The 72089-nt window shown below is 39.7% G+C and overlaps 1 pseudogene; it reads right to left on the bottom strand.

The window, feature by feature from the left end:
- Positions 1-19599: 19599 nt before the first annotated feature.
- On the bottom strand, positions 19600-67551 carry LOC145537709 (BCL-6 corepressor-like; annotated as a pseudogene).
- Between the last annotated feature and the right edge of the window lie 4538 nt (positions 67552-72089).

Genomic DNA, 72089 nt, shown 5'->3' with positions numbered 1-72089 from the left:
TCTTGGTCAGCTTTGCTTGAATGTGCTTATTCATCCTCATGGTTATCTTGGCCACTGGAGAAAAAAAAAGAGGGGACACAGAATTGCATTGGTTTCGGGAAGAGGGTGAAGATGGTTTCAGTTGACAGCTCCAGGAGAAGGAGTATGGGCCCAGAAGGGATATGTGGCAGGCAAAGACTGGGGAGGGGGGACTTATGGGGTGGGGTCAATGGGAAAGAGGAGCTCTGCGGGTACAGCTCACCTTGACACTTCTTTTGTACCTCAGTTGAGAGGAGGTTGTCATCTTTTCTTCCTGGGTACATGTAGTCTGCTGTTCCATAATGCACTAGAGCCTTATGGCTTCTCAGTTATCTTAGTCATTTTGAAGACTTCTGGTTGTCCTCTCCAGAGTCCCTGAGCACCCCTATACATACCTCTCTCCAGAGGGCCACACCTTTATGTTTTATGCGGTCAGCAAGTCACTTCCCCAGCCAATGTGTTCCTGGGTGTGCTTTGACATCACTAAGACACATCCTGACACCTCTACGGGAGGATGGGAAGCATCTCCAATGTTTTGGTGGAGAAATGAGACATTTTAATGCCTTTAAATAGGCCTCCAAACTCACCTGCCAACCTCATCCCTCTAAGTTAAATCAGATGGGTCACATGACAGGGAGCATGTGTCTCCTCCAAAGCTTGCCTCAGCCACATCATTCAGGGTTTCATTCTGCTCTCTCTCACATTTCAACATGTCGTTTTTAATATCTTGCTTAAAATCACTCCATGATAATTAGTCTGTTGAAATGAGAATCACTTCACTTTCCTCATACAAATGGCCTTAATGCACCTTGAAGACCATTTAAGTCTGGGCCACCTTCCAGAAACCTCTTCCATTCCACATCCTTTTCTCAGTGTTCACATACCTCTCATCAGATTTCTAGTTTCCAGTCTGAAACTCCTGTCTTCAGGCTGTGAGAATGAAGTGATTCCATTTACTCTTGTTCCACTTGAAACTGTCTTGTTTCAAGTGTAGGACTACTGATCACCACTATACTTCTACTACACATGCTTGTGTTTTAACAGGGTGATGGGGATGAGGTATATAAATGCATGCTTCGGGTTGTGCTGGGTGATACAATGCAAGGAACGACTGCCTGTGACTGATTAGTATTCCCAAAAACGCATGGAGCTTGCCCAGAGGTGTGTGAGACTCATGTGCAAAAGTCTTCTCAACATGTGCCCTCACACATCAAATTTCTCATCTTGCTTTCCTGCTGGCACCTCCACTGGAACTTACCTCACAGTCAAGACTATGGTGGAATTCATTTCCATGAATAGCTACCCCAGGCTTCCAGCTTCTTGGAGGAAACACTGAGTAATCATGTCCTGTCCATCTAGTTCCCAAGGTCTCTCATTGAGGTTGTTGGCTCTGGAGGATAGAGGAATGAGTTGTGTGTTTCACTACACAAAGTCCTTGTGTTCCTAATTGACTAACAGGATCAATCAGCCTGAGGGATGCCCCTGGTGACACCGTTTGTTGGCTTAGTGGCACTTCCAGTGGTTCCCGTTAAGTGCTTACTTCCTGATGTCCACAGGTTGCTTATTCACCCAGGATGCATCACACTGCTTAAAATTCTAAGAGGTAGAACCAAGTACACCATAAAAAAACATACAAGAATACTGTTAAAATATTATAACAAAAAACCTAAAACCTGATGCCATGATCTTAGTTTTCTGAATGTTGAGCTTTAAGCCAATGTTTTCACTCTCCTCTTTCACTTTCATCAAGAGGCTCTTTAGTTCTTCTTCACTTTCTTCCAGAAGAGTGGTGTCATCTGCATGCCTGAGGTTATTGATATTTCTCTTGGCAATCTTGATTCCAGCTTGTGCTTCTTACAGCCCAGCGTTTCTCATGATGCAATCTGCATAGAAGTTAAATAAGCAGGGTGACAATATACTTGATATACAATATACCTTGATATACTCCTTTTCCTATTCGGAACCAGTCTGTTGTTCCATGTCCAGTTCGAACTGTTGCTTCCTGACCTGCATACAGGTTTCTCAAGAGGCAGGTCAGGAGGTCTGGTATTCCCATCTTTTAGAATTTTCCACAGTTTATTGTGATCCACACAGTCAAAGGCTTTGGCATAGTCAATAAAGCAGAAATAGATGGTTTTTTTTGGAACTCTCTTGCTTTTTCGATGATCCAGCGGATATTCGCAATTTGATCTCTGGTTTCTCTGCCTTTTCTAAACCCAGCTTGAACATCTGGAAGCTCATGGTTCATTATTGCTGAAGCCTGGCTTGGAGAATTTTGAGCATTACTTTACTACCGTGTGAGGTGAGTGCAATTTTGTGGTAGTTTGAATATTCTTTGGCATTGCCTTTCTTTGGGAGTGGGATGAAAATTGACCTTTTCCAGTCTTCTGACCACTGCTGAGTTTTCCAAATTTGCTGGTATATTGAGTGCAGCACTTTCACAGCATCATCTTTCAGGATTGGAAATAGCTCAACTGAAATTGCATCATCTCCACTAGCTTTGTTCGTAGTGATGCTTTCTAAGGTCCACTTGACTTCACATTCCAGGATGTCTGGCTCTAGGTGAGTGATCACACCATTGTGGTTATCTGGATTGTGAAGATCTTTTTTGTACAGTTCTTCTGTGTATTCTTTCCACCTCTTCTTAATATCTTCTGCTTCTCTTAGGTCCATACCATTTCTGTCCTTTATTGAGCCCATCTTTGCATGAAATGTTCCCTTGGTATCTCTAATTTTCTTGAAGAGGTCTCTAGTCTTTCCCATTCTGTTTTTTTCCTCTATTTCATTGCACTGACCCAAGAGGAAGGCTTTCTTCTCTCTCCTTGCTATTCTTTGGAACTCTGCATTCAGATGGGAATATCTTTCCTTTTCTCCTTTGCTTTACACCTCTCTTATTTTCCCAGATATTTGTAAGGCCTCCTCAGACAGCCATTTTGCTTTTTTGCATTTCTTTTCCATGGGGATGGTCTTGATCCCTGTCTCCTGTACAGTGTCACGAACCTCCATCCATAGTTCATCAGGCACTCTGTCAATCAGATCTAGTCCCGTAAATCTATGTCACTTCCACTGTATAACCATAAAGGATTTGATTTAGGTCATACCTGAATGATCTAGTGGTTTCCCCCAGTATCTTCAATTTAAGTCTGAATTTGGCTATATGGAGTTCATGATCTGAGCCACCGTCAGCTCCCAGTCTTGTTTTTGCAGACTGTATAGAGCTTCTCCATCTTTGGCTGCAAAGAATATAACCAATCTCATTTTGGTGTTGACCATCTGGTGATGTCCATGTGTAGAGTCTTCTCTTGTGTTGTTGGAAGAGAGTGTTTGCTATGTCCAGTGCGTTCTCTTGGCAAAACTCTATTATAGCCTTTTCCCTGCTTCATTCTGTACTCCTAGGCCAAACTTGCCTGTTCCTCCAGGTGATTCTTGACTTCCTACTTTTGCATGCCTGTCCCCTATAATGAAAAGGACATCTTTTTGGGGTGTTAGTTCTAAAAGGTGTTATATGTCTTCATAGAACTGTTCAACTTCGGCATCTTCAGCGTTACTGGCTGGGGCATAGGCTTGGATTACCGTGATATTGAATGGTCTGTCTTGGAAATGAACAGAGATCATTCTATCATTATTGAGATTTCATCCAAGTACTGCACTTCAGACTCTTTCCTGACCATGATGGCTACTCCATTTCTTCTAAGGGATTCCTTCCCACAGTGGTAGATATAATGGTCACCTGAGTTAAATTCACCCATTCCAGTCCATTTTGTTTCACTGATTCCTAGAATGTCGATGTTCACCCTTGCCATCTCCTGTTTGATCGCTTCCAATTTGCCTTGATTCATGAACCTAACATTCCAGTTTCCTGTGCTATATTGCTCTTTACACCATCGGACCTTGCTTCTATCACCAGTCACATCAAAAATTGGGTATTGTTTTTTCTTTGGAGCCATCCCTTCATTCTTTCTGGAGTTATTTCTCAATTGATCTCCAGTAGCATATTGGGCACCTACCAATCTGGGGATTTCCTCTTTCAGTATCCTATTATTTTGCCTTTTTGCACTGTTCATGGGGTTCTCAAGGCAAGGATACTAAAGTGGTTTGACATTCCGTTCTCCAGTGGACCACATTCTGTCAGACCTCTCCACCATGACCCATCCGTCTTGGGTGGCCCCACATGGCATGGCTTAGTTTTATTGAGTTAGACAAGGCTTTGGTCAATGTGATCAGATTGGCTAGTTTTCTGTGACTATGGTTTCAGTGTATCTGCCCTCTGATGCCCTCTCCCAGCACCTATCATCATACTTGGGTTTCTCTTACCTTGGATGTGGGGTATCTCTTCACCGCTTCTCCAGCAAAGCACAGCCGCTGCTCCTTACCTTGGACGAGTTACCTCCTCACATAGGTTTTCTGTTTTCTCTTATTTCCTCATTTAAGTAGGTTGATTTTGCTGTTGCTCTGTCTTAATCCACCATGTTTATTTCATTCATCATACACTTTCTGCACTCCTCCCCCCCCCCCCCCGCCAGGGTATGCCAGTACCAGGTGGCTCTGTGGTAATGAAAACACCTGCCAGTTCAGAAGACGCAAATGACATGGGATTGATCCCAGGATTTGAAGATACTAAGGAGGAGGAAATGGCAACCCACTCCAGTATTCTTGCCTGGAAAATTGCATGGACAAACGAGTCTTGAGGGCTACAGTCGATGGGGTCACAAAGACTCAGATACAACTGAGCGCACATACATGTTTATGAATATTAATGGTAAATACCAACAAATTTGACAACATAGAAGAAAATGATGTAATGTTGCAAACATGAAATCCACCAAGACTGGAATCATGAAGAAATACAACAGCTGAGTAGATTTAAATCTAGTAAGGAGATTGAGTCCATAATGAAAATTCCACAGCCACCCTTACAGACACACATGACAGCCCTGGAATAGGTGCCTTCATTTAAATTTTACACATTTAGTAGAATTAGTGAGTTCTATTCAACAAAATTTAATGATAAACCTTCTAAAAATTGAAGAAAAGAGAATTCTTATAAAATCATCATGAGGCCAAAGTTACTCTGACACAATAGCTGATGAAACAAATAAAAGAAGAAGAAGAAAATGCACATCAATACCCCTAAGAAATGTACATACAGATACTGTCAAAAATATTGGCAAACCAAATTCAACAGCACCTTCAAAGAATCTATATTGAGATCATGTGAGATGCACCCTGGTATGAAAGGATGTCTCCTCATACAAATCAAAGTAAATGCTATACACTGCATTGACAGAATGAAGGATAGACATCATAGCATCACCTCAACAGATGCAGAAAAACCCACCTGCTAAAATTCCACATCCTTTCATAGTAATAATCCTCAACCAATTATTTATAGCAGGAATGAACCTAGACATGAAAAAGGCCATATATGAGAACTGAACATCCAAAACCATACTCAGTAATGCAAATATAAAATTCTCTAAGATCAGAACAAGAAAATGGTGTCCTCCTCACTAATTCTATTCAATATCATGTTCTAAGTTACATTCAGATCAATTAGGCAAGAAAAAGAGATAAATTGGAAAGGAAGAAGTAACATAGCCTATGTTTGTAGACAATGTGAGAATCTGCATAGAAAACCCTTAAGACTTGGTCAAAGCGTATCAACTAACTTATCAATTCATTTCAGTATGGAAAATCAACCAGGAAGTATCAATGCAGGAGGCATGGATTTTATCTCTGGTCCTGGAAGATTCAACACTCTGTAGAGCAAAAAGCCTGTGCAACACAGTGATTTTACTTGTGTTCGAGAGCCCAGTAACCACAGTTAGTGAGCTCATGCAAGTTAGGGCCCTTGGACTATGCACCAGGTGTTTCTCTTCAGCTGCTGAGGCATGCATAACAAAAATTATTCCTGCGTCCATGCTCACTCATTTTTGTTCAGTGTTTTCCCTCAGATTTTTTGAGATATACTGTAAGCTTAAGATGTACAATGTGATAATTGTTATATAAGTGTATATTGTAAAATGTTTCCTGCAATAGGTAACTGGCACATCCTTCACATCACATAATTAGAACTTTGCTGTTTTCGTAGTGAGGACACTGATGGTCTATTCTTATAGCAACTTTCATGTATACAATAGAGTACAGTTAAGTATAATCCCCATGCTCTATATTGGGTCCTTGTAACTCTCTCATCTTCAACTGAAAGTTTTGACCCTTTGATGAGCATCTCGCCATTTTCCACCAGCACAGCCCCACGTGCCCATTTTCTTTTCTATGCTTAAATGTTCACTCTCCTCTCGTTGTAGTTAACGCATCTTTTGCATTTTAAAGTATGTATATATTGTATTGCTCATCAAGGTTTAGATTTATTAATTTAAATCTATTTGATTAATAGACTTTTTGACTAAATTAATTATGATCTCTCACTATCATTATTTACTTTGATGTTAGCATTTTTCCTACCTTGGACAGTAGGGACCATTTTAAATTGGTTTCCCTGTCCTTTCTATATCTCCTTTCTTTGAAAAGTCTGATGCTTTTGGTACAAGATATTCCAGGCTCATTTTATAATTTCCCAGTGCTAGTCATGGAATTAACAATTTCTCCAAGAATACCCAATTATTTTTAGTGGAAGATGGCATTTAGAATCCAATACATGTGTCCTTCAGTCACTCAGTCATATCTGACTCTTTGTGAACCCGTGGACTGCAGCATGCCAGGCCTCCCTGTCCATAACTAACTCCCAGAGTTTACTCAAACTCATGTCCACTGAGTCAGTGATGCCACCTGACCATCTCGTTTTCTGTCATCCCCTTCACTTCCCGCCTTCAATCTTTCCAAGCATCAGGGTCTTTTCCATCAGTGTGTTCTTCACATCAGGTGGCCAAAGTACTGGAGTTTCAACTACATCATCAGTTCTTCCAATGAATATTCAGGACTGATTTCCTTTAGGATGGACTGGTTGGATCTCCCTGCAGCCCAAAGAACTCTCAAGAGTCTTCTCCAGCACCACAGTTCAAGATCATCAATTCTTCAGCACTCAGCTGTCTTTATAGTCCAATTCTCACATACACATATGACTACTGGAAAACCTATACTTTGACTAGACTGACTTTGCTGGCAAAGTAATGTCTCTGCTTTTTAATATGCTGTCTAGTTTGGTCATAATTTTTCTTCCAAGGAGTAAGCATCTTTTACTTTCATGGCTTCAGTCGCCATCTTCAGTGATTTCAGAGCCCCAAAAATGAAGTCTGTCTCTGTTTCCCTATCTATTTGCCATGAATTGATGGGACCAAGTGTCACGATTTTAGTTTTCTGAATGTTGCATTTTAAGCCAACTTTTTCATTTTCCTCTTTCACTTTCACAAAAGGCTCTTTAGTTCTTCTTTGCTTTCTGCCAGATGGGTGGTGTCATCTGTGTATCAGAGGTTATTGTTATTTCTCCCCTCAAACTTGATTCCAGCTTGTGCTTCATCCAGCCCAGTGTTTCTCATGATATACTCTGCATATGAGTTTAATAGGCAGGGTGACAATATACAGCCTTGACATACTCCTTTCCCAAATTGGAAGCAGTCTGTTGTTCCAGGTGCAGTTCTAACTGTTGCTTTACTGACATGTGAGATGAGAAAAATTTTGTGATAATTTGAGCATTCTTTGGCATTCCCTTTCTTTAGGATTGGAGTTAAAACTGAACTTTTCCAGTCCTGTGGCCACTGCTGAGTTTTCTAATTTGCTGGCATATTGAGTGTAACACTTTCATAGCATCATCTTTTAGGATTTGAAAGAGCTCAACTGGAATTCCATCAATTCCACTAGCTTTGTTCATAGTGGTGTTTCCTAAGGCCTACTTGACTTCACATTCCAGAATTTCTAGCTCTAGGTGAGTCACCACAGTGCCATTGCATCAGGTGATTATCTGGATTGTGAACATCTTCCTTGTATAGTTCTTCTGTGTATTCTTGTCACCTCTTCTTAATATCTTCTGCTTCTCTTATGTCCATACCATTTCTGTCCTTTATTGTGCCTATCTTTGCAAGAAAAGTTTCCTTGGTATCTCTAATTTTCGTCAAGAAATCTCTAGTCTTTCCCATTCTATTTTTCCCCCTCCATTTCTTTGCATTGATCTCTGAGAAAGGCTTTCTTATCTCTCCTTGCTATTGTTTGGAACTCCACATTCAGATGTATATATCTTTCTTTTTCTCCTTTGCCTTTTGCTTCTCTTATTTTCATAGCTATTTGTAAGGCCTCCTCAGACAACCATTTTGCCTCTTTGCATTTCTTTTTCTTGAGGATAGTCTTGATCACTGCCTCCTGTACATTGTTACAAACCTCCGTCTATACTTCTTCAGGCAGTCTGTCTGTCAGATCTAATCCCTTGATTCTATTTGTCACTTCCAGTGCATAGTTGTAAGAGATTTGGCTTAGATCATACCTGAATGATATAGTGGTTTTCCCTACTTTCTTCAATTTAAGTCTGAATTTCACAATAAGGAGTTCATGATCTGAACCACAGTCAGCTCCCAGTCTTGTTTTTGCTGACTGTATAGAGCTTCTCCATCTTTGGCTGCAAGGAACATAGTCAATCTGATTTCATTATTGACCATATGGTGATGTTCATGTGTAAAGTCTCCTCTTGTGTTTTTGGGAAACAGTGTTTACTATGACCAGTGCGTTCTCTTGGCAAAACTCTATTAGCTGTTGCTCTGCTTCATTCTGTACTCCAGGGCCAAATTTATGCATTACTCCATGTATTTCTTGACTTCCTACTTTCGCACTCCAGTCCCCTACAGTGAAAAGACATATTTTCTGGGTGTTAGTTCTATAAGGTCTTGTAGGTCTTCATAGAACCATTTGACTTCAGCTTCTTCAGCATTACTGGTTGGGGTTTATACTTGGATTACTTGGATTTTGCATGGTTTGCCTTGGAAATGAACGGAGATCATTTTGTCATTCTTAAGATTGCACCTAAGTCTGCATTTCTGACTTTTTTTTTTTTTTTTTTTACTATGAGGCCTATTCCATTTCTTCTAAGGGATTCTTGCCCACAGTAGTAGATATAATGGTCATCTGAGTTAAATTCAGCCATTTCAGTCCATTTTAGTTTACTGATTCCTTAAATGTTGATGTTCACTCTTGCCACCTTCTGTTTGACTACATCCAATTTGACTTGATTCATGGACCTAACATTCCAGGTTCATATGCAATATTGCTCTCTACAGCATTGGACTTTACTTCCATCACCAGTCACATTCATAACTGGGTGTTGCTTTTGCTTTGGCTCCATCTCTTCATTTTTCCTGGAGTCAGTTCTTCACTGATCTCCAATAGAATATTGTGCACCTACCGACTTGGGAAGGTCATCTTTCAGTGTCCTATCTTTTTGTCTTTTCATACTATTCATTTGGCGAACTATCTAGGAGTGTAACTGCTACATCATACAGTATGACAATGCTTAGCTATGTAAGAAATTGCTTCCAAACTGTCTGTATCATGCATTCTATGTGAACAAGAATAACAATGAATAAGAATTCCTATTGTTCCTCATCTTTGTTAGCAATTTGTATTTTCAGATTTTCATCTTTAGCCATTCCAACAAGTGTTTAGTGGTATCTCACTGATTTCACCAATTTATTTTAGAAAGTAATCTTATTTCTGAATTTCCATTGCAGCATTTCCATTGTGTTTTATTACCATAAAACCCTCAGGTGTTATATTTTAATTCTGAGGCTTAATCCTGCTTAGTAAATAACATCATTTAGTACTTTGCTAAATTACCTATTATCTTTTTTTCATGAAGGACTCCTAGCTTCACATCACATATATTGCAAATTATTCATTTTTAATTCAACAACACTGATTACATTTTCTTTTCCTGATAATTGCTTTGGCAACTAATGTTTAGTGCCTTGACAGAAAAGTTTAAATTCAACATGAATGTCTCCTTTTTTTTTTTTGCTTTCTCTTAAATACTTTCTCAGTCTTAATCAAACCTGTATTATTACCAGTTCCAGCTGTATATTTACTCTGAAAAATAATAGTTATTTTATCAGAATCTTGGTTTTGATATGTGTCTCCTTTAAATTATATTGAAAAACAAATGTTGATTATTCCAAGTATTCTTATAGGCTGTGCCTCTTCTCTACTGAGACTCAAATGAATGCAGCTATGTAATATTAGAAAGAGCAAACAATAATAAAATATGTTGCTATAGTTACTGAAGAAAATATATTTTTATTTATTTCTTTTTTTACATTTTGCTTATATTTTATTTATTTATTTTAATAAATGTATTTATTTTAGTTGGGGGGTAATTACTTTACAATATTGTAGTGGTTTTTGCCATACATTGACATGAATCAGCCATGGGTTTACATGTGTTCCCCATCCTGAACCCCCCTCCCACCTCCCTCTCCATCCCATCCCTCTGGGTCATCCCATTGCCCCAGCCCTGAGCATTTGTCTCATGCATCGAACATGGAATGGTGTTCTGTTTCACATATGATAATATACATGCTTCAACACTATTCGCTCAGAACGTCCCATCCTCACCTTCTCCCTCAGAGTCCAGAAGACTGTTCTATGCATTTGTGTCTCTTATTCTGTCTCGCATATAGGGTTATCGTTACTATCTTTCAAATTCCATATATATGCATTAGTATACTGTATTGGTGTTTTTCTTTCTGGCTTACTTCACTCTGTATAATGGGCTCCAGTTTCATCCATCTCAATAGAACTGATTCAAATGTATTCTTTTTAATGGCTGAGTAAATTCCATTGTGTATATGTACCACAGATTCCTTATCCATTCGTCTGTTGATGGACATCTAGGTTGCTTCCATGTCCTGGCTATTATAAACAGTGCTGTGATGAACATTGTGGTACACGTGTCTCTTTCAATTCTGGTTTCCTTGGTGTGTATGCCGAGCAGTGGGATTGCTGGGTCACATGGCAGTTCTATTTCCAGTTTTTTAAGGAATCTCCACACTGAAAATATATTTTTAAAAGAGTAGAAACTAAACTAATTGTTAATTGCTAGAAAAAATAATTTTTCTTAGTGTCTTTTGTAATTATGAAAGTCCAAATGATTTTGAATATAATCTTAAAACAAAGAAGGTCAATTAGCAAGCGTCTCAATCAAACATAAATTTATAGAAATCTAATGTTCAGTTTTAACTAGTCTAACACAAAGTCTAGTTACAGTTCAGCTAACAGCATCCTTGTTTCTCTCTGTTAAAGAAAATGTGCTAGTTCTCTTGGAGAGAACATTACTTAAATATTTTCCAATATATTTTTTTTTCAAGATAAAAGAAATCTTAAACTAGACACTTGCTTACCTAGTGTCTAGTACTGTGCCTAATGAATATTTTTGTAATTAATATGTTGTCATTATTAACATATTGATTTAAAGTGACTTACGATAATAGATCTGCTTGCACTGCAAGTACATTAAGCCAGTCAATCCTGAAGGAAATCAGTTCTGAATACTCACTGGAAGGACTGATGCTGAAGCTGAAACTCCAGTACTTTGGCCACCTGATGTGAGAACAGACTCACTGGAAAAGACGTGGATGCTGGGAAATATTGAAGGCAGGAGGAAAGGGAACAAAAGAGGATGAGATGATTGGATGGCATCACCGACTGAGGGACATGAGCGTGAATGAGCTCTGAGAGCTGTGATGGACAAGGAAGCCTGGCATGCTGTAGTCCAAGGGGTTGCCAATATTCAGACATGAAATAGCAACTGAACTGACTGAATGACTATTCCGCACCTCCCCCCTTTCCCAGCTAAGTGCAATGGAAACTCTATTCCAATTGATTACAGCTAATTACACAGGACTTTTTTTTTTTTCCCCCTCAGATTTCAGGTGAAGACAATGATTTGTTTCCAAGATGGGTTGGCTCCAGCACTCTTTATCCTTCTATTGCAGAAGCTCTTTCCATGCAAGAGTTCTAAGATTCCCTTGCTTCACCAGCTCACATACATAGGACAGAAACTACCACAGCATAGTAAGCAGATAATACTCGGCTTCAACAGTCTCCATGCCAGCTTCCCTGGGGGGCAGAGATACCATACTGGGAAAAACAAACCAAGAAGTCTTGTGATTCTTCATTGCCTCCTGCCCTCCAGCCTAGATGCTTGATTTATAGGAATGGCACTGCAAGAATAAATTCCCTGTCCCATCTTCTGAGCAATAAAACAGATCTTCTGCAGAGAGTGTGAATCAGGACCTAAGAACAGAGCTATGTAGCACTGCTAGAAGAGACTATCTTTATTTGGAATAGAGACTTAGGATGTTCAAGCTTATGGGAGCTGTAGAAGAGAAGCTAAATGCAAAGGAGAAAAGTGAAAGTGAAGTCGCTCATTCGTGTCCGACTCTTTGAGACCCCATGGACTGTAGCCCACCAGGTTCCTCCATCCATGGGATTTTCCAGCCAAGAATACTGGAGTGGGTTGCCATTTCCTTCTCCAGGAGATCTTCCTGACCCAGAGATTGAACTCAGATCTTCCACACTATAGGCAGACACTCAACCATCTGAGCCACCAAGGAAGTCCTTGGTGAAAAGGAGAAAAGGAAAGATATACCCATATGAAGGCATAATTCCAAAGTACAGCAGGGAGAGATAACAAAACCTTCCTCAGTGATCAATACATAGAGAAGAGGAAGACAATAGAATGGGAAAAACTAGAGATTCTTTCAAGAAAATTAGACATAACAAGGGAACAATGCATGCAAACATGAGCACAATTAAGGACAGAAATGGTATAGACCTACAAGAAACAGAAGTTATTAAGAAAAAAAATAGCAAGAATACACAGAAGAACTATACAAAAAAGATTTGAATGACCCAGATAGCCATGATGGTATGATCATTTACATAGAGCCAGATATCCTGGAATACAAAGTCAAGGGGGCCTTAGGAATGAAAACTGACTTTTTCCAGTCCTGTGGCCACTGCTGAGTTTTCCAAATTTGCTGGCATATTGAGTGCAGCACTTTCACAGCATCATCTTTGAGGATTTGAAATAGCTCAAGTGGAATTCCGTCACCTCCACTAGCTTTGTTCGTAGTGATGCTTTCTAAGGTCCACTTGACTTCACATTCCAGGATGTCTGGCTCTAGGTGAGTGATCACACCATTGTGATTATCTGGGTAATGAAGATCTTTTTTGTACAGTTCTTCTGTGTATTCTTGCCATCTCTTCTTAGTATCTTCTGCTTCTGTTAGGTCCATACCATTTCTGTCCTTTATCGAACCCATCTTTGCATGAAATGTTCCCTTGGTATCTCTAATTTTCTTGAAGAGATCTCTAGTCTTTCCCAATCTGTTGTTTTCCTCTATTTCTTTGCATTGATCCCAGAGGAAGGCTTTCTTATCTCTCCTTGCTATTCTTTGGAACTCTGCATTCAGATGGGAATATCTTTCCTTTTCTCCTTTGCTTTTCACTTCTCTTCTCTTCCCAGCTATCTGTAAGGCCTCCTCGGACAGCCATTTTGCTTTTTTGCATTTCTTTTCCATGGGGATGGTCTTGATCCCTGTCTCCTGTACAACGTCACGAACCTCTGTCCATAGTTCATCAGGCACTCTGTCTATCAGATCTAGTCGCTTTAATCTATTTGTCACTTCTGCTGTATACTCATAAGGGATTTGATTTAGGTCATACCTGAATGGTCTAGTGGTTTTCCCTACTTTCTTCAATTTAAGTCTGAATTTGGCTATAAGAAGTTCATGATCTGAGCCACAGTCCACTCCCTGTCTTGTTTTTGCTGACTGTATAGAGCTTCTCCATCTTTGGCTTAGGAATAAATCTACCTAAAGAAACAAAAGACCTATATATAGAAAACTATAAAACACTGATGAAAGAAATCAAAGAGGACACAAATAGATGGAGAAATATACCATGTTCATGAATTGAAGAATCAATATAGTGAAAATGAGTATAGAACAAGAGCAATCTATAGATTCAATGCAATCCCTATGAAGCAACCAACGGTACTTTTCATGGAACTGGAACAAATAATTTCACAATTTGTATGGAAATACAAAAATCCTCAAATAGCCAAAGCAATCTTGAAAAAGAAGAATGGAACTGAAGGAGTCAACCTTCCTGACTTCACACTAAACTACAAAGCTGTCATCAAAATAGTATGGTACTGGCACAAAGACAGAAGTATAGATCAATGGGACAAAATAGAAGGCTCAGAGATAAATCTATGCACCTATAGAAATCTTATCTTTGACAAAGGAGGCAAGAATACACAACGGAGAAAAGACAATCTCTTTAAACAACTGGTGCTGGGAAAACTGGTTAACCACCTGGAAAAAATGAAATTGGAATACTTTCTAACACCAAACACAAAACAAGCTCAAAACGGACTAATGATCTAAATGTAAGACCAGAAATTGTAAGACTCCCAGAGGAAAACATAGGCAAAACACACTCCTACATAAATCACAGCAGGATTCTCTATGACTCACTCCCAGAGTAATGGAAATAAAAGCAAAAATAAACAAATGGGAAATGATTAAACTTAAAAGCTTTTCCACAACAAAAGAAACTATAAGCAAGGTGAAAAGACAGCTTTCAGAATGCAGAAAATAATAGCAAATAAAGCAACTGACATAGAATCTCAAAAATATACAAGTAGCTCATGTAGCTCAATACCAGAAATATAAACTACCCAATCAAAAAGTGGGCCAAAGAACTATACAGACATTTCTCCAAAGATGACATTCAAATGGCTGACAAACACATGAAAAGAGCTCAACATCATTCATTATCAGAGAAATGCAAATCAAAACCCCAATGAGATACCATCTCATGCCTGTCAGAATGGCTGCTATCAAAAGCCAACATAAATGCTGGAGAGGGTGTGGAGAAAAGGGCACCCTCTCATACTGTTGGTGGGAATGCAAACTAGTAGCTCCCTAAGAGGAACAGTGCGGAGATTCCTTAAAAAACTGAAAATAGACCTGCCATACAACCCAGAAACCCCACTGCTGGGCATACACACTGAGGAAACCAGAACTGAAAGATACATGTGTACCCTAATGTTCTTTGCAGCACTGTCTGCAATAGCTAGGACATGGAAGCAACCTAGATATCCATCAACAGACAAAAGATAAGAAAGCTGTGGTACATATACACAATGGAATATTACTCATCTATTAAAGAGAATCCATTTGAATCAATTCTAATGAGGTGGATGAAACTGGAGACTATAATACAAAGTGAAGTAAGTCAGAAAGAAAAACACTAGTACAGTATATTAACACATATATGTTATGCGTTAGATGGTAATGACGACCCTATATGCAATGCAGCAAAAGACACATAGATGTAAAGAACATACATTTGGACTCTGTGGGAGAAGTTGAGGGTGGGATGATTTAAGAGAATAGCACTGAAATATGTATATTACCATATGTGTAACAGGTCACCAGTCCAAGTTTGATGCATGAAACAGGGTACTCAAAACTGGTGGACTGGAACAACCCTGAGTGATGGGTTGGGGAGGAAGGTGGAAGTGGGGTTCAGGATGGAGGACACATGTACACCCATGGCTGATTCATTTCAATGTATGGCAAAAACCACCAAAATACAGTAATTAGCCTCTAATTAAAATAAATAATTTAAAAAAAAACATGACAGAATGATCTCTGTTCCTTTCCAAGGCAAAGCATTCAATATCACAGTAATCCAAGTTTATGCCACAACTAGTAACTCCAGTGAAGCTGAATTTAAATGGATCCATGAGGTCCTATATGACCATCTAGAACTAATATCAAAAAAGATGTCCTTTTCATCATAAGGGACTGGAATGCAAAAGTAGGAAGTTAAGAGACACCTGAAGTAAGAGGCAAATTTGGCCTTGGAGTAAAAAATGAAGCAGGAAGAAGGTTAACATTGTTTTGCCAAGAGAATGCACTGCTGCTGGTGCTGCTGCTGTTGCTGCTAAGTCACTTCAGTTGTGTCCGACTCTGTGCGACCCCATAGATGGCAGTCCACCAGGCTCCTCCATCCCTGAGATTCTCCAGGCAAGAATACTGGAGTGGGTTGCCATTTCCTTCTCCAATGCATGCATGCGTGCTAAGTTGCTTCAGTCATGCCTGACTCAGAGAATGCACTAGTCATAACAAACACCCTCTTCCAACAAACCAAGAGACAGCTCTGCACATGGACATCACCAAATGGTCAATACCAAACTCGGTTGATTATATTCTTTGGAGCCAAAGATGGAGAAGCTCTATATAGTCAGCAAAACAAGACTGGGAGCTGACTGTGGCTCACACCATGAACTCCTTATTGCAAAATTCAGACTGAAACTGACATAAGCAGGAAGAAACACTAACCACTGAGGTATGATCTATATCAAACCTCTTACAATGATACAGTGGAAGTGACAAATAGAGTCAAGGGATTCAATCTGATACAGAGGGTGGGTGAAAAACTATGCACGGATATTTGTAACATATAACAGGAGGTAGCGATCAAAACTATCCCAAAATAAAAGAAATGCTAAAAGGCAAAATGGTTGTCTGAGGAGACCTTACAAATGGCTGAGAAAAGAGAAGTGAAAGGCAAAGGAGAAAAGGAATATTATATCCATCTGTATTCAGAGCTCCAAAGATAGCAAGGAGAGATAAGAAAGCATTCCTAAGTGATCAATAAAAAAAATAAGAGGGAAAAAAACAGAATGGGGAATACTAGATTTCTCTTTAAGAAAGAGATACCAAGGGAATATTTCATGGGCACAATAAAGGACAGAAACACTCTGAACCTAATAGAAGCAGACAATGTTAAGAAGAGGTGGCAAGAATACACAAAAGAGCTATACAAAAGAGACCTTAATGACCTGGATAACCACAATGGTGTGTCACTCACCTATAGCCAGACATTCTCGAGTGTGAAGTCAAGGGGGCTTGATGAGACATCACTATGAACAAACTAGTGGAGGTGACAGAATTTCAGCTGAGCTCTTTCAAACCCTAAAAGATGATGCTGTGAAAGTGCTGCACTCAATATGCCAGCGAGATTGTAAAACTCACCCGTGGCCACCTGACTGGAATAGGTTAGTTTTCATTTCCATCCCAATAAAAGGCAATGCCAGAGAATGTTCAAACTAATGCACAATTGAATTTATATCACATATTAGAAAATTAATGCTCAAAATTCTCTAAGCAAGGCTTCAAGAGCACATGAAGAAGGATTTCCATATGTTCAAATTGGATTTAGAAAAGACATAAGAACCAGAGATCAAATTGCCAATATCTGTTGAACACAAAGAGGAAAAGAATCCAGCAAAACATATGCTTCATTGACTATGCTAGATTTAGCCTTTGACTTGTCGATCACAAAAAAATTGTGGAAAATTCTTAAAGAGATGGAAATACCAGACCACCTTATCTGCCTCCTGAGAAACCTGTATGTAGATCAAAAAGCACCAATTAGAACCAGACACGGAACAGTGGACTGGTTCCAATCTGGGTAGGAGTATATCAAGGCTGTGTATTGAAACCCTGCTTATTTAAACTATATGCAGAGTCCAGTTCAGTTCAGTCTCTCAGTCATGTCCAACTCTTTGCAACCCCATGTACTACAGCATGCAAGGCTTCTCTGTCCATCAACGACTCCCAGAACTTACTCAAACTCATGTCCATGGAGTCAGCGATGCCACTCAAACATTTCTATCTTCCCCTTCACCTGGCTTCAATCTTTCCCAGCAGCAGGGTCTTATTATATATGCAGAGTACATCATGTGAAATTCCACGCTGAATGAAGCACAAGCTGGAATCAAAACTGCTGCAAGAAATATCAATAACCTTGGATATGCAGATGATGCCACCCTTATGGCAGAAAGTGAAGAGGAACTAAAGAGCTACTTGATGAAAGAGAAAGAGGAGAGTGAAAAAGATGGCTTAAAACTCAACCTCAAAAAATGAAGATCAAAGCATCCAATCCCATCACTTCATGACAAAGAGAGGAACAATGAAATAGTGACAGACTTAATTTCTGTGGCTCCAAATTCACTGCAAATGGTGACTGCATCCATTAAATTAAAAGATGCTTGCTCCTTGGAAGAAAAGCTATGACAAATCTAGACAGCTTGAAATCAATTCAACATATGATTTCTATTACTACAAAATTTCACTCATCACATATCCTTTTATCTACTAACTACCTATATTAAAAAGCAGAGACATTGCTTTGCCAACAAAGGTTCATGTAGTCAAAGCTATGGTTTTTCCACTAGTCATGTATGGATGTGAGATTTTGACTATAAATAAAGCTAAATGCTGAAGAATTGATTTTGAACTGTGGTGTTAGAGAAGACTCTTGAGATTCCTTTGGATTGCAAGGATATCAAACCAGTCAATCCTAAGGGAAATTGATCCTAACTGCCATCCAACCATCTCATCCTCTGTCATCCCCTTCTCCTCTCACCTTCAAACTTTCCCAGCATCAGGGTCTTTTCCAGTGAAGAAATTCTTCATATCAGGTGACCAAAGTATTAAAGTTTCAGATTCAGCATCAGTCCTTTCAGTGAATATTCAGGACTGATTTCCTTTAGGATTGACTGGTTTGTTCTCCTTGCAGTCCAAGGGACTCTCCAAGGGTCTTCTACAACACCACAGTTCAAAAGCATCAATTCTTCAGTGCTTAGCTTTCTTTATAATCCAACTTTCATATCCATACATGACTACTAGGAAAACCATGCCTTTGACTAGACAGACCCTTGTTGGCAAAGTAGTGTCTCTGCTTTTTAATATGCTGTCTAGGCTGATCACAGTTTTCCTTGCAAAGAGCAAGTGTCTTTAATTTCATGGCTGCAGGCATCATCTGCAGTGATTTTGGAGCCCAAACAATAAAGTCTGTCACTGTTTCTATTGTTTTCCCATTTGTTTGCCATGAAGTGATGGAGTCGGATGCCATGATCTTAGTTTTGAGCTTTAGGCCAACTTTTCACTCTCCTCTTTCACTTTCATCAACAGGCTTTTTAGTTCTTTGTTGCTTTCTGCCATAAGTGTGGTGTCACCTGCGTATCTGAGGTTATTGATATTTTTCTTGGCAATCTTTATTCCAGCTTGTGCTTCATCCAGCCTGGAATTTTGCATGGTGCATGATGTACTCTGCAGGTAAGTTAAATAAGCAAGGTGATAATAGACAGACTTGATGTACTCCTTTTCTGATTTAGAACCAGTCTGTTATTCCATGTCCAGTTCTAACTGCTGCTTCTTGACCTGCATACAGATTTCTCAGGAGGCAGGTCAGATGGTCTGGTATTCCCATGTCTTTAAGAATTTTCCACAGTTTATTGTGGTCCACACAGTCAAAGGCCTAGATGGTGCTTAGATGGTGCTTATTACCTACAACTGAAATACATGTTTTCCTTTGTCTTTTATAGTTGCTTTTCAAAATTTTTGTCCTTCTATAAAAAACAGTTATACCTTAAACTGTGTCTTCTCTTATCCACATACAGTAAAATCCCATTTCCACTTTTACCTGCTTATCCATATGTCCTTGCCCTCTACCCAAACCCTGACAATGTTTTTTACTACATCACTTCCAAGATCACAGTTACCTAAGTGAACAAAATGTGCTTTGTATTTTTAATTTCTGCTTTATTTTCTTCACTAGAGTAACTGAAAACCCAATGGGAACTAATTCTAATTTGTGCATGCTCAAACCATTTTTTGATAGAGCCACAGTAAGCAGAATTTAGACAATTAGATTTTTCTAGTTTGCAGGTACTGGGTGATAAAACAGAAAGTTGTGGTTAAATGTTCCTGGGACACAGCTGTCCTTTGAAGTTCTGTGACCAAGTGTTCCTCTTATCTTTCAGAACTTAAGAGCCACTTGATGAGGGTGAAAGGAGACCGTGAAAAAGCTGGCTTGAATTTTTTATTCAAAAAACTAAGATCATGACATTCAGTCCCATGCATTTCTCCATGAAATAGATGAAGAAAAGTGGAAACTGTCAGACTTTAATTTCTTAGGCTCCAAAATCTCTGCAAACGGTGACTGCAACCATGAAATTAAGATGTTTGCTCCTTAAAAAAAAAGCTACCACAAACCTAGACAGTGTGTTAAAAAGGACAGACCGCACTTTACCAACAAAGGTCCAAGTAGTTAAAGATATGGTGATTCCAGTAATCATGTCTGGATATGGGAATTAGACCATAAGAAAGGCTGAAGGCAAAATAACTGATACTTTTGAATAATGGTACTGGAGAAGACTCTTTAGAGTTCTTTGGAGAGCAAGGAGCATCAACATATTGATCCTAAAAATCAACTCTTAGTATTCATTGGGAAGACTGATGCTGAAACTGAAGCTCCAATACTTGGGACACCTGATGCAAACAGACTGTTTGGAAAAGACCCTGATTTGTGAAAGACTGAGAACAGAAGGACAAAGGGGCAGGAGAGGATGAGATGGTTATGTAGCACCATGAATTTGAACAAAATCCAGGAGACGGTGAAGGAAAGGAGAGCCTGGCATGCTGCCATCCATGTGGTTACAAAGTTGGAAACAATTTAGCAACCAAACAACAATACTGTGATCCAGTGGGATTAATCCCAGAAATAAATCATGTTTATTGTGCTTTAATAAACATAATGCATTAATATTACCTAAATGTATTAATACAATCATATTACACAAATCAACCAGTGCGATGTGCCACATTAACAAACTGAAGTTTGTAATTAGCTATTTTGTTTAGCTGTAATTTTAATTTCAATTATATCCAACAGCATATACATGGACATTAGTATATACTCTCCATAAATGAGCAAAAATTTCTCAACCATCTGCTCAATTTTGAAGACTTCTGAACTGTCAGTGATGCTTTGTATGAAAAAAAAAAACCCTCAGTGAATAAGGATCTGTTATAATTTGTTTTTAAAAGAAAAACATTCCATGTAATACGAACATTTCAAATAAGTCTCTGTACATTTAAAAGTAAAGCTAATTTCATAAAATCTTAAAAAGAAACACAAGCTTGTTCATTTTCCAAATGGACTCTCAGATAAAGCAGATATATACTTTCATTTGTAATAGTGTCCCCCTCTTTGAAGAAATGGCTACACTTAAACAACTACGAACAGGATTAACAAAACAGTACACTTTGTATACAGTGAAACTATACTGCTCAGTGGTCCTCCAGGGCCTTATCACTGGGATTTAACCATTCCACAGATGAGCCGAGCAGAGTTTGAAGTTCATTAGTGAATGCAACCAAATGTAGTAGCTCTTCACTTTCAGGATTAAAGGCCTCCAGGTCTTTGGAACAAGAGAACAAGGAGCTTGCAAAAACTAGCCAATAAAACTCTCACTCTACAACTGAAACAATTTCCATATTTGGAAAATTGCTGCGGAATACACACAATGACATTTTCAATTTTTTAAGAACATCTGAAAGCAATAACCAGTTTTGTGGCCTACAAAAGAAAAAAGGTACTGTTTCAAGTCTCTGGCAAAAGTTACTGACTACTATTCTGAATAAACCAGTTTACAGCCATAACAAGAGCCAGCTGCTTCCACTTTCACATCAGGCCATTTTTAAGCATCCCCATCATTGACCATGTGCTCTTTTGAAGATAAGGGAAAATATTTACTTCTAATATAACTCTGAACTCATCTGATTTTAAGAGAACTTGTAGAGAAGACCATCTGTTTTTTAGACAGCAGAACATATCTTATTGAGATTCCTTAAAGGCACTCTTCATTGCTCTCCCTGCTAATATAAACAGGTTAATTCCTATTCACTCAGTTCTGATTACAACTCAAAGTTCTAATTCTCAGTATGTTCCACTATACTCACTGGGGGATGTCTGTACCATAACTCAAGAGCACTGATTATTTTGATCTTCCTCCCCCTACAACAGAACACATTTTGAAATACACATTACACTGAAGTTCTTTTTATATATTTCCACCTAAGCTTTCATCTTTTGGGGGGACTGATGGTTTTTAGAAGCAAATTATGACATTCCTTATGTGCACACTGCAATTCAACATATGATTTCTGTTACTACAAAATTTCACTCATCACATATCCTTTTATCTACTAACTACCTTTGTTAACACTGCATAGGATTGGTTTTTTATGGTATATGCTATATAAAATTCCCAACAGCAATGAAAATATGACTGATTTAATTCTACATGAAAAATAAGACTTCCCCCACAAGAAAATACTGGAACATATTTTTCAACCACATGACATCAATCCTTACCTCTGAGCAACAGACACTTGGATGTTATAACAAGGTAAGAGAGGACTATCTGAAAGTTCAAATTCAAATGCATCACTGTCAATGTTATCCTCATCCTGTTGGTCCTCCGCTTCTGGAGGATTTGCCAAAACATTAAACCCGGCCTTAATATTTGGTTCTAATAAAAGCAAAAATAAGGTGGTCAGTAAGCTCTATCAGAATTTCAGATGTCAATAATTAAATAGTTCTAAATAAAAACAAAATTTCCTAATGATCCCTGCTTACAGGACCTATGAGCCATCATCCTCTCACCAGAGGCGAGATAAATGTTCTATAACTCATTCACTTCCCAATGAACTAAAATAGAAAAATGTTTCTTACCACATACAGAACTACCATAGAATTCCCAAGGGTGATTGAGCTCATCATCAATGTGACTCTGTAGCACCTTTAAATAATCTAGAGGGGAAAAGAGTAAAAAAAAATAAAATAAAATGTTAAATTATTTAGGCAGAACTGAAGGATATATAACATACAAAAATAAGTTGCAATTTTATTAACTAACAAATAAGTCAAAAAGTGAAAAAGAACTAAAACAATTTACAGCACTAAAGAATAGAAATGAATAAAATTAAAAACAAAGGGGCAAACACTTTTGCACTGCTGCTGCTAAGTCGCTTCAGTCATGTCCAACTCTGTGCGACCCCATAGACAGCAGCCCACCAGGCTCTGCCATCCCTGGGATTCTCCAGGCAAGAATACTGGAGTGGGTTGCCATTTTCTTCTCCAGTACATGAAAGGGAAAAGTGAAAGTGAAGTCACTCTGTCGTGTCCAACTCTTAGCAATCCCATGGACTGTAGCCTACTAGGCTCCTCACTAAAAACTACAAAACTCTGCTGAAAGAAATCTAACAAGATTCATTTAAATGGAGAGATTCCAGATCCACAGACTAATCAGACTTTATTGCTAAAATGTCCATATTACTCAAAACAATATATGAACTCAAGGCTATCTTTCTCCAAGTCCTAGCCTTTATCCATTTTAATTTTTTGCAAAAATAGAAAAAATCTATACTAAAATTCACATAGACTGTTAGAGATTCTGAATTTCTATGCAATCCTGAAAAAGAACAAAATTGGTGGCTTCACTTTTCCATTTCAAAACATAACATGAAACAGTATAATACTGGCATAAAGACAGAAATAAACACACAGGTGCATTTGTGCTAAGTCCCTTCAGTCATCTATGACTCTTTGTGACCCCATGGACTAGCCCATCAGCCTCCTCTGTCCATGGAATTCTCCAAGCAAAATACTGCAGTGGGTTGCCTTGACCTCATCCAGGGAATCTTTCTGACCCAGGGATTAAACCCCATGCCTCTTAGGTCTATGGCACTGGGAAATGCATTCTTTACCACTAGGACCAGCTGGGAAGCTCAAAATACCACAGTTAAATAATACACAATATTTAAAAATACACTGTTAAATAATCTTTCAAAGGGTGCAAAGGCAACACATGGAGAAAAACAGAATCTTCAACAAATAGTGCTGGGAAAATTCCTGGCCCTTAGTGGTTTTGGTTTTGTGCTTTTACTGTCATACACAGGTTAAATCCCTGGCTTGGAGACACATTCCAGAACCACAGGGTGTGGTCAAAATAAAAGCAAACAAATGATGTTAGAAAAACTGTATATAGATAGGAAAAACAACAGATCATAAGAGATTACAATAAGCAACTATATGCCAATAAAATGGATAACTTGGAAGAAGTGGATGAATTCTTGGAAAAGTATAACCTTCTGAAACTGCACCAGGAAGAAATAACAAATCTTAACAGACTCATCACAAGCACAGAAAGTGAAACTATTAATAATCTTCCAACAAACAAAAGCCCAGGACCAGATGGCTTCACAGGTGAATTCTTCCAAAAATCGAGAGAAGAACTAACACCTATTCTACTCAAAGTCCTCCAGAAAACTGCAGAGGAAGGTAAACTCCCAAACTCATTCTATGAGGCCACCAAACCCTAATACCAAAACCAGACAAAGATGTCACAGAAAAAGAAAACTATAGGCCAATATCACTGATGAACATAGATACAAAAATCCTCAAAAAAAATTCTAGCCAACAAATTCCAACATCATATTAAAAAGATCATATATCATGACCAAGTTGGCTTTAACCCAGGGATGCAAGGATTCTTCAGTATTAGCAAATCAATCAATGTGATATGCCATATTAACAAATTGAAAGGTAAAGACTATATGATTATCTCAATAGAAGCAGAGAAAGCCGTTGAAAAAAATTCAACACCCGCTTATGATGAAAGTTCTCCAGAAAGCAGGCATAGAAGGAACATATCACAACATAATAAAAGTCATATACAACAAACCCATAGCAAACATTATCCTCAATGGGGAAAACTGAAAGCATTTCCTCTAAAATCAGGAACAAAACAGCAGTGCCAACTCTCAACACTACTATCTAGCATAGTTTTGAAAGTCCTATCCACAAGCCATCACAGAACAAAAAGACATAAAAGGAATCCAGATTGAAAAAGAAGTAAAACTCTCATTGTTTGCAGATGACATGATCCTCTACAGAGAAAACCATAAAGATATCACCAGAAAATTACTAGAGCTAATCAATGAATATAGTAAAGTTTCATATTATAAAATTAACACACAGAAATCCCTTGCATTCCTATACACTAACAATGAAAAAATAGAAAGAGAAATTAAGGAAACAACCCCATTCACCACTGCAACAAAAAAGAATAAAATACTTTTGGAAGGGGAAATTATGTACACCCATGGTGGATTCATGTCAATGTATGGCAAAACAAATACAATATTGTAAAGTTAAAAAATAGATAATTATGGCAAAAACTATTACAATATTGTAAAGTAATTAGCCCCCAACTAAAATAAATAAATTTATAAAAAAAATAGATAATTCAACTAATAAAAAAACTATAGAACACTGATGAAAGAAATCAAAAATGACACAGCAGAAGGAGAAATATACCATGTTCATAAATCAGAAGTATAAATACAGTGAAAATGAGTATACCACTCAAAGCAGTCTACACATTCAACACAATCCCTATGAATCCACCAATAGTATTTTTCACAGAACTAGAACAAATAATTTCACAACTTGTATAGAAACACAAAAAAACTTGAATAGCGAAAACAATCTTGAGAAAGAAGAATGCAACTGGAGGAATCAACCTTCCTGACTTTATACTACAAAGCAACAGTCATCAAGACATTATGGTACTGTTCCAAAGACAGAAATATAGACCAGAGGAACAAAACAGAAAGCCCAGAGATAAATCCACACACCTGTGGACACATTATCTTTGACAAAGGAGACAAAAATATTCAATGGACAAAAGACAGTGTCTTCCACAAGTGGTGCAGTGCTGGGAAAACTGGTCAATTATATGTAAAAAAGATTGAAACTATAACACTTTCTAATACACAAAAATAAAATCAAAATGGATTAAAGATCTAAATTTGAGACCAGAAACTACAAAACTCTTAGAGGAGAACACAGGCAGAACACTCTCTGACATAAATCACAGCAAGATCCTCTATGACCCACCTTCCAGAGTAATTGAAATAGAAACACAAATAGACAAATGGGGCCTAATTCAACTTAAAAGCTTTTGCACAATAAAGGAAATCACAAGCAAGGTTAAAAGGCAGCCTTAAGAATGGGACAAAGTAATAGCAAATGAAATAACTGACAAAGGATTAATTTCCAAAATATATAAGCAGCTAATGCAGCTCAACATTAGAAAAATAAATGACCCAATCAAAAGTGGACGAAAGAACTAAACAGACATTTCCCCAAAGAAGACATAAAGAGGTCTAATAAACACATGAAAAGATGCTCAACATCACTTATTAATAAAGAAATGCAAATCAAAACCACAATGAGGTATGATGATTCACACACCGGTCAGAAAGGCCCCCATCAAAAAGTCTACAAAAATAAAGGCTGGAGAAGGTTTACAGAAAAGAGAACTCTCTTACATTGTTGGTGGGAATGCAAACTGGGCAAGCCACTATGAAGAACAGTGTGGAGACTCCTTAAAAAAACTGGAAACAGAACTGCCATACAACCCAGCAATGCCACTGCTGGGCATACACACCGAGGAAATCAGAACTGAAAGAGACACATGTACCCAATGTTCATTGCAGCATGGAAGCAACCTAGATGTCCCTTGGCAGACAAATGGATAAGGAAATTGTGGCACATACACACAACAGAATACTACTCAGTTATAAAAAAAAAAATGCATTGAGTCAATTCTAATGAGGTGGATGAAACTGGAGCCTATTATATAGAGAGAAGTAAGTCAGAAAGAGGAACACCATACAGTATAGTAATGCATATATGTGTTAATGTATGTTAGAAAGATGGTAACAACAACCTTATATGCAAGGCAGCAAAAGAGACAGAGGCTGAAAGAACAGACTTTTGGGCTATGTTTTGAAGGTAAGGGTGGGATGATTTGAGAGAATAGCACTGAAACATGTATATTACCATATGTAAAATAGACGACCAGTGCAAGTTCAATACATGAAGCAGGGCACTCAAACCCGGTGCTCTGGGACAACCCAGAGGGATGGGGGGACACGTGCACCCATGGCTGATTCCTGTCAATGTATGACAGAACTACCCTAATATTGTAAAGTAATTATCCTATTAAAATAAATTAATTAAAAAAAAATTATTTTTGGATATTCTAATCCAGATAGTATAATGGACACCAATTTGATAAGCATTTTCCTAAATCATTGTTAGAGCAGAACCTATGTGAATTTGCCATGGGAAAATGGTGAATGATCACAAATATTAAATCTGTTTTAGTGTAAAAATGAAAGAAAATAGTGGAAAGACAATGTACAGAAATACGGTAGAAAATACGGCAAGTCATATATCTCATAGGGGTTTTTAACCAGGAATACATAAGAAACTCCTGCAACTCAACAAAAAAGAAATAATCTAATTTTAAAATGGGCAAAAAACTTGAATAAACATTTCTCCAAAAATCTATAAATGGCCAGTGAACACATTTTTCATTAGTTAGCACAATGCAAACATAAGGTATAAGATATCACATCAATTAGAACAAAGAAAAAATGTTAGTGAGGATCTAAAGAAATTGGAGATGTTGCAAATTACCAACACACTTTTAATTTAAAATGTTTGTTGAATTTTGTCATTATCATTCCTTGAAGTTACCTACCTGCCAGGAACATTTCCATAAGCTTGCTCTGTGTCATATCCTTGATGGTTCTACCTGAGTAAGCATTCAAAGTGGGGTCAGCACCATAGGAGAGAAGCAGGCAAACAATCTCCAAGTAATCATTCTCAACTGCATCATGAAGAGGCCTAGAAAGAGATGTACAATGATTTTAAAGCTGTGTGCAGATATTTATTTTTGAAGTAGTTTAACAAAAAAGTATGCAATTTCAAAACATTCTACAGCAGATAGTGAAAGTGAAGCATGACGACTGAGCCAAGATGAAATAATAAATTATTCTTAGTTCTATACCAGTGATTTATAGGACATATGAATGAATAATTTCAGAAATAACTCTCAAATGAAAATCTATTTTAACCCAAGGCTTCACTGAGGACAATGATGAGAATATCATTGTTTTAACAGATGGTTAAAAAAACTTAACCAGTGACAATACTGATTAAAGATGAGTTCCGAAGGAAAAAAGAAATTCCAACATTATGGAACCCCAATACAAGTATCAACTGTTGAAAACACTACTCCATTTTTAGAAGAACAGGATACAAAGTTGAGGGAGAGGTAGAAATCTGTCCTGGAATCCGGACTCTAGGAACTTAAGAGATTAACAATGAAAATTCTGCTTCAAAAACTCAGCAAATGATAGGCAGAAAAGAAACAGAACCCAAAGTCACCCCAGAAGCAGAGGCATTAGGGTGAGTTTTCATGAAGATTCAGAGTCTTCATATCTATTTCCACAGCGGGCTAAAATACTACCTGCATTCCCACCCAAATGAGTACTATTTTGAAACTATAAAATGCCATACACATTTCAGTTTTGATGTCAGAACAGTCCTAGTACATTGCCTCTTGATAGCATTTCATGCACCTAAGCACAGGCTTGGACCTCAGGCCAATAAATGGTGACCATGTTGGGCATGGGGCCAACTCTGAAGATGGGGTTTATGACAGCAAGTTGTACACAAAGCCATCACAGGTCTGTACTCATTACTGTTTGAACTTGTAGCTCATATGTATTTTGAATGCAGTGATTTAAAACTTAGTATCACTATTTATTGATTGCAGCCAAGAAATTAAATGATGCTTACTCCTTGGAAGGAAGGTTATGACCAACCTAGATAGCATATTGAAAAGCAGAGACATTACTCTGCCAACAAAGTCCGTCTAGTCAAGGCTATAGTTTTTCCAGTAGTCATGTATGGATGTGAGAGTTGAATGGTGAAGAAAGCTGAGCACCGAAGAACTGATGCTTTTGAACTGTGGTGTTGGAGAAGACTCTTGAGAGTCCCTTGGACGCAAGAAGATCCAAGCAGTCCATCCTAAACGAGATCAGTCCTGGGTGTTCATTGGAAGGACTGATGTTGAAGCTGAAACTCCAATCCTTTGGCCACCTCATGTGAAGAGTTGACTCATTGGAAAAGACCCTAATGCTGGGAAGGATTGGGGGCAGGAGGAGAAAGGGACAACAGAGGATGAGATGGCTGGATGGCATCACTAACTCGATGGACATGGGTTTGGGTAGACTCCGGGAGTTAGTGATGGACAGGGAGGCCTGGCGTGCTGTGATTCCTGGGGTCACAAAGAGTCAGACACAACTGAGCGACTGAACTGAACTGAACTGATTAGACAGACCTTTGTAACATGTTGCTATGGTTAGTCAGTTGCTGAGTTGTGCCCACAGACTTCAAGCATGCCATGGTTCCCTGTCCTTTATCAACTCCCAGAGCTTACTCAAACTCATATCCTTTGAGTTGGTAATACCACCCAACCATCTCATCCTCTGCCCTCCCTTTCTCTTCATGGCTTCAATCTTTTGCAGCATCAGGATTTTTTCCAATGAGTCAGTTCTTCGCATTTGGGGGCCATATTAGAGCTTCAGCATCAGTCCTTTCAAGGAATATGCAGGACTGATTTCCTTTTGAATTGACTTGTTCAATTTCCTGGCAGTCTAAGGGACTCTCAAGAGTCTTCTCCAACATAACTGTTCAAAAGCATCAATTATTCAGAGCTCAGCCTTCTTTATGGTCTAAGTCTTACATCCATACATGACTAATAGAAAAACCATAGCTTTGACTAGATGGATCTTTGTTGGCAATGTAATCTCTCTTTTAATACACTGTCTAGGTTTGTCAAAGCTTTTCTTCCAAGGAGCAAGCATTTATTAATTCCATGGCCACAGTCACCATCTGCAGTGATTATGGAGCCCAAGAAAATAAAATCTGTCATTGTTTCCCAATCTATTTGTCATGAAGTGATGGGACTGTATGCCATGATCTTCATTTTTCAAATGTTGAGTTTTAAGACCGTTTTTCACTCTCCTCTCTCACTTTCATCAAGAGGATCTTTAGTTCCTCTTTGCTTTATGCCATTAAGTTGGAGTCATCTGCACATATGAGATTACTGACACTTAACCCAGCAAGCTTGACTCCAGCTTGCGCTTCATCCAGACCAGCATTTCACATGATATACTCTGCATGTAAGTTAAATAAGCAGGGTGACAATATAAAGCCTCGATGTATTCCTCTCTCAATTTGGAACCAGTCTGTTTTTTCATGTATGGTTCCAACTGCTGCTTCTTGACCTGTGTACAGATTTCTCATAGGTGAGATGGTCTAGTTCTCCCATCTCTGTAAGAATTTTCTAGTTTGTTGTAATCCAGACAGTCAAAGGCCTTAGCATAGTCAGTGAAGCAGAAGTAGATGGTTTTCTTGAATTTCTTTGCTTTTTGTATGATCCAAAGGATGTTGAAAATTTGATCATTCCTGTGCCTTTTCCAATTCCAGCTTGGGCATCTGGAAGTTCTTGGTTCATGTCCTGTTGAATCCTAGCTTTGAGGATTTTGAGCTAATATTACTTTGCTAGCAAGAAAAAGACTGCAGCTCTGTAGTTGTTTGAACATTCTCTGACATTGCCTTTCTTTGGTATTGGAATGAAAGCTGAATTTTTCCAGTCCTGTGGCCACTGTTACATTTTAAAGTTTTTCTGGCATATTGAGTGCAGCACTTTCACAGCATCATCTTTTAGGATTTGAAATACCTTGGCTAGAATTCCATCACCTCCACTAGTTTGTTCATAGTAATGCTTCCTAAGCCCCACTTGACTTTGCACTCCAGGATGTCTGGCTCTGGGTGGGTGATCATACCAGAGTGGTTATCTGAGTCATTAAGATCATTTTTGTATAGTTCTTCTGTGTATTCTTGCCACCTCTTCTTAATATATTCTGCTTCCGTTAGGTCCATACCATTTCTGTCCTTTATTGTATCCATCTTTGCATCAAATACTCCCTTGGTATCTCTGATTTTCTTGAACCTCTAATTTCTCTAACTTTCTAATTTTCTCTAGTCTTTCCCATTCTTTATTTTTCCTGTGCTTCTTTGCCCTCATCACTTAGGCAGGCTTTCTTATATCTCTTTACTTTCAGAACTCTGCATTCAGATGGGTATATCTTTCCTTCTCTCCTTTCTTTGTCACTTTTCTTCTTTTCTCAGCTATATGGAAGACCTCCTAAGACAACCATTTTGCCTTTTTGCACTTCTTCTTTGGGATGGTCTTGATCACTGCCTCCAGTACAATGTTACGAACCTCCACCCACAGCTCTTAAGGCCTATCAGATCTAATTCCTTGAATCTATTTATCACTTCGACTGTATAATTATAAGAGATTTGATTTAGTTCATACCTTAATGGTCTAGTGGTTTTCCCTACTTTCTTCAGTTTAAGTCTGAATTTGGCAATAAGGGGTTCACGATCTGAGCCACAATCAGCTGCAAGTGTTTTTTTTTTTTTTTTTTTTGCTGACTGTATAGAGCTTCTCCATCTTTGGATGCAAAGAATATGTTCAGCCTGATTTTGGTATTGACCACCTGGTGATGTCAATGTGTAGAGTCTTCTCTTGTATTGTTGGAAGAGGGTGCTTACTACAACCCATGTGTTCTCTTGGCACAACTCTGTTAGCCTTTGCCTGGCTTCATTTTTTACTCCAAGGCCAAACTTGCCTGTTACTCCAGGTATCTCTTAACTTCCTACTTTTGCATTCCAGTCCCCTATAATGAAAAAAGCTGGGCCTTTTTTTTTTTTTTTTTGGTGTTAGGTGTAGAAGGTCTTGTAGGTCCACATAGAACTGTGTAACTTCAGCTACTGCAGCATTCTTTGTTGTGGCACAGACTTGGACTACTGTGATACTGAATGCTTTGCCTTGGAAACAAAACAAAATCATTCTGTTGCTTTTGAGACTGCACCCAAGTACTGCACTTCACAGACCCCTTTGTTGACTGTGAGGGCTACTACATTTCTTCTAAGGGATACTTGTCAACAATGATAGATATAATGGTCAACCAAATTAAATTCGCCCATTCTGGTCCATTTGAGTTCACTACTTCCTAAAATGTCTATGTTCAATCTTGCCATCTCCTATTTGATCACCTCCAATTTACCTTGAGTCATGGACCTAACATTCCAGGTTCCAATGCCACATTGTTCTTTCTTTTTCTTCATTAATTCATTTTAATTGGGGGCTAATTACTTTACAGTATTGTAGTGGCTCACTTTCACTTTTCACTTTCATGCCTTGGAGAAGGAAATGGCATCCCATTCCAGGGTTCTTGCCTGGAGAATCCCAGGGACGGGAGAGCCTGGTGAGCTGCCATCTAGGGGGTCGCACAGAGTCGGACATGACTGAAGCGACTTAGCAGCAGCAGCAGCAGTGGCTTTCACCATACATTGACATGAATCAGCCATGGGTGTACACGTGTACCCCATCCTGAATCCCCCATACTCATCCCATCCCTCAGGGTTGTCCCAGTGCCCACCAGCCCTGAGCACCCTGTCTCATGCACAAAATTTGGACTGGAGATCTATTTCATATTTCTTTACAGCACCGGACTTTACTTTTACCAAGAGACACATGCACAACTGGGCACTGCTTCCACTTTGGCTCAGTCTCTTCATTCCTTCAGGTGCTATATCTCCACTCTTCTCCACTAGCATATTGGGCACTTGCCCACCGGGAAGTTCATCTTTCAGGGTCATATCTTTTTGCCTTTTCATACTGCTTATGGGATTCTCAAGGCAAGAGTGCTGAAGTAGTTTGCCATTCTAGTCTTCTGTTGACCACATTTTGTCAGAATTCTCCATCATTAGCCATCCACGTTTGGTGGTCCAACATGGCATGGTTCGTGGGTACATGAAGTTAGATAAGGTAAACCACTTAGATATGTTTAAAAAGTTAAAGATACAAAAAAAAATACATAAAGCTAATACAATTTTTTAGTTCAGTTCAGTTCAGTTCAGCCTCTCAGTCACGTCTGACTCATTGTGACCCCATGAAATGCAGCATGCCAGGCCCCCCCATCCATCACCAACTCCAAGAGTTTACCCAAACTCATGTCCATTGAGTCAGTGATGCCATCCAATTTTCTCATCCCCTGTCATCCCCTTCTCCTCCTGCCCTCAATCTTTCCCAGCATCAGGGGCTTTTCAAATAAGTTAGCTCTTAGGATCAGTGACCAAAGTACTAGAGTTTCAGCTTCAACATCAGTCCTTCCAATAAACATCCAGGACTGATCTCTTTTAGGATGGAATGGATAGATCTTGCAGTCCAAGGAACTCTCAGGAGTCTTCTCCAACACCACAGCTCAAAAGCATCAGTTCTTCTGGGATCAGCTTTTTTTTTTTACAGTACACCTCTCACATCCATACATGACTACTGGAAAAATCATAGCCTTGACTAGACGGACATTTGTTGGCAAAGTAATGTCTCTGCCTTTTAATATGCTGTCTAGGTTGGTCATAATTTCCTTCCAAGGAGTAAGCATCTTTTAATTTCATGGCTGCAGTCACCATCTGCAGTGATTTTTGAGCCCAGAAAAATAAATTCAGCCACTGTTTCCCATCTATTTCTCATGACGTGATGAGACTGGATGCCATGATCTTAGTTTTCTGAACGTTGAGCTTTAAGCCAACTTTTTCACTCTCTTCTTTCACTTTCATCAAGAGACTCTTAAGTTCTACTTCACTTTCTGCCATAAGGGTGGTGTCATCTGCATATATGAGGTTATTAATATTTCTCCTGGCAATCTTGATTCCAGCTTGTGCTTCCTCCAGCCAGGCGTTTATCATGATGCAGTCTCCATATAAGTTAAACAAGCAGGTAAACAATATACAGCCTTGACATACTCCTTTTTCTATTTGGAATCAGTCTGTTGATCCATGTCCAGTTCTAATTGTTGCTTACTGACCTGCATACAGGTTTCTCAACAGGCAGGTCTGGTGGTCTGGTATTCCCATCTCTTTCAGAAATTTCCACAGTTTATTGTGATCCACACAGTCAAAGGCTTTGGCATACTCAATAAAGCAGAAATGGATATTTTTCTGGAACTCTCTTGCTTTTTTGATGATCAAGCAGATGTTGGCAATTTGATCTCTGGCTCCTCGCCTTTTCTAAAACCAGGTGAACATCTCGAATTTCGAGGTTCACATATTGCTGAAGCCTGGCTTGGAGAATTTTGAGCATTACTTTATTAGCGTGTGAGATGAGTGCAATTGTGCGGTAGTTTGAGCATTCTTTGGCATTGCCTTTCTTTAGGATTGTAGTGAAAACTGGCCTTTTCCAGTCCTGTGGCCACTGCTGAGTTTTCCACGTTTGCTGTCATATTGAGAGCAGCACTTTCACAGACCATCTTTTAGGATTTGAAATAGCTCAACTGGAATTCCATCACCTCTACTAGCTTTGTTCATAGTGATGCTTCTTAAGGCCCACTTGACTTTACATTTCAGAATGTCTGGCTCTAGGTGAGTGATTATACCATTGTGATTACCTGGGTCGTGAAGATTTTTTTGTATAGTTGTTTTGTGAATTATTGCCACCTCTTCTTAATATCTTATGCTTTTGTTAAGTCCATACCATTTCTGTCCTTTATTGAGCCCATCTTTGCATGAAATGTTCCCCTGGCATCTCTGATTTTCTTGAAGAGATTCTCTACTCTTTCCTATTCTATTGTTTTCCTCTCTCTATTTGCACTGATTGCTGAGGAAGGCTTTCTTATTTCTCCTTGCTATTCTTTGGAATTCTGCATTCAGATGGGAATATCTTTACTTTCTCATTTCTTTCTTGCTTCTCTTCTTTTCACAGCTATTTGCAAGGCCTCCTCAGACAGCCGTTTTGCCTTTTTGCATTTCTTTTTCTTGGGGATAGTGTTGGTCCTTGTCTCCTGTACAATGTCACGAACCACCGTCCACAGTTCTTCAGGTACTCTGTGTATCAGATCTAGTCACTGTTTCTCACTTCCACTGTATACTCATAAGGGATTTGACATAGGTCATACCAGAATGGTCTAGTGGTTTTCCTCATTTTCTTCAATTTAGGTCTGAATTTAGCAATCAGGAGTTCATGATCTGAGCCACAGTCAGCCCCGGGGTTGTTTTTGCTGACTGCAGAGTGCATCTTCACCTTTGGCTGCAAATAATATAATCAATCTGATTTCGGTGTTGACCATGTGGTGATGTCCATGTGTAGAGTCTTCTCTTGTGTTGTTGAAAGAGGCTGTTTGCTATGACCAGTGCATTCTCTTGGCAGAATTCTATTAGCCTTTGCCCTGCTTCATTCTGTACTTCAAGGCCAATTTGCCTGTTACTCCAGGTGTTTCCTGACTTCCTACTTTTGCATTTCAGTCCCCCTTTTTATGAGTGTTAGTTCTAAAAGGTCTTTTAGGTCTTCATAGAACTGTTCAACTTCAGCTTCTTCAGAATTACTGTCAGGGCATATTCTTGGATTACTGTGATATTGAATTGTTTGCCTTGGAAACGAACAGAGATCATTTTGTCGTTTTTGAGATTGCATCCAAGTACTGCATTTTGGACTCTTTCATTGACTATGATGGCTACTCCATTTGTTTAAGGGATTCCTAGATGGGTAGACCACTTTCTCCCCCATAAATTCATCAAATGATCATTCGAACGCTAACCAAATACCACAAAACAACTTCTGAATGCTGGTGGAGGACACCAGACACCAAGAAAGGCAGCCCATTGTGTTCGAAAGTAAAGAGGACAAAATATAAAAGATTTAAAAAAGAGACAAAAGTATTAGGGACAGAGACCCATACCAAGGAGGGAGTCATAAAAGAGGAGACGTTTCCAAACAACAGAAAACCCTCTCACTGGCGGATCTGTGGGGAGTTTTGGAATCTCAGAAGGCAACATAACCAGGAGGAAGAAATAAATCAATAAAACCCACAGGTTGCCTAACTGCAACCAACAGCAGAGAAGTAGCCCTGATGCTCACATCCGCCACCAGCAAGCAGCGGCTGAACAGGGAAGCGCGGGATGCATTGCTTAGGGTAAGGACCAGGCCTGAAAGCCCTGAGGGCAATCTGAGGGAGCAAACATGGGATAGCCAAAGAGGGAAAAGAAAAAAAGAGGAAAGAGAGAGAGAGAACTTTCCTGTGAAAAGCTCTAACCTAAGGCACTGCCGTGCCCACTCACAGATCAAAGGACTGAGCAAATATCGAGGAGACCTAGTTGGCTGCGGACCTGCTCATCCCCCACTGGAGGCAGAAAGGCAGTCTGGTGACAGCCAGAGCCAGAAGGCACGGGGCAAACTTGGCCCCAGAGGCGGCATCCCCTACCAAACTGCGAGCAGGCCCCCAGTTGCTAACCACGTCATCCTGGGATCCTGGACAGTTGATAACCACCAGGAGGGTAGCAACCAGAGATCAGCTCCCAAGAGGAGAAACACAGCACACCTGACATGGCTCTCCCGCTGCACAACCAGGACATCAAACAGCTGGGACCAGGGAGGTGATAAGATGCACTGCACCTGGGGAGAGTGCACTCGCCAAGTACCTGGTCGCCTGAGCTGCTCAAACCTGGGAAAAGCACAAAACACAGGCCCAACTGAATCTGTTCCTTTGTGGAGTCCCGAGAACCAGAACCTGAGTAGTGAAGACCTGGGAAGTATATGCAACCCAGGGCCCGTCTTGGACAGTTCCCCAACAGACCAACCATGAGCCTGAGCAGTGTAGACCGGGAAAGCATACATACAGTGAATGGGTGCAAACCCAGTATGGCCCAGGCACTGCAAGCACTCCCCACATATGCCAGTGATATTTGTTTCTAGTGTTCAACTCTCCCTGCAGCATAATTGAACAAGTGAGCCTAAATAAATGACCACCTTTGCCCCCTTGTGTCAGAGTGGAAGTTAGATACTGAAAAGACTTGCAAACAGAGGAAGCCAAAATAAACAAATGAGAGGGAACCACTTTGGAAGTGACAGGTGCAACAGATGAAAACTCTGTAGTCAGCACTGGCTACATTAGAAGGGACCTATAGACCTCCAATACTTTGGCCACCTCATGCGAAGTGTTGACTCATTGGAAAAGACCCTAATGGTGGGTAGGATTGGGGGCAGGAGGAGAAGGGTATGACAGAGGATGAGATGGTTGGATGGCATAACTGACTCAATGGACATGAGTTTGGGTAGACTCCGGGAGTTGGCGATGGACACAGAGGCCTGGCACGCTGCAGTTCATGGTGTCGCAAAGAGTTGGACACGACTGAGCGACTGAACTGAACTGAACTGATAGGCGCTGAGAAGTATAAGCTGGAACAAGGAACTATCTGAAATTGAACTAACCCACACTGCCCTCAAAAGCACCAGAGAAATTCCTAGATATGTTTTACTATCATATTTTTTTAATTTTTTTTATTTTTAAGTTCTTTATTATTCCTTTAATTTTCATTTTTAAAACCTACTATCACCTTGGGGGAAAAAAGACCCTATTTTTAAAGCAAATTTCATTTTTTTTAAATAACTTTTGTGATTTTGTTTTGTATTTTTAATACTCTATTTTTGAGAGTCTAACGTCTAGATTTTTAATCTTTGCTTTTTGGTATTTGTTATCAATTTGGTACCTTTAAGAATTAAATTTTCAGTACCCATTTTTACATAGGAGGCTGATTACTGGCTTGATTGCTCTCTCCTCTTTTGACTCTCCTTTTTCTCCCCCAGGTTATCTCTATCTCCTTCCTCCCCCTTCTCTTCTCTACTTAACTCTGTGAATCTCTCTGGGTGTTCTGGACTGTGGAGAACACTTACGGAATGGGTCACAGACTAGATTGGTCTCTCTCCTTTTGACTCCCCCTCCTCTCCTCCTGGTCACCTCTATCTCCTTCCTCTCTCTTCTCTTCTCTATGCAACTCCATGAATCTCTCTGAGTGTTCCAGACTGTGGAGAACAAATAGGGAAATGATAAGTGGCTAGATTGCCCTCTACCCTTTTGATTCCCCTCCTCTCCTCCTGGTCACCTCTATCTCCTTCCTCCCACTACTCTTCTTCATGTAACTCTGTGAACTTCTCTGGGTGTCCCCCAGTGTGGAGAATCTTTTCACCATTAATGTAGATGTTTTATCATTGGTGATGTATGGATGGAAAAGTCTTGAGGCTACCGTAAGAATAAGACTGAAAGTCAGAGGCAAGAGGCTTAAATCCAAAGCTTCAGAAAACCAGAGAAATCCTGACTCCAAGGAACATTAACTGACATGAGTTCATCTAAAACCCTCCACACTTACACTGAAACCAAGCTCCACCCAAGAGCCAACAAGTTTCAGAGCAAGACACACCAAGCTAATTCTCCAACAAAGCAGGTAACAACCATAAGCACAAAAATACAGGCCCAAAGTTACACCACACCTATAAATATCTCAAAACTCACTACTGGACACTTCATTGCACTCCAGAAAGAAGATATCCAGCTTCACCGACCAGAACACTGACACAAGCTCCCCCAACCACGAAACCTTGACAAGCCACTCTTCCAACCCCACCCACAGGGAGGAACCTCCACAATAAAGAGAAAACACAAACTTTCAGCATGTATAAAGGCCACCCCAAACACAGCAACCTAAACAAGATTAAAAAGCAAAGAAATATTCAGCAGGTAAAGGAACATGATAAATGCCCACCAAACCAAAAAAAAGGGGGGGGGAGGAGATAGGGAGTCTACCTGAAAAAGAGTTCAACAAATGATAGTAAAAATGATCCAAAATTTTCAAAGCAAAATGGAGTTTCAGATAACTAGTCTGGAGACAAGGATTGAGAAGATGCTAGAAAAGTTTAACAAGGACCTAGAAGAAATACAGAGTCAATCAATAACGAATAATGCAATAACTGAGAACAAAAGCCCTCTGGAGGTAACAGTAGAATAACTGAGGCAGAAGATAGGATAAGTGAGGTGGAAGATAGAATGGTGGAAATAAATGAAGCAGAGAGGAAAAAAGAATTAAAGAAATGAAGACAACCTCATAGACTTCTGGGACAATGTTAAACTCCCCAGCATTCGAATCATAGGAGTTGCAGAAGAAGAAACAAAAAGAAAGGCCATGAGAAAATACTTGAGGAGATAGTAGTTGAAAACTTCCTTAAAATGGGGAAGGAAATAGCCACCCAAGTCCAAGAAACCCAGAGAGTCCCAAACAGGATAAACCGAAGGAGAAACACCTCAAGTCACATATTAATCAAATTAATGAAGATCCAACACAAAGAAAAAATATTAAAAGCAGCAAAGGAAAAACAATAAATAAACCACAAGGGGATTCCCATAAGGATAACAGTTGATCTTTCAATAGAAACTCTTCAAGCCAGAAAAGAATGGCAGGACATACTTAAAGTGATGAAAGAGAAAAATCTACAACCCAGATTATTGTACCCAGAAAGGATCTCATTCAAATATGAAGGAGAAATAAAAACCTTTACAGACAAGCAAAAGGTCACAGAATTCAGCACCACCAAATCAGCTCTTAAACAAATGCTAAAGAATCTTCTCTAGACAAGAAACACAGAAAAGGTTTATAAACTCAACCCAAAACAACAAAGCAAAGCACAATGGGATCATACTTATCAATAATTATCTTTAATGTAAATAGGTTGAATGCCCCAAACAAAAGACAAAGACTGCGGAATGGATAAAAAAATAACAAGACCCCTATATATGCTGTCAACAAGAAACCCACCTCAAACCTAGGGACACATACAGACTGAAAGTGAAGTCCTGGAAAAAATATATTTCACACAGAGACCAAAAGCAAGCAAGAGTAGCAATACTCAAATCAGATAAAATAGACTTTGAAATAAACACAGTGAAAAGAGAAAAAGATGGACACTACATGATGATCAATGGATCAATCCAAGAACAAGATATAACAATTATAAATATATATGCACCGCACATAGCAGCACTGCAATATGTAAGGCTGCTGCTGCTAAGTCATTTCAGTCGTGTCCGACTCTGTGCGACCCCATAGACGGCAGCCCACCAGGCTCCGCCGTCCCTAGGATTCTCCAGGCAAGAATACTGGAGTGGGTTGCCATTTCCTTCTCCAGTGCATGAAAGGGAAAAGTGAAAGTGAAGTCTCTCAGCCGTGTCCGACTCTTCGCGACCCCGTGGACCGTAGCCTACCAGGCTCCTCCGTCCATGGGATTGTCCAGGCAAGAGTACTGGAGTGGGGTGCCATTGCCTTCTCCTATATGTAAGGCAAATGCTAACAAATATGAAAGGGGAAATTAATAGTAACACAATAATAGTGGGAGATTTTAATGTCCTACTCACACCTATGGATAGATCAACTAAACAGAAAATAAGCAAGGAAACACAAACTTTAAATGATACAATGGATGAATTAGACCTAATTGATATCGATAGGACATTTCACACTAAAACAATGAAGTTGATCTTATTCTCAAGTGCACACAGAACCTTCTCCAGGAAAGATCACATCCTGGGCCATAAATATAGCCTTGGTAATTTCAAAAAAAGTTGAAATCATCTCAAGCATCTTTTCTGACTACAATGCAGTAAGATTAGACATCAGCTACAGGGGAAAAAAAAAACTATTAAAAACACAAACATATGAAGGATAAACAACACACTTACGAATAACCAACAAATCATGAAGAAATCAAAAAGGAAATCAAAATGTACATAGGAACGAATGAAAATAAAAACACAACAACCCAAAACCTATGGATTCAGTAAAACCAGTGCTAAGGAAAAGGTTCATAGCAATACAAGCCTACCTCAAGAAAAAGGAGAGAAATCAAATAAATAACCTAACTCTACTCCTAAAGCAACTAGGAAAAGAAGAAATGAAGCACCCCAGGGTTGGCAGAAGGAACAAAATAATAAAAATTAGGGCAGAAATAAATGGAAAAAAAACAAAGGAGACCATAGCCAAAATCAAGAAAACTAAAAGCTGGTTCTTTGAGAAGAACTATTAAATCATCAGCCACATTCATGAAGAAAAAAAGAGAGAATAAAGCCAACAAAATCAGAAATGAAAATGGAGAAATCAACACAGACAACACAGAAATTCAAAGGATCATAAGAGACTACTATCTGTAACTATATACCAATAAAATGAACAACTTGGAAGAAATGGACAAATTCTTCGAAAAGTATAACTTTCTAAAACTGAGCCAAGAAGAAATAGAAAATCTTAATAGACCCATCACAAGCACAGAAATTGAAACTTGATCAAAAATTTCCAGCAAACAAAGCTCAGAACCAGAAGGCTTCACAGCTGAATTCTACCAAAAATTTAGAGAAGAGCTAACACCTATCCTACTCAAACTCTTTCAGAAAATTGCATAAGGTAAATCTCCAAACTCATTCTATAAGGCCACCATTACCCTAATACCAAAATCTGACAAAGATGCCACCAAAAAAGAAAACTACAGGCCAATATCACTGATGAACATAGATGCAAAAATCCTTAACAAAATTCTAGCAAACAAAATCCAACAACATATTAAAAATACCAAACATCATGACGAAGTGGGGTTTATCCCAGGGATGCAAGGATTCTTCAATATTTGCAAATAATCAATGTGATACACCACATTAATGAACTGAAAGACAAACACCATATGATTATCACAACAGATGCAGAGAAAGCCTTTGACAAAATTCAACATCCATTTATGATAAAAACCCTCCAGTAAGCAGGCATGGAAAGAACATATCTCAGCATAATAAAAGCCATATATGATAAATCCACAGCAAACATTATCCTCAGTGGTGAAAAACTGAAAGCCTTTCCCCTAAAGTCAGGAACAAGACAAGGATGCCCATTTTCATCGTTACTATTCAACATTATTTTAGTCACAATAATCAGAACAGAAAAAGAAATAAAAGGAATCCAGATTGGAAAAGAAGAAGTAAAACTCTAATTATCTGTGGATGACATGATCCTCTATATAGAAAAACCTAAAGACTCCACCACAAAATTAGTAGAGCTAATCAATGAATATAAAAGTTACAGGATATAAAATTAGCAAACAAGAATCCCTTGCATTCTTATACACTAACAATGAGAAAGGAGAAATTAAGTGAACAATTCCATTCACCATTGCAACGAAAAGAATAAAATCCTAATAAATCTACTTAAAGAAAAAAGTCCTATATAGAGACTGCAAAGCATTAATGAAATAAATCAAAGATGACACAAATACATGGAGAAATATACCATGTTCATGCATCAGAAGAATGAATATAGTGAAACTGAGTATATTTACCCAAAGAAATCTATAGATTCAATCCAATCCCTATCAAGCAACCAGCAGTATTTTGCAGAGAAAGTTCAGTTCAGTTCAGTTCAGTCGCTCAGTCGTGTCCGACTCTTTGCGACCACATGAACTGCAGCACGCCAGGCCTCTCTGTCCATCACCAACTCCTGGAGTCTACCCAAACCCATGTCCATCGAGTCAGTGATGCCATCCAACCATCTCATCCTCTGTCGTCTTCTTTCCCTCCTGCCCCCAATCCACCCCAGCATTAGGGTCTTTTCCAATGAGTCAACGCTTCATATGAGGTGGCCAAAGTATTGGAGTTTCAGCTTCAACATCAGTCCTTCCAATGAACACCCAGGATTGATCTCCTTTAGGAAGGATTGATTGAATCTCCTTGCAGTCCAAGGGACTCTCAAGAGTCTTCTCCAACACTACGGTTCAAAAGCATCAATTCTTCGGGGCTCACCTTTCTTCACCACCCAACTCTCATATCCATACATGACCACTGGAAAAACCATAGCCTTGACTAGATGGACCTTTGTTGGCAAAGTAATGTCTCTGCTTTTCAATATGCTGTCTAGGTTGGTCATAACCTTCCTTCTAAGGAGTAAGCGTCTTTTAATTTCATGGCTGCAATCAACATCTGCAGTGATTTTGGAGCCTGAAAAAAATAAATTCAGCCACTGTTTCCACTATTTCCCCGTCTATTTCCCATGAAGTGATGGCACCAGATGCGATGATCTTAGTTTTCTGAACGTTGAGCTTTAAGCCAACTTTTTCAGTCTCCTCTTTCACTTTCATCAAGAGGCTCTTCAGTTCTTCTTCACTTTCTGCCATAAGGGTGGTGTCATCTGCATATCTGAAGTTATTGATATTTCTCCCAGCAATCTTGATTCCATCTTGTGTTTCTTCCAGTCCAGTGTTTCTCATGATGTACTCTGCATAGAAGTTAAAAAAGCAGGGTGACAATATACAGCTTTGACATACTCCTTTTCCTATTTGGAACCAGTCTGTTGTTCCATGTCTTGTTCTAACTGTTGATTCCTGACCTGCATACAGGTTTCTCAAGAGACAGATCAGATGGTCTGGTTTGCCCATCTCTTTCAGAATTTTCCACAGTTTATTGTGATCCACACAGTCAAAGGCTTTGGCATAGTCAATAAAGCAGAAATAGATGTTTTTCTGGAGCTCTCTTGCATTTTCAATGATCCAGAGGATATTGGAAATTTGATCTCTGGTTCCTCTGCCTGGTTCCATTTCGTTCCATCTGGTGATGTCTATGTGTAGAGTCTGTTCTTGTGTTGTTGAAAGAGGGTGTTTGCTACGACCAGTGCATTCTCTTGGCAAAACTCTATTAACCTTTGCTCTGCTTCATTCTGTACTCTAAGGCCAAATTTGCCTGTTACACCAGGTGTTTCCTGATTTCCTACTTTTGCGTTCCAGTCGCCTATAATGAAAAGGACATCTTTTTTGTGTGTTAGTTCTAAAAGGTCTTGTAGGTCTTCATAGAAACGTTCAAGCTCAGCTTCTTCAGCATTAGCAGTCGGGGTATAGACTTGGATTGCTGGGATATTGAATGGTGTTCCTTGGAAATGAACAGAGATCATTCTGTTGTTTTTGAGATTGCATCCAAGTACTGTATTTCGGACTCTTTTGTTGACCATGATGGCTACTCCATTTCTTCTGAGAGATTCCTGCCCACAGTAGTAGATATAATGGTCATCTGATTTAAATTCACCCATTCCAGTCCATCTTAGTTTGCTGATTCCTAGAATGTCGACATTCACTCTTGCCATCTCCTGTTTGACCACTTCCAATTTGCCTTGATTCATGGACCTAACATTCCACGTTCCTATGCAATATTGCTCTTTACAGGGTTGGACTTTGCTTCTATCACCAGTCACATCCGCAGCTGGGTACAGTTTTTGCTTTGGATCCATCCCATCATTCTTCCTGGAGTTATTTCTCCACTGATCTTCAGTAGCATATTGGGCACCTACTGACCTGGGGAGTTCATCTTTCAGTGTCCTATCTTTTCATACTCTTCACGGGGTTCTCAAGGCAAGAATACTGAAGTGATTTGCCATGCCCTTCTCCAGTAGACCACATTCTGTCAGATCTCTCCACCATGACTCATCCATCTTGGGTGGCCCCACATGCCATGGCTTAGTTTCATTGAGATAGACAAGGCTGTGGTCTGTGTGATCAGATTAGCTAGTTTTCTGTAGTTACAGCTTCAGTGTGTCTGCCCTATACAGCATATTAAAAAGCAGAGGCATTACTTTGCCAACAAAGGTCCATCTAGTCAAGTCTATGGATTTTCCTGTAGTCATGTATGGATGAAAGAGTTGGACGGTGAAGAAAGCTGAGCGCCAAAGAATTGATGCTTTTGAAATGTGGTGTTGGAGAAGACTCTTGAGAGTCCCTTGGAATGCAAGGAGATCCAAACATTCCATCCTAAAGGAGATCAGTTGTGAGTATTCACTGGAAGGACTGAGGTTGAAGCTGAAACTCCAATACTTTGGCCACCTGATACAAAGAACTGACTCATTTGAAAAGACAGTGATATTGGGAAAGATTGAAGGCAGGAAGAGAAGGTGCTGACAGAGGATGAGTTGTTTGGATGGCATCACTGAATGAATGGACACAAGTTTGAATAAACTCCAGGAGTTGTTGATGGACAGGGAGGCCTGGCGTGCTGCAGTCCATGTGTTCACAAAGAGTTTGACATGACTGAGCAACTGAACTGAACTGAACTCAAGAGCAAGGGACTTCAAAACTCCATGTTCAGCAAGGGACAGAAATCTAGAGAGAAAAGTCAACAAGTAAACAGTGGACTTGAATCAGACATTAGATGAAATTAACCTAACAGATACTTCATCTTAAAGCCACAGAATACTCTGAATAAAAGTGACAAGTATGGCCCCCCTTTTCTTACTCCTGATCTTACAGGAAATGCTTTCAGCTTTTCATCACTCTGTGATGTTTTTGTGGGTCTGTCATATATGGCCTTTATTATGTTGGTAAAATTGCAGGCTTCAAAACTAATACACGGAAGCCCCTTGTATTCCTATACACTAACAATAAAAAATCAGAAAGAAAATTTAAGAAAACAATCCCAATACTTATTAATAAAACTATCTAGGGAGACAAAAGCCCTGTATGCAGAAAACTTTGAGAAAGAAGTCAGAGATGACACAAATAGATGAAGAGGTATACAACGTTCTTGGATTGGAAGAATCAATACTCCGAAAGTGACTATACTACCCAAAGCAGTCTACAGATTCAGTGCAATCTCTATCAAATATGTTTTTCATAGAACTAGAACAAAAAGAATATGGTTTTGGTATAAAAACAGATAAAGAAATCAACAGAACAGGGTAGAAAGCCCAGAAACAAACCCGTGCACTTTTGATCGATTAGTCTATGACAAAGCAGGCAAGAATACACAATGTTGGAAGTATAGTCTCTCAATAAGTGGTGCTGGACAGCTACATGTAAAAGAATATAATTAGAACATTGTTTATCACCATATACAATATAAACTCAAAATGGATTAAACACCTACATATAAGGCTTCATACTATACAACTCATAGAGGAAAATGTAGACAGAACACTCTTCAACATAAATTGCAACAATTGTAAGCAATATCTTTTAGGATTTGCCTCCTAAAGTAAGAATGCAAAAACAAAAATAAACAAATGGAAGCTAATTGAGTTAAAACATGTAGTAAAGCAGATGAAAGCCATCCACAAAATGAAAAGACACCTTTTGTGCACATTGGTGGGTATGTAAATTGGTATAGACACTGTCAAAAATAATATGAAAACTTATTTAAAAAGGTAAAAATAGAATTACCATATTATCCAGGGTAATTACATAATTATATAATTTCTCTCCTGGGCATATGTATAAGAGAAAACTGTAATCAGAAACAACACATGCATCCCAGCAATTGCAGCACTATTTACAATAGCCAGGACATGAAATCAACCTAAATGTCCATTGAAAGAGGAATAGATAAAAAAGTCCTGGTACATATACAAAGTGGAATATTACTCAGCTATAAAAAGGAGTGAAATCAGGCCATTTGCAAAGGTATGGATGGATCCAGAGATTATCAAACTAAGTGAAGTAACTCAGAAGGAAAACTACGGCATGATATCATTGATGTGTGGAACATAAAAAAAAATTATACAATGAATTTATCCGCAATAGAGGAGTAGACTTACAGACATAGAAACAAACTTTAGGTCGGTTCAGTTCAGTTCAGTCGCTCGGTTGTGTCCAACTCTTTGCGACCCCATGAATCGCAGCACGCCAGGTCTCCATGTCCATCACCAGCTCCCACAGTTTACCCAAACCCATGTCCATCGAGTCAGTGATGCCATCCAACCATCTCATCCTCTGTCGTCCTCTTCTCCTCCAGCCCCAATCCTTCCCAGAATTAGGGTCTTTTCCAATGAGTGAACTCTTCTCATGAGGTGGCCAAAGTATTGGAGTTTCAGCTTCAACATCAGTCCTTCCAATGAATACCCAGGACTGATCTTTAGGATGGACTGGTTGGATCTCCTTGCAGCCCAAGGGACTCTCAAGAGTCTTCTCCAACACCACGGTTCAAAAGCATCAATTCTTTGGCGCTCAGCTTTCTTCACCATCCAACTCTCACATCCATACATGACCACTGGAAAAATCATAGCCTTCCTAGCCACTAGACCACCAGGGAGCTGTACTACTGAGATGGATGAAACTGGAGCCCATTATACAGAGTGAAGTAAGCCAGAAAGAAAAACACCAATACAGTATACTAATGCATATATGTGGAATTTGAAAGATGGTAACGATAACCCTATATGCGAGACAGAATAAGAGACACAGATGCATAGAACAATTTTATGGACTTTGAGGGAGAAGGTGAGGGTGGGACATTCTGGGACAATAGCATTGAAACATGTATATTATCATATGTGAAACAGAACACCATTCCGTGTTCGATGCATGAGACAAGGGCTCAGGGCCGGGGCAATGGGATGACCCAGAGGGATGGGATGGGGAGGGAGGTGGGTGGGGGGTCCAGGAAGGGGAACACATGTAAACCCATGGCTGATTCATGTCAATGTATGGCAAAAGCTATTACAATATTGTAAAGTAATTAGTCCCCAACTAAAATAAATAAATTTATTAAAAAAATAATAATAAAAATAAAAATAAATAAAATAAAATAAAATAAATTAAAAAAAAAAAACCATAGCCTTGACTAGACGGACCTTTATTGGCAAAGTAATGTTTTTGCTTTTCAATATGCTATCTAGGTTGGTCATAACCTTCCTTCCAAGGAGTAAGCGTCTTTTAATTTCATGGCTGCAATCAATATCTGCCGTGATTTTGGAGCCCAAAAAAATAAAGTCTGCAAATGTTTCAACGTTTCCCCATCTATTTCCCATGAAGTTATGGCACCAGATGCCATGATCTTAGTTTTCTGAATGTTGAGCTTTAAGCCAACTTTTTCAGTCTCCTCTTTCACTTTCATCAAGAGGCTCTTTAGTTCTTCTTCACTTTCTGCCATAAGGGTGGTGTCATCTGCATATCTGAGGTTATTAATATTTCTCTTGATTCCAGCTTGTGTTTCTTCCAGCCCAGCGTTTCTCATGATGTACTCTGCATAGAAGTTAAATAAGCATGGTGACAATATACAGCCTTGACATATTCCTTTTCCTATTTGGAACCAGTCTCTTGCTCCATGTACAGTTCTAACTGTTGATTCCTGACCTGCATACAAGTTTCTCAAGAGACAGGTCAGATGGTCTGGTATTCTCGTCTCTTTAGGAATTTTCCACAGTTTATTGTGATCCACACAGTCAAACGTTTTGGCAAGGTCAATAAAGCAGAAATAGATGTTTTTCTGGAACTCTCTTGCTTTTTTGATGACCCAGCGGATGTTGGCAATTTGATCTCTGGATCCTGTGCCTTTTCTAAACCCAGCTTGAACATCTGGAAGCTCATGGTTCATTATTGCTGAAGCCTGGCTTGGAGAATTTTGAGCATTACTTTACTAGTGTGTGAAATGAGTGTAATTGTGCAGTAGTTTGAGCATTCTTTGGCATTGCCTCTCTTTGGGACTGGAATGAAAACTGATCTTTTCCAGTCTTTTGGCCATTACTGAGTTTTCCAGATTTGCTGGCATATCGAGTGCAACACTTTGACAGCATCATCTTTCAGGATTTGAGGTAGCTCAACTGGAATTCCATCACCTCCACTAGCTTTGTTCATTGTGATGCTTTCTGAGGCCCACTTGACCTCACATTCTAGGATGTCTGGGTCTAGGTGAGTGATCACACCATTGTGATTATCTGGGTCGTGAAGATTTTTTTTGTACAGTTCTTCTGTGTATTCTTGCCACCTCTTCTTAATATCTTCTGCTTCTGTTAGATCCATACCATGTCTGTCCTTTATCGAGCCTATCTTTGCGTGAAATATTCCCTTGGTATCTCTAATTTTCTTGAAGGGATCTCTAGTTTTTCCCATTCTGTTGTTTTCCTCTATTTCTTTGCATTGATCATTGAGGAAGGCTTTCTTATCTCTCCTTGCTATTCTTTGGAACTCTGCATTCAGATGGGAATATCTCCTTTTCTCCTTTGCTTTTCGCTTCTCTTCTCCTCCCAGCTATCTGCAAGGGCTCCTCAGATAGCCATTTTGTTTTCTTGCATTTCTTTTGCATGAGGATTTTCTTGATCCCTGTCTCCTGTACAATGTCATGAACCTCTGTCCATAGTTCATCAGGCACTCTGCCTATTAGATCTAGTCCCTTAAATCTATTTGTCACTGTATAATCATAAGGGATTTGATTTATGTCATACATGAATGGTCTAGTATTTTTCCCTACTTTCTTCAATTTAAGTCTGAATTTGGCAATAAGGGGTTCATGATCTGAACCACAGTCTGCTCCTGGTCTTGTTTTTGCTGACTGTATAATGCTTCTCCATCTTTGGCTGCAAAGAATATAATCAATCTGATTTTGGTGTTGACCATCTGGTGATGCAAATAAACATACAGTCACCAAATGGGAGAGGGGTAGCAAGGCATAAGTTAGGAGTTCGACACTGACATATTCATGCTACTATACATAAAACAAATAATCCACAGGAATTTACAGCAGTATTGTACGACACAGGGAAGTATGTGTCTAGTAATAATCTGAAATGGAAAAGAATCTTTATATATATATACATATATATATCAGTTCAGCTCAGTCACTCAGTCGTGTCTGACTCTTTGCAACCCCATGAACTGCAGCATGCCAGGCCTCTCTGTCCATCACCAATTCCCGGAGTCTACTCAAATCCATGTTCATCGAGTCGGTGATGCCATCCAACCATCTCATCTTCTGTCGTCCCCTTCTCCTCCCACCCCCAATCCTAGCCAGCATTAGGATCTTTTCCAATGAGTCACCCCTTCGCATGAGGTGGCCAAAGTATTGGAGTTTCAGCTTCAACATCAGACCTTCCAATGAACACCCAGGATTGATCTCTTTTAGGATGGATTGATTGGATCTCCTTGCAGTTCAAGGGACTCTCAAGAGTCTTCTCCAACAACACAGTTCAAAAGCATCAATTCTCTGGCGCTCAGCTTTCTTCACCATTCAACTCTCACATCCATACATGACCACTGGAAAGACCATAGCCTTGACTAGACGGAATTTTGTTGGCAAAGTAATGTCTGTGCTTTTCAATATGCTATCTAGGTTGGCCATAACCATCCTTCCAAGGAGTAAGCGTCTTTTAATTTCATGGTTGCAGTGACCATCAGCAGTGATTCTGGAGCCCCCAAAAAATAAAGTCTGACACTGTTTCCACTGTTTCCCCATCTATTTCCCATGAGGTGATGGGAGCAGATGCCATGATCTTAGTTTTCTGATCGTTGAGCTTTAAGCCAATTTTTTCACGCTCCTCCTTCACCTTCATCAAGAGGCTCTTTATTTCTTCTTCACTCGGTGCCATAAGGGTGGTGTCAACCGCATATCTGAGGTTATTGATATTTCTCCCGGCAATTTTGATTCCAGCTTGTGTTTCTTCCAGCCCAGTGTTTCTCATGATGTACTCCGCATAGAAGTTAAATAAGCAGGACAATATACAGCCTTGACGTACTCCTTTTCCTATTTGGAACCAGTCTCTTGTTCCATGTTCAGTTCTAACTGTTGCTTCCTGACCTGCATACAGGTTTCTCAAGAGATAGGCCAGATGGTCTGGTATTCCCACCTCTTTCAGAATTTTCCACAGTTTATTGTGATCCACACAGTCAAAGACTTTGGCATAGTCAATAAAGCAGAAATAGATGTTTTTCTGGAACTCTCTTGCTTTTTTGATGATCCAGTGGATATTGGCAATTTGATCTCTGGTTCCTCTGCCTTTTCTAAAACCAGCTTGAACATCTGGAAGTTCACGGTTCACGTATTGCTGAAGCCTGGCTTGGAGAATTTTGAGCATTACTTTACTAGCATGTGAGATGAGTGCAATTGTGTGGTAGTTTGAGCATTCTTTGCCATTGCCTTTCTTTTGGATTGGAACGAAAACTGACCTTTTCCAGTCCTGTGGCCACTGCTGAGTTTTCCAAATTCGCTTGCATATCGAGTGCAGCACTTTCACAGCATCACCTTTGAGGATTTGAAATAGCTCAACTGAAATTCCATCACCTCCACTAGCTTTGTTCGTAGTGATGCTTTCTAAGGCCCACTTGACTTCACATTTCAGGATGTCTGGCTCTAGGTGAGTGATCACACCATCGTGATTATCTGTGTTGTGAAGATCTTTTTTGTACAGTTCTTCTGTGTATTCTTGCCACCTCTTCTTAATATCCTCTGATTCTGTTAGGTCCATACCATTTCTGTCCTTTATTGAGCCTATCTACACACACATATATACATATATGTGAATCACTGTGATGTATAAACTAACACAACATTGTAAATCACATATTTCAATTAAAATCTGAAAAAAAATAAATATCTAGTTTGTCAAAGTACATTTGACTCAATTCCAGAGGATTTTATTATCATTGTGGTTACTTATCTTTCCTGAAGCACTTCCCACTTATCTGAGGGCCACTGCTAGTACCCAAGCAAGACAAGCCACTAACCTGGTTCCATCATGGGCACTACAGTTGACATTGGCACCATATATAAGAAGGTGTTGAGCAATCTGGAGCCATCCTCCTGCACAAGCTTCATGCAGGGCACAGTAACCTGCATTATCTTGATAATTCACATCACAAATCTCATTTTTCAGGCAATACAAGACCAATTCCTGTATAGAGAAGAAAGGATGTGATCAGATCACATACTCAGGCCTAAAATGCACTATAGCATAAGTAAGTAATATCCACCTTGGTGAAAGGGCAAGAGCATATGTGAAAGTCTTGATGATGGCAATAATGTTGTATTGATAAATATAAAACCATGCCCATTTGATGGGTGTACTCAATAGGTGGAAAAGGGATATGACAATACAAGTCTAGATAAAAGTATGAAAAATAATATATAAGAATAGATTTAATGAGCTAAAGAACAACCCTAAACTTAAGGAGGGAAGGACATACACAGGAAGTTAGCCAGGTCATCAATCTCCTGTAAGATGAGAATGCAGGAAGAAAACACTTATGTTTTTACATAAAAGAAGTTTGTCCCTATATTCTACACACAAAGTTTCAAACAACCTCAGCCTCCAATTGCTTCAGGCTCCAACCCAGTTCAAGTTTAATCCACATAATAATTTCTTATTTATGAACATTAATGATACATCAAGTAACACTGATGATATTAACATTAGTGAGTATGTCAAGGCTGTATTTTGTCACCGTGTTTATTTAATATACATGCAGTGTACATCATGTGAAATGCCAGGCTGGATGAAGCACAAGGTGGAACCACGACTGCTAGGAGAAATACCGATAACCTCAAATACACAGATTACACCACCCCAATGGTAGAAAGTGAAAAGGAACTGAATAGCCTCTTGATGAAAGTGAAAGCAGAAAATGAAAAAGTTGGCTTAAAACTCAACATTAAAAAAATTAAGACCATGGCATCTGATTCCATCACTTCATGGCAAATAGATGGGAAAGCAATGGAAATCATGACAGACTATTTTCTTGGGCTCCAAAATAACTGCAGATGGTGACTGCATCCATGAAATTAAAAGATGCCTGCTTCTTGGATGAAAAGCTATGACCAACTTAGCAGTATTTAAAAGCAGAGACACTACATTGCCAGCAGAGTTCTGGGTAGTCAAAGCTATGTTTTTTTTAGTAGTCACATACGCATGTGAAAATTGAACCATAAAGAAAGCTTAGTGCCGAAAAATTGATGCTTTTGAACTGTGATGCTGGAGGAGACTCTTCAGAGTCCTTTGCACTGCAAGGAGATCAAGCCAATCAATCCTGAAGAAAATCAGTTCTGAATATTCATTGGAAGGGCTTATCCTGAACCTGAAGCTCAAATACCCTGGCCACCTGATATGAAGAACTAACTTCTTAGAAAAGACCCTGATGCTGGGAAAGATTGAAGGCAGGAGAAGGGGGCGACAGAGACTGAGATGGCTGGATGCATCACTGACTCAATGGATGTGAATTTCAGCAAACTCTGGGAGTTGGTGATAGACAGGGAAGCCTGGTGTGCGGCAGTCCATGGGGTGGCAAAGAATCAAACATGACAGAGCAACTGAACTGAACATTAATGATTAGGGTTCAAGGTATACATTTCAAGTAAAATAAAAGTGTACCCATACTTTTTCTGTTCTTTGTAAACTGTTTGCATTAAATCACTGTTAGCAATTTTATTTCTTTGATATGTTAAAATACCAGTAGTTAACTAAACCAAAGGCTGCAAAATATTAAGGGTGAACTTTAACATAAACTATGAACTTTAGTTACTAATAACACATAATATTCATATATCAATTATAACAAAACATTAACAATAAGAATTTTGGAAGGAAAAGGTTGTATGGGAACTGTATCCTCAATTCCATAAAATTAAAATTTCTAAAAATATCGATGGCTTATTAAAAATACATAAATATATATACACATATTCTTCCAGTATACAGAGCAGTAACTTATTCAATGTTTTATTACCTTGGTTGAAGTTTCAAATAGAACATCTGCCATCAGAAAACAAGTCAGTGTTTTCCTTCAAGTCAAACTCAGCAGAGATCTGTCTGTCAGGTTCTGAAAATGGTGATGCAAATAACATAGACAGAGGGTACAGGGAACCCAACACTTGGTAAGGTGGAGCTGTAAGGGGTCACAGGAGGACACCCTATGACAACTGTTAAATAACTCACTTATAACATGTAAAACAGGGGGTCATTCTAGTCATTCACAGTTGTGAGGTATGTTGTGAGAAGCTTTTTTGCCCTTTGAGAGAAATCAGCTTAAGAGGACCCCTCAGCTGGTAGGTAACAAGAATGTTCCATTTGCTCAAGCTGTGAATCTAATGTAACGTGCTGGTAAACCTGGCTACTGGCATACTGTTACTTTGGGTGACTGTGGCAGTTCCTTTCCAAAACAAGAGGAGGAAGTATGGGGGCAACTCCAGTGTGACCCAGTCCTTGGGAAGATGGGAGATAGCTATGGAACCATATTGGTGAAATGGGCTGGAAATCTGGTGCAAACTCTTAGTCCTTGTCTCATCTGCCCTTGGTTTCCCCTGTACTCTTAGAAACAGAGGTCTGGCCACCACCATTTCCACAACCCTTCTGCCTTACTGCCTACCTGGCAGACATGATGCACAGCTCACCCCAATATCTATGTATTCACAAGCAAGCCAAAACAGGGCTCATAACTTCTCTCCCCCTTGCTAATGAGAATTTAAAAGGGCTCATTTCCACACACCCTGGGTTAGGTCAAATTTTGTAGTAGAGATAAGTGACCAAGACTAGAGGATGCCAAAGTAACCCACCTAGTTAAACAAAGTGAATTTTCATGACACAGCTTTCTTTTCATCCTTAAAAGAAGTCACAAACAGAAGCACAGCACAAGCACATTTATCACTGACACAAAGATTGTGGTTGAACACCTAGCTCAGTTTGTAATATGAGGTGGCTTTGCTTTGAATTTAATCTCCTCCACCATCCTAGTCCAGTCAGGTACCCTCCCACCCCATCTCAAGTAGCAGCTTCAAGTAATTTCTGAATTGAAATGCCCACAAGTACACCCACCTCATAGCCAAGTTGGGCAGCCCGCTGCAGGAGGGTTTCTCCAGCATTCTTATTAACACTAAGTCTCCATGCTTCCGGTGGTAGAGGGCGAGACTGGGTCATCTGTGGAAGTAAACATGAACACAGTGCCTGCAAGGACTGGTCCTGCTTGGCTGGTGACTGATTATAGTTAGAAGTGAGCTTGGGCTGGATTTCTGAATCTCTGGATGGTTACCTATCATAAAGCCAGGCAGTGCAAACATTTAAGGCCATCTTCCAACACTTGCATTTTTCCCCTCTCTCTGACTTATTAAACTAATAAGGTAGTTTTCCTTTTCATTCGTTTGGACGAGGGACAGATGTCAAAGGGTGTAAGGGGAGGAGATTTGTCTAACTATTTTGAAACTTCATCACCATCTAGGAGACATGGTCCTTTGAATGAATGACTGAACTTGGAGAAGGAGGTCAGAAAAAGGAAAGATTTTTTTCCTAAGAAGCAAGAGCAGCTGGGCAAACACTGATTTGTGGAATGCCTACACAATCATCATTTAATAGAGGATATCAAAAGGTACCTTATCATCTGCATTGTCCCTTGTCAGTGAAGTGCACTGTCTGGGCCCCTGAGGAATTAAGTGTTTGGTTTTGCATAATCTCTTCCCAGATGGCTTCTCAATGTCTTCTGTGTATCCCTGGCAATCCTCTTGTTCATTTGTGTGCAATACATCTGGCTTCTGGCTTTCTTTAATTCTTTGCTGTCTGGTATGCTTCGTCAAGCCTAATGTGAAGATTTGCTGGGTCTGAATTTGGTTGCCTGCAATAGTGGATAAAAGGCTCTTTATGAATAGGGTGTCAAGAGAATACTGGAAAGCCTAAGAGGGGGTGAAGGAATGTCTTTAGAGAAAGGAGAAAAATGCATTTCAAGTTTTAGCTGGTACAGAAAGATAAGCCTTCTGTAAACACTGATCACTTCAGTTTTCAAAGAGTAATTTTACTTCAAAACCTTAATATTTTAATTAATTGACATTCAAACAGCAAACAACTTAATCCACAGAATGCCAAATGTCATCACTGTTCAAAGGGCCAAAGCAGGAGTCAGCTATGCACACTCTTCCTATCCCACTTAGTAGGCTCAGATACAAGACCTTCCCAAACAAGGACAATCAGTCTATGTTATCAGAAAGTAGGAAATTAATTCAGGAAGAACGTGAAATGAGGGTGCTGTCAAGCCACAGGGCTCATAAGACATCTTCCTCAGCAGCAATTGTCTGGGTAAAGAAAGGCCTAAGAAATAAAGCTCCCTCCTTTCCAACAAGCTTCTCAGTAAACATTCCAGAGGGAAATATGGAGGCTAGTAGGATCTCATAGGAAAACCACCCACCTAACCACAGGCTACTCAGTCAACTTCAATGTCATTCAGGTTCCTCCAACACCCTCTGCCACAGAGGGTAGATGACTCACTCTCCAGGAGTGGCCCCCTCATACTTTGTTCATCGTCACTGGATTTGACAGAATTTTCCAACCAACTTTGAAAAGTTGCATCTGGCTTCTGCTCTCTTTCCGCTGGGTTTCTCCTCAGATATTTTACTGCCCTGGGCAATGGCCTGAGGCTTAACCACCTGGGTTACTTTCTTCCTGTCTTGCTGACCATGTTTGCTCTCTGCTGCCAACATCTGCTGCTCTCCAAGGTGCAAATGGTGTTGTTTTGGGTGATAAGGTCCTGTTAATTCAATGCACAGCTTCAGGTTGGTCAGCTCACTGTACTGTGGGTCTTCTAAGTGGTTAGCATCCATTGGACAAATAACTACAAAGTAATCAAAAAGTACAATAGCAATAAGGGTCAGACCTTCATATATCTGTACAGGAACCCCTGGTCACTTAGACAGTAAAGAATCTGCCTGCAGTGCAGGAGACCCAGGTTGGATCCCTGGATCAGGAAGATAACCTAGAGAAGGAAATGGCAACTCATGCCAGTACTCTTGCCTGGAGAATCCTATGAACAGAGGAGCCTGGCAGGCTACAGTCCAAGGGGTCACAAAGAGTCAGACACAGCTGAGTGACTTCACTTTCACTTTCATCATATATCATATGATATGCTGCTGCTGCTGCTGCTTAGTCGCTTCAGTCGTGTCCGACTCTGCAACCCCATAGACGTCAGTCCACCAGGCTTCGCCGTCCCTGGGATTCTCCAGGCAGGAACACTGGAGTGGGTTGCCATTTCCTTCCCCAATGCATGAAAGTGAAGTCTCTCAGTCTTAGCGACCCCATAGACTGCAGCCTACCAGCCTCCTCCGTCCATGGGATCTTCCAGGCTAGAGAACTGGAGTGGGTTGCCATTGCCTTCTCCCATCATATAATAATCATATATCATATATCTGTATATGGGAGTACAGTAAAGAAGAGAGGTCTGGTCACTATCTTTGCTACAGGTTACAAAGTCTTGGGACATTTTGAATATTCTCTTTGGCTATTTTTCAGCCTGAGCATATGATGAGGTGTAAAAGGAGGTATGAGCAGGATATCCGGGGCCTGTGGTTTGTATGCAGTCACACACCATATTTCCCTGCAGTTGGTATGAGAACAGAGCCCTTCAGTGCTCTACCCCAAGACTTCGCCTGGACATTGAGAGGCTAGGGTAAACACCATGCCTTCTTTCAGTTCAGTTCTGGACTCCTGCAACTAACCTTTTGAGACTCGTTTCTGCTTGGCTTTCAGCAAAGGGTCTTCTGGCAGTTCTTCCACAGTGTCGCCTGAGACATTGTGCTTTCTGTCTAGCAAGAGAGTAAGGTTATGAGGCACGTCCAAGTCCACCTGGTTGGGTGGTGTCTCACTTTCAGGCTGCCTGTCCATCAGGTCCTTCTCCACAGGAAGATCTCTGTCCTGTGGGACCTTGAAGAGATCCTGTTTTTTCCTAGTGCTACACTCAGCTGGAGAAGGGAGACAATAATACAAAAATGAAGGCCCAAAAGTCACCATGAGAATAGAGGATCTGGGGAGCAGGTGAAAGATCTCATACTCAATGATAACGCCTTATCTCCTATACTGACCAGATCTGTAGCTATCTTTTTATAGCTGGGGGCAGGAAAACAAGAAAGAACGTGAAGTGTTAATTATATTTGGTCGTTTCCTTTCAAAGCAAAATCCAACAAAGTCAATACTGACCTAAAAATCTCTATGTAAACTTATGCTGAATTTCACATTTTGTAATGAGTGAAGGCTGATGTAATAAAGAGGCCAAATATTTACCAAATATGAGCTACAGAAAGAAAAATGGTAATGTACTTGGTTCAACAAGGCAAATTATGAAGAAAAAAAATCATGAATGGAACAGTTTAGCAAAGTTTCTAATTGTATCTACAAAGTTCACAGGCAACTTCACAGAAGTCAATCTGGTTACTGTGAAATTCTCTGTCTGCTTGTCTCTCACACTAGTAGGGAAAAAATTTATTACTGAAACTATGTAACTCCTCCCATTTTCTGTCCAGGAGGAATTTTCTTCATACCTATACATGTAACACTATGCCTGGCATTCTTTCCATATTTCTTCACATGCAACTACTGAAACATATCCCAAAGACAAATTTCCATCCTTTCATTGTCACATATGCCCTCTCACTCAGTGCAGTTTCAGATTCCAAGTCCACATTTTACATTTCAACTTCAAGTGTCATGCAGTTACTGCTATCGCTGTTAACAGTTTCAACCATGTTTAAATAGCCATTATTCTCAAAGAGAAGGTTTTCTCCTTAAGGTTTCACTTTCATTCAAACTTAGTAAAACTGAAATTAGTTTATATTTCACCTGCCTGACTTTTTCACTAGCATCTTCTACCCACAGAAAATACCCATGGGATTTGTGATGACTTATTTCATACATGTTGGCAAACAGAAATTCACTGGGGAACCCTCATCTTCCTGTTCCTCACTAAACAATAATACCTCTAAAAAGTGAGCCCTCTCCCTGTCTTCTTCAGGCTTCCTATCTGGTAAAAGCTGCAGAAGTGTAGATGGTGCTTTATCAACCTCTAGGTCTGGGAGCATGCAGCACATGTGTCACCATTCCTACTCAGCCAGATAAGGAACTCCTGTGCCTGTACTTAGTCACCTCCTGCCTTATCCTCCAGGACCCCAAAGTATGAAATCCTTGTTGCCTCATTCTGAACTATGGTCAAGAAACCTGCACTGCTAAAGTCATGGCCCACTGAAACAACAAAGCCATACTCATAATTTGTGCTTTGTGCTTAGTTGCTTAGTTGTGTCCAACTCTGTTACCCCAAGAACTGTAGCCCTCCAGGCTCCTCTGTCCATGGGGATTCTCCAGGCAAGAATGCTGGAGTGGGTTGCTGTGCCTTCCTCCAGGGGATCGTCCCCAGGTCAGGGATCAAACCCAGGTCTCCCTCACTGCAGGCAGATTCTTTACTGTCTGAACCACCTGGGAAGCCCACCCATAGTTAGTTGTTTTATTTATTTCACAAGAGGATCTTTTCCCAAACTAGATCCATCCACCCTTTCACCCAGTGCAATGCATTATGAGAAACAAATATAAAATCACTGACACATTTTCAGTACTGCCTCGCAGAACAAAGATTCAGGTTCTCTTAAATGAAGGCTCCCAAGGTATTTATCATTATCCTCCTGAAGAATACATCTGAGTATCAAGCTGCACAGGCTATCTGAACTACATGGAAGAGAAGTTGCACAGCACATTTCTGCAGATTTCAATTTGGACTTTTGTAAAGGAGGTAATTTCAACCACTATCCAAATGACTATAGTTGAGGACAAAAGAGATATACAAAGAGATATGCAGGAGTACTGACCATGACAATCTGTCACTGTTGCTACTTTTCTAAGTATAGAAAACCACATCCCCTTTGCCTTGCAGTCTAGGCAGAGGTGACCATGTCTATGTTTTAACACTTGCTTTCTGCAGCACAGTCATATGACTCACAGCACCTGCATGCCATAATTCATCATGTTGTACCATATGATTACCTCACAAAAGGATCATCATGGCGACATTTATAATTATTCACAGCAACAAAGCAGCACAGCAACCTCTCTACTGTTGTGCCATGCCCAGTTAGATGTAAACAAAGTACTGATTAAGTACTTTGGAAAAGTACTGATTAAGACTACCCAATGCTAACACAATGCTCAGGGCTGGGGCAATGGTATGGCCCAGAGGCATGGGATGGGGAAGGAGGTGGGAGGGGGGTTCAGGATGGAGAACAGTTGTAAACCCATGGCTGATTCATGTCAATGTATGGCAAGAACCACTGTAATACTGTAAAGTAATTAGCCCCCAACTAAAATAAATAAATTTATTTCAAAAAATTGAAGAAGAAAAAAAAAAACTACCCAATGATTTAAAATTCCAACAATTCAGGTGATTTTAGAAACCCCAGCAAAAGCTGACTTTGTTAAAAATTTATATCCTTTACAAAAGAGGTACAGGGAATCTCTGTTCAAACTCAAAGTAATTTACAAAACACACACATGTTCTTGTGGAAAACAGGTTTCCTGATCTAAAAGTTTCATGAAGCTCTCTTACTTATCCTTTTTCCAATTTCTGCCCAGGCATTTCTATCGAGCAGGTCCTAGGTTGGCCCAAGCAAAAGAGTTGGCAAAGGAGAACATATCTGCATATTTCAGAAAGAAGGTATGAATGCCTCCTTTGGCATTCCAGCTAATGCTTCCTATTTGTGCATTTACTAGTTTAATTAACATAATTTATCTGTTGACTTCTAAAGTGAAAATTTTACTTAACTGCCAGTATGCAGGAAGCTCAGGCTTCCCTGGTGGATTGCATGCTGAAAAATTTGCCTGCAATGCAGGAGACCTGGGCTTGATCCCTGAGTTGGGAAAATCCTCCATAGAAAGGCATGGCAACCCACTCCAGTATTCTTGTCTGAAGAATCCCCATGGACAGAGAAGCCCGGCAGGCTACCATCCAAGGGGTCGCAAAGAGTCAAACACAACTGAGCAACAAAGCACACCTATACACTCGCTCATAGAGTAAACGAAAATCTTCAGCACTGTATTTTCAAGTTAATAATTTTTTTTTCCTTAGGACCCTGCCATTGAGATGTACCTGGAGATGTACTATGCAGATTTTTTGTAACTTCAGAGTCAGTGCTTCTCTGAAAAAGGATGTGTCTCAGGAACCTCTTTTGGAGGTGCAATAAATTTCAAAAAGACAATCAGTCTTTCACTCTGCTAACTGAAAGACCAGGTTATTTTCCCCTGCAGGCACTAAACTTAAAACTGAACTTATTTCTCTCGGTTCTCTCAACTCTGAGAGTAGAGTCAACCCTGTTCTCATAGATGTGGTATCACAAAGTACCTATATCTCTCTGTGTCATTCTGGTCAGCAATGACCTCCAGGGCTACCAACTTCAGCTTTTTATCCTGATTTTCTTTCACCCTTTCCCAGTCAACAGGGCTGAACTTAACACATCTCAGAATCTTTGGCTGAAGACTGGCCACACTTTCTCTCTATCATCTCCAACTGTGGGAACTGCATCAATGCATGCTCAAAAGAAAATGAATACACACCTCCACATCCCCAAAAAACACACATAAGCATCAAAGCTATTTTAGGTACCTTATCTTTAAGGGTCAGTACAGTTCAGTTGCTGAGTTGTGTCCGATTCTTTGCGACCCCATGAATTGCAGCACGCCAGGCCTCTCTGTCCATCACCAACTCCCGGAGTCTACCCAAACCCATGTCCATCGAGTCGGTGATGCCATCCAACCATCTCATCCTCTGTCGTCCCCTTCTCCTCCCACCCCCAATCCTACCCAGCATTAGGGTCTTTTCCAATGAGTCAACCCTTCTCATGAGGTGGCCAAAGTATTGGAGCTTCAGCTTCAACAACAGACCTTCCAATGAACACCCAGGATTGATCTCTTTTAGGATGGATTGATTAGATCTCCTTGCAGTCCAAGGGACTCTCAAGAGTCTTCTCCAACACCACGGTTCAAAAGCATCAATTCTTCGGCACTCAGCTTTCTTCATCATCCAGCTCTCACATCCATACATGACCACTGGAAAAACCATAGCCTTGACTAGATGGACTTTTGTTGGCAAAGTAATGTCTCTGCTTTTAAGCATGCTGTCTAGGTTGGCCATAAACTTCCTTCCAAGGAGTAAGCGCCTTTTAATTTCATGGCTGCAGTCACCATCAGCAGTGATTCTGGAGCCCAAAAAAATAAAGTCTGACACTGTTTCCACTGCTTCTCCATCTATTTCCCATGAGGTGATGGGACCAGATGCCATGATCTTAGTTTTCTGAACGTTGACCTTTAAGCCAACTTTTTCACTCTCCTCTTTCACTTTCATAAAGAGACTCTTTAGTTCTTCTTCATTTTCTGCCATAAGGGTGGTGTCATCCGCATATCTGAGGTTATTGATATTTCTCCTGGCAATCTTTATTCCACCTTGTGTTTCTTCCAGCCCAGCGTTTCTCATGATGTACTCTGCATAGAAGTTAAACAAGCAGGGTGACAATATACAGCCTTGACGTACTCCTTTTCCTATTTGGAACCAGTCTCTTGTTCCATGTTCAGTTCTAACTGTTGCTTCCTGACCTGCATACAGGTTTCTCAAGAGACAGGTCAGATGGTCTGGTATTCCCACCTCTTTCAGAATTTTCCACAGTTTATTGTGATCCACACAGTCAAAGGCTTTGACATAGTCAATAAAGCAGAAATAGATGTTTTTCTGGAACTCTCTTGCTTTTTCAATGATCCAGTGGATATTGGCAACTTGATCTCTGGTCCTCTGTCTTTTCTAAAACCAGCTTGAACATCTGGAAGTTCACAGTTCACATATTGCTCAAGCCTGGCTTGGAGAATTTTGAGCATTACTTTACTAGCATGTGAGATGAGTGCAATTGTGCGGTAGTTTGAGCATTCTTTTGCCTTGCCTTTCTTTGGGATTGGAATGAAAACTGACCTTTTCCAGTCCTGTGACCACTGCTGAGTTTTCCAAATTCGCTGGCATATCGAGTGCAGCACTTTCACAGCATCACCTTTGAGGATTTGAAATAGCTCAACTGAAATTCCATCACCTCCACTAGCTTTGTTCGTAGTGATGCTTTCTAAGGCCCACTTGACTTCACATTCCAGGATGTCTGGCTCTAGGTGAGTGATCACACCATCATGATTATCTGGGTTGTGAAGATCTTTTTTGTACAGTTCTTCTGTGTATTCTTGCTACCTCTTCTTAATATCTTCTGCTTCTGTTAGGTCCATACCATTTCTGTCCTTTATCGAACCCATCTTTGCATGAAATGTTCCCTTGGTATCTCTAATTTTCTTGAAGAGGTCTCTAGTCTTTCCCAATCTGTTGTTTTCCTCTATTTCTTTGCATTGATCCCAGAGGAATTCTTTCTAATCTCTCCTTGCTATTCTTTGGAACTCTGCATTCAGATGGGAATATCTTTGCTTTTCGCGTCTCTTCTCTTCCCAGCTATCTGTAAGGCCTCCTCAAACAGCCATTTTGCTTTTTTGCATTTCTTTTCCATGGGGATTTTCTCGATCCCTGTCTCCTGCACAATGTCATGAACCTCTGTCCATAGTTCATCTGGCACTCTGTCTATCAGGTCTAGTCCCTTAAATCTATTTGTCACCTCCACTGTATACTCATAAGGGATTTTATCTAGGTCATACCTGAATGGCCTAGTGGTTTTCCCTACTTTCTTCAATTTAAGTCTGAATTTGGCAATAAGCAATTCATGATCTGAGCCACAGTCTGCTCCTGGTCTTGTTTAACGGTAGTATCTTCCAAAAATATTTGCCTGAAATCAACAATGATTTATGAAATAAAGCTCTTCTACCATATACTCCTCATAAATTTTAGTATGAAGTTATATATTCTATGTGAATGCACATTCAGTGAATACACTTGCAAAAATTATATTCTTTTTTTCAGATAAATAGACAAGAACATCAAATATAAAAGAGCGTAGTAAGAAAAGATGCACAATGAACAAAGATCAGCATAGGATATTAAATTCCCTTCAACTATTTGGTAGTAAAATTCAGCTCTAAAGGTTTATGTAATATCATAGTAAAAATAATTTCTGAGAGTACATTTGCAAAACTAACTGATGATAAGCAGCAGGTACACATAAAATACTGTCTTTCTGTAATCCTTATGTAATTAAAGGTCAGGTATATAACTCTCAAATTTCATAAACATGAGCTAATATTTTTCATGACATTACAAAAATAATTTAGCTTTATTCATTTTCCAAATAATAATAAAAGTCTTGGTAAATCCCTCCGTGAATCATAATTCACTACTATGCAAGTGATGTGTTTTTATGTGGATATGTGAATCCTGCATGACTGTCAGACATGTGGCTGCTACACATTTTCACCAATGTTAACATACACTAACAGCATAGAAAGTAAAATAACTGATAAACATCGTTCAAACTTTAAATATCCTCTGCAATTATTAAAACTTCTGGTATCAGCATTTCAGTGAAGTTTTTTTAACCTGAAAGAACTAAATGCTACCATGTAGTTTCCCTTATTGGACTCATTTAATAATAATTTCAAGTATTTAAATTATTATAAGCTTCATTAACCAAATCTCCTTCGTGTCCTACCAGACAATAATTCCCCAGTCATCTTCATGCATTTAAAAAGCTAACAACTCTCTGTATTTGAGACATCAAAAGAGACACAGATAAATAGAACAGTATTATGGACTCTATGGGAGGGCGAGGGTGGGATGATATGGGAGAATGGCATTGAAGCATGTAAATTATCATATGTGAAATGAATCGACAGTCCAGGTTCGATGCATGATACAGGGTGCTCAGGGATGGTGCACCAGGATGACCCAGAGGGATGGGATGGGGAAGGAGGTGTGAGGGGGGTTCTGGAAGGGAAACACATGTACATCCATGGTGGATTCATGTCAATGCATGGCAAAACAAACACAATATTGTAAAGTTAAAAAATAAACTAATTTAACATACAAAAACAAAATAAAAAGCTAACAACTGGTCAATTTGCTGCAATTCAGGTTGAGGGCTCAGCTACAATGCCTGCTGCTCCTGGCTGAGTGGAATGGAATCAGCATACAGCTCTGTAGTGACACACTTGAATGGGTCACCCAGGTAACCAGCAGAGTTAGTGATTCTCTTTCTCAGCTTAGACAGCTTTGGTTTCAGAACTTTGCTACTGGTTGATTCTGCTTCATCAGCTCCATCTATGGTATTGGTGGAGGTGATATCCACACTTGGTAGGGCATCAGCCATGCAAAACGGTTTGGGTACCTTTTTCTACTAGAAGTTACAGCAAGACAATCATTTCCCAAAATTGGCTGCAGGAACAGAGTCAAGACTGGCATTTCTCAGTTCTCCCTGTTGGGTCTCACTGGAACATTCTCTTTGCTTAAGCTAAAGACTGAGGGGTCTGGAGTGTGTTTGAAAGCATAGGTTTCATCACTTATGCACCCCAACTTCTCTCTCAGGGTAATTAAATCCTGGTAGGGCTGCAGCACCAGGTCAGTCAGGGGTTTGGTGCCCTCAGCATTCTAGCTGACACTCTCAGTTGTAAAGCTGGCCATATGTCTGCATTACATTTTGCACCTGGCTCTTCCCACAGAAGAGCTACATATAGAAGGTTGTAATTTCTGATGACTGTTTTCCCTTGATTCTAGACAGGGCTTCCATTTAGGTTCTTGTCACTGGAGATCTCTGAATGTAACATGGTCTCTTTGTCAGGGGACGTTCGGCTTTAAGGGATCCAATATGTTATTCTTATCTTTTGTGTGCTGTTTCTCAAGAACTGTCTATTCCTTATCAGTTCCTGGAAAACAGGAATGAGCATAGCTGCACGCATTTCTCAGGACTGAGATCATGAGAGAGGGCACCTGCTTGGATTCCTTTCAGTGACTCCCTTCAATGACCTTACTTAAATGTAATCCATTCAGTTACGTCCCTCTTACTCAGGATATGGAATGCTTTCTGGCCCCTTGAAGATTGTTATTTGCTTGGCTTTGTTTTTGCTGGGTTTTTTTTTTTTTTTTTTTTTTTTTTACTGCCTAAAGCTGCCTTGTATGAAGATGTAATAATATGCATTTCTGCAAATAAAGCACCCTTGTTTCACTTGAGACTTGGGTCCCCTGCGTCCCTCTTCTTGTCAACTTCAGTCCCCAGGTCCCTGTCTGTAAAAGACCATAACATCTGTTAGCTTCAAACATCTCAGAAAATTGATTTTGAAAGCTTGGGTCTTCATATGGGGATCTGTCATCAGAGCAGGATAACTTCTCTGGTTTTTGTTCTTTAGTGATCTCTACAGGGAGTCAAACCAATGTGCCTTCATTTATCACAAACTCTGGCAGGTCCATGGGTACCTTGCAGGGGAATCAAGGCTTTGGAGCAAGATGCCTGGAAAAGAGAGTACTGTTTAGCAACAAAACTGGGTGAGGGTGTACAGGTTTCTTGATATAATATGAGAGGGGATTTAGAGACTTGGTTTCATGTACTGAATAAGGAAGGTAACTCCAATGGTAGGAAATTTGTGGGGACTTGAACACCTCATCTGGAGACAGAAATACCAAATTTGGTAGAAAATCATCCTCATTTACTTTGAAATTCGGTTCTGGGTTACTGGCTTTGATGCCCTTGCTGTCGCTGCCACTGCTTTGTTTGACAGGTGTGATCAATACCTGACGCATATGTTGATTAACAGATGCCACTGAATCCATATAGCGCCTACTAGTCTTGATGACATCTACACTTCCATTTGGGACCAGCAACACAAAGGCTGAGTGGCCCATACTCAACACTTACCCCAACACATCAGTGACCATGACAACTGTGTTTCTCACTCAGGAACAAAATGCCCTGCACGGCTGTGGGATGGCCCAATCCAAACTCTTGTTCTTCAGAAGCAAGCCTCTACCACTGTTCTCTTTATTAGGATTTGGCCATGCACCAACGAGAAAGAGGGGCTCTGCTAATGATGTCAGATCTATAGACAGCACAATCTTTTCCTGGAGGAAACAGTTTCTTCTGGAATCTCACTTCTGGAGAACACTAAGCCACTTTCAGCTCTGCTGTGAACAAAAACTTCAAGAGCCATCTTCTTCATGTGGTCAGCTTTGGAAGTATTGACGTCCACCATTTCAGAAGACAAGTGTAGTGGCTTACTGGTGACACCTTTGGTAACCATCTTCTTATCCAATGGAGCAGGTGAGCTGCCATCGTTTCTGTACTGACCCACTTTTTTTCCAAGTGTGCCCAGGAACTGGCTGTGTTTTCAGCTCCCTCTAGATACTTGCCGCTGTAGAGCCTGGCCATGAGGCACTCGCTGCTGATCTTCATGCATGGCTTAAACATGGTGATGGAGGATGAGGTGGAGATGCTAGCATAATGCTTATTGAATTCAGAGCAGATGTTTGCAGTGGGCTGGGAAGGAAAGTTGAGTCTTTAGGCCAGGGTGACAGTGGTAGAAGACATGTGTCCCCCAGCAGGCCAGTGGTGACTGTCTTGGCAGGAGGTCCCTAGGCTGCTCATTATTCTGGAAGTGGGAATTAATCAGGCTCCCATGACTGACACCAACATTCCAGTACAGGCTGTTGTCTGCACAGAGCACATGTGAGGTGCCTGGAGATGATGAAGGTATTGAGAGCCTAACAGGTGAAATAAGAGATGATACCATGTGGGGATTCACAGACTGAGGTGGTGGCAGGCAGAGAAAGTGCTCCTCATTTGTACAGGCTGGGAACTACATCAGCTGAGTTAACCTGTAGGACTGAGGTGGCAACATCTTGAATATGTTCACTGATACTTATTTGGAAAGTTGCAGGAAGGGGAGATGTCTGGCATGGCTCCCTCCATGTAAAGATTGACCCAGGGCAGCTGCAAGTAACGAGCACCACTATGTTGAGATGGCTGCATTTGTCACTGGCAGACCTTTCTGAGCCCAAGTTGCTGCTGTAGGGACAGCACGTTTTCATGCTCTAAGTGGTGTTTTGCACACAGCACTGAAGTTATGTGGCAGTTTTCCAGGCACAGTGGAAGCCTCCACTGTTTCGGGTGCCTTCAGTTTGAACTGCATCTCTGGATTTCTTTCTGAAGAAGACTCAGCTCCACCTACAGAGCTCATGCCAGTCTCCTGACCTTTCTCTGAGGCCAGTACACACCGCCTAGTAGAGACAATGTCTTCAAGGACACAGATGTTCCTCTGGATCAGACCAGTGCAGTCCATGCTCAGCTCTGCAATGCCATCAATACAGTGGAGAGCAGCCACATGCATCTTTACAGAAAAAGAACATGACTTGTATGTTATTTATCATTCTTTCAAAGCAGAAGTATCTATCCCAAAGAAAGTCCAAAGATTAATTTTCCATGACAGTAGCTTAATATTAGAGCAAACATGGTTAAAGATGAAATAAAAATAAAATATCCCTGGGTCTTCATTATTCCACTTTCCTTCACCACTCTTATATATTTTCACTCCTATCTCACAGCACTTAAAATGTGCTTTCGGCATTTCTTTTCCACTCTAATCAATCAACTAGCATTCTAAAAGCATGTAAAATTGTATATCATTTTAGAGTTAATATATATTAATTAAATTATTAAACGAGTGAGAAGAGACGATATACAACACTTAACAATTTACATTAATCCTCCCCAGACCTGTCAGGGTTGTATGTGGATTCTTTCCTGGACACAGAAAGGGGAGATTTAATATAATCAAAAACAATCTTCCACAAACTGGAAATAGAACCTCATTTCTAAATCAACAGATCATCTAAGCGTCAAACTGCTGTTGCATTTCTCCTCCTCTCCCTGGTATCTGATGACAGAACTGTGTTTCGTATTCACTGGTAAAAGATATACGAAAAGGGTCTACTAAAGGCTAAAAATTTATTCAGGTGCCACCACTGACAAAAAACAAAGCTGGAAACAGGAAAGCAGTGAGAGAAAACTAACTCACATATGCATGCAGATTTATTTAGAATTGCTAAGATTTCTTAGCAGAAATATTCCAGGAAAGAAGGCAGTGGATGATAAATTAAAAGTGTGAAAGAAAACAACTATTAACCAAGATTACAACATATGAAGAACTGTACTTCAAAACTGGAAGAGAAATTAAGAGTTACCCAGATTAAGAAACACTAAAGAAATTCATTATCACAAGAAATCCATTTCTTACTTAGAAGAAATTCTAACTGGAGTCATTCAAATTAAAACAAAAAATATTCCACAGAAATACAGAATCATATGGTTTACAATACTTTCCCTAAAGCTAAATACACAGATAAATAAAATAGTATACTACTGTAATGTAGGTCCAAGAACTCATTTTTAACTATTGAACTGAATTTATAATTCAGATGACCATTATATCTACTACTGTCAGAAAGAACCCCTATAAAGGAAGAAATGGAGTAGCCCTCATAATAACAAAAGAGTCTGAAATGCAGTACTCGGGGACAATCTTAAAAAATGACAGAATGATCTCAGTTCATTTCCAATACAAACCATTCAATACCATGGTAATCAAAGTCTATATACCCCAAACACGAATGCTGAAGAAGCTGAAGTTGAATGGTTCTATGAAGACCTACATGACCTTCTAGAACTAACACCTAAAAATATGTCCTTTGCATCACAGGGGACTGGAATACAAAAGCAGGAAGTCAAGAGACAACTGGAGTAACAGGCAAGCTTGGCCTTGGAGTACAAAATGAAGCAGCATAAAGGCTAACAGAGTTTTGCCAAGAGAATGCACTGGTCATGGAAACACCCTCTTCCAACAACACAAGAGACAATTCTACACATGGACATCACTAGAGCATGATACCAAAATCACACTGATTTATATTCTTTGAAGCTGAAGATAGAGAAACTCTATACAGTCAGCAAAAACAACTTGGAGCTGACTGTGGCTCAGATCATGAGCTTCTTATTGCAAACTTCAGACTTACACTGAAGAAAGTAGGAAAAAACCACAAGACCATCCAGGTATCAGTTCAGTTCAGTTCCCAGTTGTGTCCAACTCTTTGTGACCCTATGGACTGCAGCTCACCAGGCTTCCCTGTCCATCACCAACTCCCAGAGCTTACTCAAACTCATGTCCATTGAGTCAGTGATGCCATCCAACCATCTCATCCTCTGTCATCCCCTTCTCCTCCACCTTCAGTATTTCCCAGCATCGGGGTCTTTTCTAAGGAGTCAGTTCTTCGCATTAGGTTGCCAAAGTACTGGAGTCTCAGCATCAGACTTGCCAATAAATATTCAGGACTGATTTTCTTTAGGTCTGACTGGCTTTATCTCCTTGCAGTCCAAGGGACTCTCAAGAGTCTTCTCCAACCCCACAGTTCAAAAACATCAATTTTTCAGCACTCAGCTTTCTTTGTGGTCAAACACTCACATCCATACATGACTACTGGAAAAGCCATAGCTTTGACTAGATGGACCTTTGTCAACAAAGCAGTGTCTCTTTTAACACATCAGCTTTCTAATATGCTGTCTAGGTTGGTCATAGCTTTTCTTTCAAGGAGTAAGCATCTTTCAATTTTGGCTGCAGTCACCATCTGCAGTGATTTTGGAGCCCAAGAAAATAAAGTCTGTCACAGTTTCTATTGTTTCCCCATCCATTCACCATGAAGTGATGGGACCAGTTGCCATGATCTTAGTTTTTTTTTTTAATGTAATTTTTAAGCCAGGTTTTTCACTCTCCTCTTTTACTTTCATTAAGAAGATCCTTAGTTCCCCTTCGTGTTATCCCAGAAGGATGGTGTCATCTGAGATGGTGTCAACCTCAACCAAAGTCAGAAGTTATTTTTATTTCTCCTGGCAATCTTGATTCCAGTTAGTGCTTCATCCAGCGTGGCATTTCACATGTATCTACTCTGCATATAAGTTAAATAAACACGGTGAAAATATACAGCCCTGATGAACTTTCTCAATTTGGCACCAGTCTGTTGCTTTTACCATTGTGCTTCTAACCATTGCTTCCTGACCTGCATATAGATTTCCCAGGAGGCAGGTAAGGTGGTCTGGTATTCCCTCCTCTTGAAGAATTTTCCAGTTTGTCATGATCCACACTATCAAAGGCTTTGGCATAGTCAGTAAAAGAGAAGTAAATGATTTTCTGGAAGTCTCTTTCTTTTTCTATGATCCAAAGAATGTTGGCAATCTGATCTCTGGATCCTCTGCTTTTTCTAAACCCAACTTGAACATATGGAAGTTCCTGGTTCACATATCGTTAAAGCCTTACTTCCAGGTATAACCTAAATCAAATTCCTTATGATTATACACTGGAAATAACAAACAGATTCAAGGCATTAGATCTGGTACAATGTCTGAAGAACTATGGATGGAGGTTTGTAATATTGTACAGGGTTGGTGATCAAAACCATCCCAAAGAACAAGAAATGTAAGAAAGAAAAATGGTTGTGTAATCAGAGCATAAAATAGCTGAAAAAGGAAGAGAAGTGAAAGACAAAGGAGAAAAGGAAAGATACACCAATCTGAATGCAGAGTTCCAGAATACTAAGGAGAGATAAGAAAGCCTATTAGGTGAACAATGCAGAGAAATAGAGGAAAACAATAAGAGTGAGAAAGACTAGAGATCTTTTCAAGAAAATTGGAGATACCAGGGTAACATTTCATGCAAAGATGGGCACCATAAAGGACAAAAATGGAAAAACTAAGAGAAACAGGAGAGATTAAGAAGAGATAGCAAAAACACAAAGAAGAATTTACAAAAAAGGTACTAATGATCCAGATAATCACAATGGTGCCTAGAGCCAGATATCCTGGAGTGTGAAGTCAAGTGGGCCTTAGGAAGGATCACTACAAACAAAGCTAGTGAAGATGATGGAATTCCAGCTCAGGTATTTCAATCCCTAAAAGATGATGCTGTGAAAGTGCTGTATTCAATATGACAGCGTATTTGGAAAACTCAGCAGTGGCCAAAGGATAAGAAAATGTCAGCGTTAATTCCAAACCCAAAGACAGGGAATGCCAAAAAATGTTCAAACTACAACACAACTGCATTCATTTCACACACTACCAAAGTAATGCTCCAAATCCTTCAAGCTAGCCTTAACAATATGTGAACTGAGAATTTCCAGATGTACAGCTGGATTTAGAAAAGGAGAGGAACCAGAGATCAAATTGCAAACATCCAGTGGATCACAGAAAAGGCACAGAATTCCAGAAAAATTATCTACTTAGGTTTCATTTACTATGCTAAAGCCTTTGTGTGGATCACAACAAACTACAGAAAATTCTTAGAGATATAAATACCAGACAACTTTATCTGTTTTCTGAGAAGGCTGTATACATGACTAGAAGCAACAATTAGTACCTGACATGGACTGTTCAAAACTGGGAAAAGAGTACCTCAAAGCTGTATATTGTCACTCTACTTATTTAACTTACACACAGAGTACATCATGCAAAATGCTGGGCCAGATAAATCACACGCTAGAATCACGACTATAGAAAGAAACATCAATAACTTCAGATATGCAGATGACACCACCCTAATGCCAGAACAGGAACAGGAACTGAAGAGCCTCTTGATGAAGGTGAAAGAGGAGAGTGAAAGAGCTGGCTTAAAATTCAACATTCAAAAAAAATGATGATCATGACATGCACTCCAATCACTTCATGACAAATAGATGAGGAAATAATGAAAACAGTGACAGACTTTACTTTCTTGGGCTCCAAAATCATTGCAGTTGGTGACGCAGCCATGAAATTAAAAGATGCCTACTACTGAAGAAAAGTTATGACAAATATATAGAGCATATTTAAAAAAGCACAAACAAC

This window comes from Giraffa tippelskirchi, chromosome Y, assembly GCF_054371585.1.
Source record: "Giraffa tippelskirchi isolate mGirTip1 chromosome Y, T2T-mGirTip1v1.2.pri, whole genome shotgun sequence".
In the NCBI taxonomy this organism is placed as follows: domain Eukaryota; kingdom Metazoa; phylum Chordata; class Mammalia; order Artiodactyla; family Giraffidae; genus Giraffa; species Giraffa tippelskirchi.
This window is presented reverse-complemented; position numbering and strand designations above follow the sequence as displayed.